General features: G+C 39.0%; 1 protein-coding gene across 2 annotated transcripts; it reads left to right on the forward strand.

The window, feature by feature from the left end:
* Positions 1 to 461: 461 nt before the first annotated feature.
* On the forward strand, positions 462 to 15,560 carry LOC107079557 (uncharacterized). 2 transcript variants are annotated; one of them, XM_015364680.2, is made up of 5 exons: positions 462 to 1,058; positions 8,107 to 8,252; positions 12,420 to 12,624; positions 13,143 to 13,327; positions 14,767 to 15,560. In XM_015364680.2, the coding sequence occupies exons 1-5, from the start codon at positions 1,043 to 1,045 to the stop codon at positions 14,824 to 14,826; spliced, it is 612 nt and encodes a 203-aa protein (XP_015220166.1). In that variant the 5' UTR covers positions 462 to 1,042; the 3' UTR covers positions 14,827 to 15,560. The 2 variants fall into 2 exon arrangements, with proteins under 2 accessions (XP_015220166.1, XP_015220161.1); XM_015364675.2 differs by lacking the exon at positions 462 to 1,058 and adding an exon at positions 2,053 to 2,495.
* Positions 15,561 to 55,674: the final 40,114 nt, after the last annotated feature.

Here is a 55,674-nt window from a genome sequence, read left to right on the forward strand (position 1 = left end):
GCGCCAAGAGGAAATGGGCATCACTTAAACCCCAGTGCTGTGCGCTTTATACTACAGAGAAAAACAGGGGAAGAGAGGAAATAGATTCTGTGAGAGCGACACGGAGAATGAGGGATTCTCGAAGCTTTTGCAGATGCAGCTGTTTGAACAAATCTGAAAAGTCAGAAACCCTTCTTATTCCGCCCACCGTTACTTATTTTTGGTTGATGACAAATTCACATCCCCCTATACCACCTACTTTGTATAATTAAAAAAAACAGGTAATAAAGACAAGAAACGTGTTACGCTGAGGTTATCGAGTTTTTGGCACGGAAGATAGCATTCACAGGTCCCGCTCTGCTTCCAGTGTGGGCCGTTTCCTATGGCATTTTTTAAAATTAAATTCGGTAAGTCTAGCTATTTCGACGTCAGGTCACAATTCAGTTACAAAGCCTAGACTAAAATCATGTGTGAGAGAGGAGAGAATTCTTAGACCAGCGTCAGACCAACTGTTACCCTTGGATTTAAATATCATTGCTTCGTAATTTAGTTTATTAAGTCTTGCTTATTGAAATATCATTTTTGAGGAGTGACATCTTTTCAGAGTGAAATGAGCGCTGTGAGCAATTAGAAACTACCCCTACAGCAATTCCGTACGATTTGAACCTATGAATGCTAGTGTATTAAGCAGCAGCCGGTAGTGACCGCACGACCACTCAAAACAAGTATTTAATTATGATTTAATACGCCTCATAAAAGGGACTAACTTGGAGTATATGACTGTTTGAATACTGTGTTTCTTCGTTATTATGATAGAGTTATATTGAACTATTTTGTGCTGGAATTAACGGTACAAATGGTAATGCATTGCTCTTTGTCTGTATGACAATGTTGCGTAATATATACCAAATTCGAAAGGAGGTACAAAAAACTTTACAGGAAAACTGCGGTCAGCAGGAGGATGGGCTCTCTTACTTATCGCAGTGCACCTAACCAGAAGGGACCCTTTAACACATCAAACACTTAGTGTGTATTTTTTTAAAAGAAAACGTTCTCGGCAGGTATGCTTGTCTACTGGGGTGAGTATTTTCGCCTTTTGGATGCCTTTTGCAGTCTCTGGGAAAGAAGTGCGCCTTGACCAGGTATCTGGGCTACAAAACCTGCATGTCTGGGCACTTTGAGAAAAGATTGGAAATTTAGGATACCTTGTACTAAAAAATCAATGTGAAAATTCCGATTTAATACCTTTGTTAATATTATATGTTATAGTTTGCGTAATAGCGTTAATAATAAAGTTAACAACTTGCGGGCAGATGTAAAACGGGTTTCACACATTTTGTACTGTGGGCTTTTGTATTTTCTGCACACGAGATCTGGGCAAGTTTTTTTTGTGTGTGTTGTTGGTCACACATTTGTTTCCTTCAGTTTAACTTCAATTTTAAAGTCTTGTCGTGTCATAAAGTATTCAGATTCTTGGCCGGGACTCTGGGGAAACAATTTATTTAATACCATACCCTAACATTTCTTTTTCTGGATGTTTGTGTTTTTGTGTCTTTACTGGTTTGACTGTCTTTTTTGGTATAATACTGTAACCGATTCTATATTTCTGAAATGATCGTTAACTGACAGTAATGATTAAGGTGAAGAGGCAGCCGATCTAACAAAAACGGATTCAAAGTGTACAGCCTAAAGGGTTTTCACTAGTATCCGATTTACCATGTAATCCTGCAACGTATTATTCTCACGTCAAGAAAGAAAAACAATTTTAAATGCAGTATTATGAATCCTTTAGTTTGTACTTGATATATTGTATTTTACGTTTTCCTGGCTGCTAGAGATCAGTTAGTTACCCCAATCTTTCTACCTGGGGAAAGTGGAAAGTGGAAATTTCTACGTGTCCAATTGGCTACAATAGAAAACATGAGCAAAGTAACAGAACAAAAACATTAGAAATTACATATACATTACATATTCTGAAAAAGGAAGAGGAATTGTCATGAAAGACAGACATTGATGTCAACCTGAATGCAAAAGATGATCATAAATATAAAATGGTATTTAAAAAGCCTAAAAAACTAAACAAATACTCCAGCTCAGAACTGCCCATCTCTGTATGGGCTGTGTAAACCGTGCCTTTCAGTTGTGAGCTGTGATAGGTGTCATTCTTTCTCAGTTAGTTGGTTTTATTTCTGTCTGTAGGGCTTTATTTCTGTCTTGTGTCAGAATTCTTACTTACTCGCGTTTTTTAAAACCAGTTTCATAGTCAATGCCCTAGAATAGGCTCGGCCCTCCTCATTTCTTTGACAACACTTTCAGGGCTGTTTTGCCCTGAGCTCTTTCCAAGATTTCCAACAGAAGAACAGATTCCTGAAGCATTAGTTATTTTCAGTCCAAGTCCAAGAGGACCCCTGTTTCCACTCATATTTTCTTGGGCCCACAAACCGTAAAATCATCGTACAAAGTGTCAACATCTTCCCGAATGGCCAGTGGACATACAGAGCGTTTTCATGCAGATGGTAAGCCTGCCTGCATTATTTCCCAAAATGTGCAGATGATTGCTTCCTACTATCATTAAAGTAATTACACAGATGGGTCAGAGATAGGAGACAGGTGTGGTGACTCTCTATCAGCCTGAATTGGCCTGTCCCCTGGTTTCTCTAGACTGGGCTGCTGGTTGTTGAAGCAGAACACTTCATTCTCTGGGCATCTTCCCTCGTAGTTGCAGAGTGTAGTTGTCTCTTTCGCTGTTCTGTTGTTAATTAAGATCTGTTTCATGGCTATTTATACTGATTCTTAATAATTACAATTTTAATTTCAACTCAAATACCAAACACTGAACACCTGGCAATTTTAAAACTGCTGAAAAACCACTACACTAAAGTGCACTTACTTTTTAGGCATGCAGGTGGTATGTATTTTCCTCTAAACCTGTCACAAGCTACCACAGTTTCTTCAACCTGTGTGCCCGACAGTGCCTATAGATAGGATCAGTAACTTCAATTGAAGATACAGGTCTCGTTACCATCCAGCCTATATCAAACCTAGGCCAGGCAGAGATCATCATGTTCATGCTTGGAGAATGCTGGTATGAGTTTCCTTTTGGTGTTTTTTAAAATGGGAAGACATATACGGTGTAATCAATAGCAGGTCCTCACAGAGTCTGCTTCAGATGGATCTGTGTTTTAGTGCTGATATTTAAAAACTAAAATCTTCTGTTACAGTTATTAGAAGTTGCTTTTGAGGTGTCTTGAGAATCTAGGGACATTAGTCAAACATCTAGCTGTTGTCAGCATCTGTAGTTATTGGACCCTTCAAAGCAAGAAAGGAACTGAAGTGTTTGGCACATTGATCAAAGGAATTGCCTGGTTTACTTTGGTTAATTAAGTTCTGGGTAAATGATTAAGAGTCATCAACAGCTGAGGAACAGAGGATAAAACAAGGCAGGTAAGTAGACAGAGAGGAGGAAGGACAGAAAGACACAAGGGAAGAGTGTCAGGGCTCCTTGTTCTGATCGGCCTTTAAGACCAGATTCAAGTGAAATATCTGAACCATGTTAAGAGAGCTAGCCATTCTGTTGTTTTTTAGGAAATTCTGATTTCCTGCATAGGGAATCCCTAGGTTAAAAATGTCCTCTCCTGGTTAGTGGATGTATTTTTTTTGGAATAGGGAGATCACTTTGTAGCATCCAAATATATGTAGAGAGAGATTTAACTCTAGGTTGTATGCTGTTTGGTACAGAAGGCAGGTTTATCTCTATTTCTTTGGGTTGTTAAGCCTTATATAGGATTCAAATACTTGGTAGCAGTCTGGGTAGCAGTAAATTTTTCTCGTTGGTCAGGACATAGGCATTCATTGTTTGCAAATGGTGTAACAAATGGTGTATGTTTAGGTTCTGTGCTGTATAGTTTGTGTCATTAATGTTTAATCAGTATGCCTGATTTGTTACTCTTTTCACCAAAGCTGTGCAGGAGAGCAATAAATTTGGGCGCCTCTAATTATACCAACCACATGGTTATATTCGGGAAAATCTTTACAATTCTGGGAGTATTATTATTGAATATCCCGATTGGTTTCCTTGTGGTAATTTTCAAGTTTTGTAACCCCTTTTTGTAACACGACTTGCTTTTATTTAAAGAAAAAAAATCATCTCACAAAAAAACAAAAGGAGAACAGTGGAATTTTAGGTAACTTCCCAGGTTTCACTTTTCTCAACTGTCTCTGTTTTCAGGCTGGTTTAACAGATGTGAAGCAATCTTCTAAAAGCCTGTTGCCAAGCTCAAACTAACTGCATCTTAATACCAAAAGAGTACTAATGAAAGAACATTTATTCTTCAGGGAGGCTGAATTTAGTTTCTACTAGACACTAGCAGGAGATTTTTAATACTATAAAAACATTAAACAGACACTATAATATTTTTCAGAAATTCTGAAGGCCTACAAAAAAAAACAAAAACAAATTACTTTGAGATTATGACGATATTCCATACAGACCATTTTCATGGCAAGCTTAAATACATTTTCAAATTAAGGCAACAATTGCAGAAACAAAAGTGCAAATTTAAATGAAAAGATATTAAAACTCCCCAGGAATGATAATCACCTTTATTTGAAGTTTTTATATTGGATGAGATCAGTGAAGAAAACCAATTTTGTTTTTATTTTGCCTGCCATTCGTTAAAACACCAACTTTAATTTCTCCCCAGTTCTACAGCTGCATATTTTACTTGATGAAGTTCAGCTGGAGTACTGTACCTTGCTCAGAGATAAACAAGAGTATCTCACATGGGATGTGAACCTACAACCTTCTAATCCAGAACTCTAACCTCAGTACCTCACCACTGCCCTTAGATCTGACACGTGTCACTGATGGAACTCTGCTTGACAGAAATGATGATGAATTGAACCTATTTCTTGGAAGAGTTGTGTCTCTAAGTCTGGTTTCCATTTTAAAAGGGGGTTTCATTTCATTGCTGAGGTTTGTAGAAGTGGCATTGAAAACAGGGAAACCCAAAAGCTGTTCAGTTTAATTTTGCTGAAGCAGTTTCTGTGTTTTTTTTGTTTAGGTAAAGTCTGAAGCTTCCTCTTTAATTTAAAAAGGCAGGAATAATTTTACATCTTTAAAATGCTTTTACTCCTGCAAAAATAGGAAATCATATAAATTGTATTGGGAGTTCTGGTAGGTTACAGAACTAAATGAATCTTTTCAGGACCAAAAAGTACATGAGTCTATATTGAATTCTCAAAGGAGATTTTTAATTTTAATGCCTTCTAAGAACATGTTTTCTGTAATTTCTGCTTATTTCATTAATTTTTCTTTCTGACGTGCTAAACTATTTATGATTTGAAATATTCAGTTATATTATTTCATTTAATACAGAATATATTACATAATTTCATTATATACAGTACTTTCACTATATAAAGAGATTCAAAAAATTATATTAAGAACCTGTGCTAAGGAAATGTGATTTGACAGACAGATGCCTACAGTTTTCCAAACCTGCAGGGTCTGACACAGACTGTTGTGCAGAAGGATGGCATTTATGCCAGGGGCATGGAGGAACGGGAGGTTATTTCAGTATTTTATTGAGTTCTGAGTTGAGAACTGCATGCATTAATATTTGTGTATTAATTCAAATCCAGATGTTTTGGATTCATGCAAGGTTCCAATAAAAGTTCTGCAAAAGCATGATGATCCGTTTTTTTGCACATTATTTTATTGCCAGCAGGATCCCCTACATGGAGTTGACTGATTTGTCCCCTTTAAGTACTTAATTGATCAAATTATTAGGCTACAAAGTCAAAAGGCAAAGTCAGTTACTTAATGAAAAAAGTAAACCTGCAGAACTGGAACTGCCAGTTCGTGTAGTGAATAATTTGGACTTATCATGTAGTGCTTCTCTTTAATCGTGCAGTGTCACTTTTACCATATCCTTGGACAATTGCTTAATGTCTCACAATTATAAGGCAAGGAGAAAAGCTTTTCAATTGACATAGACAAGCAGAGTTTAGAAGTGACACTGATCACTAATCTTAGAAACCAGTTAGTCCCCATCTCATTCCAGAAGTGTCCAAGGCTGTGTTTGGCAGTAGATTTTATGGCAGCCAATTAGTTTTGGTTGAATCCACAAACACACAGGTGCAAACAACCACATACATGGAAGAGACTTAAAAATCAAGAACTCAAATATGATTTCTTCAAAGATCCTAGGTGAGTTAGCTTTTACATTTCTTCCACAGACATACCACTGTTTAGGTAAGCGCCTTCAAAATCAGGACAAATTGTTTTCTAGAGGAAACATCAAAACAACATCACAACACAACAGTTTTGGGTCCTAACTTCATTACAAGCTGTGTAATCTATTACACAATGTATTGAAAGTGCGTTCCATTGCGGTTACTGTTAGCGCAGTTACTAGACACGTCTGTAAAGCAAAGTGAAACAACCTCCTGAATGCCACACACAAAGGGACGAGAGGAAATGGCAGGCTGAAGAAGGCCTAACCACAGTGCGTTCTTTTCGATTAACTACAAAAGCAGGGCAGAAATCTAGTTGCCTAACCTCACCTACACTGGATCGTCAAAACAAGAGAGATTTTCAGAACTGCGCCCAACCAGAAAGACGTTCTTGTCATTCCTGCTACCTGTCAATCAATGGGAGTACTGTATCACACATCTAATTAGAAAGAAACCTAATTGTGGTGAATTAAATGAGTAAAATAAGTAGCACATTTGAAAAGTGGGTGAATTATAATACTGTCATGTTCATTGATTGGGAATTGGCTATTGAGGTGTCAGAATCTAAGGGACAATGGTTGGCACCTGACTATTGTCAACATTTCCAGTTCACAGGAGCTCCAAAGTAAGAAGAAGTTGCTGAGATGTACTTTAGGGGTCTTGAGAAATTACTGATCGAAGCAATCCTAAGGCTTACCTTGGTTTACCTTAATTAAATTCTTGGTAAATTATTAAGAGAGAATTATTAAGAGGTAAATTCTAAAGACCAGACTCAAGTTGTTAAGAGACATTCTGTTGTTATTAGGAACCTCTGATTTCCTGTATAGCGAATCCCTCAGTTAAACGAGACTGTCCTGGTGAGTGAATGCATTTTAGAATAGGGAGATACGTTCCCAATTATTTTGTGGCGTTCAGGTTTACAGAGAGAGAGAGATTTAACTGTAGGTTGTATGCTGTTTAGTTTAGAAGGCAGATTGTAGGCCTGTGTAGGTGTTACGTAGTAGTCTCGGATTTTCCTGGGTGGTAGGCCTCTGGGATGCCGTGTTGGTAAGTTTGAAAATAGAGGAACTTGTATGTTGAATGTTTATGTTTATGCTAGAGAGCAAAGAACTCAGGTGCCTCTAATTAAACCAACCTCTTGAGCATATTCTTTGCTAAATAATTTTCCATTTAAGGGTTATGATTATTGAATTTACTAACGGATCAATCCAATCAGCCTATTTCTGATATTTAACTACTTTTGTTATCTCCTATTTGTAACAGTATTTTAAAGTACAATGCTTGAGTGTTTTAATTCAATAAACAATTGCACAGGTATAATGGTTGCTGCCTATACAGTAGCAATATCTATTGAGAAGATGTTTAATGTTCTTGTTATACAGTCTTTACCTTTAGCTGGTATTAAAAGCAATCACATTTTAAAGCATTCTAAGTATTCTTATAGAAAAACCTGCAGATTTATAGATGCGGGTGCAGGGTGGTGACTGAGAGTGAGTGCTTCTGCCTCATAGCTGTTGAGGTCTGTTGAGGTTTTGGATTTTCCTTGGGTGCTCCTGTTTCTTCCCACCACCAAAAGACATGCTGTCACAGTATCTCTAAATTGTGCCCCTTAGTTACCTATAAATCAGTTATTTGATGAGTCTGTATGGCCTGTGTGTGTCTAAGCAATCACTTAGTTCCTCTTTACACCCTGTGCTTCTGGTATAGATTCTAGGTCCCCGTGACCCCTATGAGAGGAGAATTTTCTGATATCAGATGGATAATTTTATTACATTGGATTTTCTGCATTGAGCCTGAAAGCAATGATTAGAGTCCACTGTGTTTATATTGCTCCCAAGATGACAAACATGACAATACCCTAAAGTCTTTTTCCACTGTTGTGTCCTTCAGCTGCGATTCTGTGTGTGGCTGTGGTGCTCCAGAGACCATTCAGCAAAGCCCAGGATCTGGTTGTGGCTGATTGCAATACAGAGGCCACTCTGCCTTGCACTGCTGTCCAGAGAGCCACCCAGTACCGATCTGTCCACTGGTATAAGGTATTTGAAACTTGAAATTTCATTCGATAGGGCCTGAGGCTTCACAGGTTGTAAAACAATCTGTTTCTAAATGGTAAACACATTTTATGTTGAACCAAATATGAGTAGCAATAACTTTTTAGATGGCTTTACTGTTTTTGTATGCAGTACCATGATTTTGTAGTGATTTTCCATTAAAGTTTTAGCCATTTTGTTAAATATATCAGTTAATCCATATTGAGTTTTCTTATAGTGCAGTATAAAAAGCAGCATTTTAGCTTAATGAATGTGTAAAAAGGATCAAATGATATTAATGAGGCATATGCGAGAATAAGATTTGATTGGTAAGTGGCCTATTAGTACTTAAACATTTCAAATTGACTGCTCATGTATAGTATGTGAAGGTATTTTTGAAGATTCCAATCAATAGGAATATAATTACTAGGAAAATAGCCTGGCTCCTTGTCATAATATAAAGTACCAGTGGAGCTCATAATGTGCATTTATCATAATTCCTGACTATGTCTTAAAAGTCTAAGATCTTTTCACAGCACAGTTGATCTTAGCTATAGTTATTTTTCAAGATATTTTTGTTAATTTGTTTCCTGGCATATGTAAAAATCATAAGTCCAATGGAAAATGAATGCAGATCCAAAAATGGTATGTAAGAATATCAATACATTTCAGTGTGGTCTAGCATGGAATTATGTTACCAGAGGTATACTGTATATCAGGTGCTTATAATGTTAGTGGGCCTCTTCAACTTTTACTTAATGTGAAAACTAGTACAAACAAGAGCAGCACATAACATTCATTGTTATTAATGAAAAGCTCAATGAAGCTGTGTACTGCGCTTGGCTTTTAATACATGCAAACCATTATGGACCAGCTAGTAGTATTATCTATCTAAAAAAACAAAACAAACAAACATCCATTTCCCTAGGGATTAATAAAGTATTATCTATCTATCTAGTAATATTAACCTAATGTACTGCAGAGCCTCCTGGTGTGAACAGCCATTATGCACTGGATTTCTACATAGTTCCAATGCTATTTGATCAGGGTAAAAACATCCTGTGTTTTAAAAGCACCTTTTACCCATCCATCCATTTTTTAACTGATTTTTCCGATTGAGGGTCTGGGGAACCAAAGCCTATCCCGACAAGTAACAGGTGCAAGACAGGGTGCACTTAGACGGGACACCATCCATCTCAAGGCACACACTAACACCTACAGTAGGACTCATTTTTCCAGAAGCCAAATAACTTCCCAGTGTGTTTTTTAGAACTGCGAGAGGAAACCAGACAACCTAGACGAAACCCACATAAACATAGGGAAAATTTGCAAACTCCACACAGACAGCACCCCAGGTCTGGAATCAAACCCAGGGCTCGAGTGCTATGAGGCAGTGATGCTAACCACTGTGCCACACTGCAGCCCAGAATCTGCTCTTCGATATAACAAAGTCAAAATTAATTATACCTTCTCAGAAATACCAGTGTATGTGATACACTACAGTTACTATTACAGTTCTGATTTCTGATAATGCAAAATGCCAAAAATGTCTCAAAGTGCCCTCCCTCGTTATTCTAAGAAAAGTGTTTCTACAGCTCAGTTTGTATCTCTGCTGACTGTCGTCACTCTTCTGCCTACAACCTGATTTAAAGGGGAGCAGCTTCCTGTGGTCTCAGAATGAGCACCGCAAAACACAGGGTCATAGGTTCAAAAAGCCATTTAATTACTCGAGGGGATTGTTTGAAAAGGGGGCACGTAAAAGTCAGCTCTCTTAAATCGAAAGACGAAATGGCTTTGAAATGAAATTCAAATTGTAGTTTCATTGCATCACACAGTACTACTGCAGATCTACTGTTTAGAAACAGCTGAAGAAAAATAAAAAAAAACTACTTGTGTTACATCTCTAGGCAGCAAGCTGAGCAATGAGCACACATACTATTACAATTCTGCCCTTAATCCCTGTCCCTTAGCATGAGTAAAACAAAAAGTGGAGTTTTTCCTTTGTCAGTTTGTGCTTTTTAATAGAACAGGAAATTATCACACTTATCAAGAAAATAATGCTTATAGACTGAAGAGATAAGAGAGCCACTTGGGAAGTGAGATAATAATATAATTTCTTGTTTTTGTATTTTTGCAAACTATGCAGTCCAGTGTCTTGAAATTGGCTTTGCGCTCAAATATATAAAGATGCTGCTTGTCCTTGGTCAGTAAGATAAAGGGATATGTATTTGGTAAGCTGGCTGAACGCCCAGAACATGAAAAGAACTAACTGTTGTCCAGTCTGCAACTTACAATAGATATAATTAATTGGCAGGTGTTGCTGTCTTATCATTTGTTTAGAATGTGTCATAGTAACTCTTTTTGTTTTAAGGTATAAAGGACCATCTTCACCTTCTTATTTTTTAAGTCTGGTGGTTGCAACCCGGACTTCCATATGCATATGAAATAAACAGACTTTTGCTTCACAGACACCTGAACTTTGTCATTTGTATGACACAACAATACTAAAGAAATTGACAATTGGATCTGTCTTTACTAGTAGTAATCATCAATCTAGTGTCGTGAATCACATCTCATTTCAGTGAGCCATTTCACCAGCTAAAGGGTGCAGATTTTCTGCCATTTAAAAGTAGGGACAAACAGGAAAGAAAGTCTGGGTTGAAAAATTAAGTATATTTTGAATATTTTAATTTTGTACTTTATTTTGAATACAAAAAAATGCAAATTGTAAGTCCAGAAATTCCTGTCCTTTCTAATGATAACAGAAAGTATTTTCTGGTCATCTCAAAATTCTAGGTCTGGGATTTTTGGTGATGAAAACATAACACATTTCTGCACCAGCGAGTATAAGCACAATGTGTAGCTTAACTTTTGTCAGTCTGGCCATTTTCATAGAATGGGAAGTTAACACCTTTGTCAAAAATAATTTAATTCTTAATAATGTGGTTTTACAGGAAGTGAATCAGATTAGAACACCGAATAGTTATAGATGATGTTTTGTGAATTGAGAAAAAAACAAAAAGGTATTTCAGACTCCTTGACCTTAATGTTTTACCATCTGACAATTGAGTTTGAGGTGAGAAGTACAGACTATTTTGTAAAGCTAAAAAGAGAGCTGGCGACATTATCAAAAGTTAATACACCACAACCCAGTGCAGTGCTCTTATTCACAGATAATATTGCACAGTTTTAAACCTACTGTATTGTCAGGTGAGGAACTCTGTTTTATGCGGTTTGGTTTGGATATCACCCCACATGTTTCAGACTATAATGTGGAATTTGAATGGTTACTTGCAGAACATGAATGAATATGGAGGAGGATATACTGATATACAGTACCGTAGAGTCTGAATTCATAGTGTTCACTTTCTGCGTAACCTACACACTAAAGGGGTGCCCTACTTACATTGTTAAAATACTATATAGATTTATCAAGTCCATCCCAACCCCCTGCATCAAGGGATCAGTCTCTTGTTGTGGGCTTGTCACTTCTTGGGCAGTATAATCTGGACACTTGATAGTGTCTGAGATAGTAGCTTACCGTACACTGGCCGATCATCTGCTTAATAAGAATGTCACTGATATTAAAGCCTATTGGTTTAATGCTCTTTCCTTATTCCCAGGCAAGTATAGAGGTTCTTTCTCCTCCAGAATAAATTGATGGTGTGCAAAATCTAAAGAGAAATGGAAAAACAGGGGATTTACAGAGCATAGAATTAATTCCACCACAGAAGCAAAATAACCCATTCCTAGACTTCAGACTTGTGTTATATGATTAAACTTTCAAAGTAGTTTGCTGAGAAGACCAGAACACAGAATTAAAAAAAGTGGAAGGTTGGTCTTATTTTTTTGGCTGTGGGTCAGATCAAGTAACAATCGTGCCAAGTCAGCATCACCGGTGTGATGGGAAGCTTGTTCCACATACCCACCACTCACTGTGTACAGACTAACTTCCTGTTCGTGCCTTAGGTGTCACCATGGCCCTTGGCAGCATAGAAAATGGAATAGTCTCTTGCACGTTAAAGATGGTATGAGCTGACCACTGGTAGTTCAGGCGAGGGCTGGGTCGACCAATCTGAAGGTAGTCTTCTCCCGCTTCTACAAGGTGGTGCTCGAGTCTCCACACACATAGACAATGGAATCACATATGTGCTATGGTTTGCTTTGGTGCAGGTTGATGGCAACCGGACAGGGATTCTCAGGAAGACGAATAACAAAGTGAGTCTCTACGCCTCGGCAAAGGAGGCCAAACTTGGTCCTGGAGAAGCTCTTGTCCTTCCCAGTGTCAAACCTGAGGAGTCAGGGATCTATCAGTGTTCCCTCTACGCAGTACTGGGGCACCGAAATCAGGACTCACTCATCACTTTGAAAGTGGAAGGTTTGTAAGTAATATCATATAATAAGACCACAGAGCAGCTCCTATATTGGGAAAAAACTTCTTTGGACCGAGTATCTATTTGAACTGCTTTGCAAATACACAATGGTGATTAGAGAACAGTATGAGGGTCTTTCGTACAGATATAACAAGAGGCACTACTTCATAGTTCAAGCTTCATAATCTTGAATGACGGACAATCCTACCGAAGGCTGGCTGTAATCAGTCTGAAAGATATTGGGGAGGTAAGATGTGAAGACTCCACTGTTTTGTTACAGAATCTTAGAAAGACCCAGACAGACAGCAATGACTTTGTACCTCATACTGTGAGCTAGGAATGAATCAGAACTGATTGCAGAGCTTTCAGGGAGGAAAGACAGTATAGTGTGAGACTGACCTGCCTTGCTGTTGCAGTTGTACAGTACATGGTGGTACAAATATTTGCCCTGTTCCTGGCATAAGAAACATTTATTTACAGTAACAGGCCAGTAATTACTGTTTGTGATGGGGTGTCTCCTCAGAGTGTGTGACGTCCATCATGTCCACCACTGTTCCTGTTCAACAGCGGATCACAACTGTCTTGACTGGGGAAGAGAACTCCACTGAGCTGTGTGACCAGGTGATACTGCTGCCATCCTTTGTGGTGGTCTCTGGTTTCACAGCTGTGGGCCTGCTGAAGACAGCACTTTCCTTTGCCTGTGTTGCGGTAAGTGCAGCCTAGGCGATGCTCAGGTTCTACTTAAGACATGTCCTTTGTCAGTTCCTTTGTCAGGTCTTAAAGGAAATAGATGTCTGCTGCTGCTGATTTACAATCAGGGGTCCAGAGAACTATGAGGGTCCCTAGAACTTCATTGCAGATATTAAGGCCAGCAGTCATCTGCATTTCTAACCCCAGACAGATCAGTAGTCGCAACACAATTCTTCAATTTGACATTCTTTTTTAAAGCTTTGATGGGATCTTTCAACCATTCATCAGGTCTTTTAACCAGATCGGAGCTTCCATAAGTTTTTTTTCTCTACTCACAAGCAACACATCATGAGTTATTAACGAAAAGCAATAGCTACAAGGCAAACCAAAGAACTGAAACCAATTTATGAGTTCAATCTCTTAATCCTTTTTTAAGATCAAATATGGGTTCAATAATGTAACTGAGAACTCAGCTGGGAAGAAAGCCAACAGCTCTGGGGGTCTCCAGGACCAGGATTAGGCACTACAGAATTAGTGCACTGTATCACTTTTTCACATATTCTCCTTTTGTTATTCCAAGAATTAATTGCATAGATCAGAGCTGCCTCATGGGATTTTAAAATTGTGTGTATATTTGTATTTTTCACATTCTGGGTCTGTCTTTTTTGGACTATTTAGAAATACTGAAAGACACGTCTAGATCAGAACACTTCTTACTGAAAAAAATTGAATACTGTAGAGGAGTTTAGAAAGCAAGAGCTCATTCACTGTGCAAGAAACAAGGTACAAATGCTCCGGGTCACATGACCCTCTTAGTTTTGCTACCCTACCATTGTCACATGTGCTGTTCCTTCCTTAACCCTGTTCATGGCGTCTGGTGTTCCTTCACTCTTAATCAAGCTTCTGTGTCTAAATCAGGGCAAAGGATTTAAGCAAAGGGCAAAGCAAAAATACTCAAATTCTGGAGGTGTTGATAAAGTGATGCTCCTAGAAGATGTAGAGATTACTCACTTATACTATTACCCACTTTTACATTTATAAATGTTGTGAAAACCAAGTTCAGAATGTTAAATGTACAGAAGAACGCAGGATCTTAAATTTAACTAGAAAGCATATGTCTGCAATGTTGATGTTTCTAAAAACATGTTTATTTCAGCTTAAGGTTTTACGTTCTACGTCAGAATTGTTCCATGGATGTTTGGGAAGGCAGAAATGGTTTGTAATTTGCACTGTGTGAGCTCCCAAGACATTTTACTTTCCTCTCACATGATGTTGATAATTGGCCGTGACTATTGGAGAGGTGTCTGATGGGAAGGACAAGTTCTCGAATTCTGGCTCTTGTTGTCACGACATGTCATTCAGGTTCAAAAGGCTACTTGCAGTGACAAACACTGAGCATTCTTTGTCCCCCCTTCACATTCTGACTCTATTTTTTATTTTGTTTTGGCTGCACTCAGGTATTTCTGAAGATCTGCGAGAAGCGAGAAAAGAGGATGGAAAGACAATATTGGAGATAGAGTGGGCATGGCCTCAGGACAATGTAGACACTAGTCTCATCTAGCACAGTCACAGCCAGCACCGACACTGGAGTCAACAGCAAACAGAATGGTCAAGCCCTCGGAAGACAATGAGCTGTGAAACAGGAGATGAACAGTTGACACACACATGAAAAGCCAGGACAGGCAGAGGGGAGACTGTGGTCTACTACACAGTGATGAAACTCATCCTCTTTTTTTTTCAATACCTTAAAACAGTCATATCCAGGTGACCCCCCTGGCAAATTTAAGACATTTCCATGAATATTATGCAAAACTTCCCACAGGCTGGTTACTTTAAAAATATTGTAGGCTGTGTGGCAAAACAATACAGAACCTCCTCAAAACTCTCAGTTAAAGACAGGACATCATTGATATACAGTTCTTTTGTTTTTTCACAGAGGATGAGTGTAACATTTGCATTCTTTTTGTCTGTGCTTAGCAGCTATATTAGTGTCATGGTAGTCTGAAATTATATTGTGTAGGTTGTGTGGGAATGTAAATATTACGATATTACTAATTACAGTAACATTATTACATTGCAGTCTGAATAAATATTACTAAGGTTTAACTTTGTTTTAGGATTCTATTTATTAGTTTCTTTTAATCTCATCTGTAACTTTTAATACTGTTTTCAGAATGTGTATACTAAATAAACTGTATATGTTGTATATACTGTACACTGTATTGTGTAACATGTAGTTGCTCATTAAACTGTGCAAACAGTAATTGTTTAAGTCGCTTTAGATAAAGACGTTTTCAAAAAAGCTCTTACGACACATATGGATACGTATTCGGATTACTGTTAGGAACTTATTTTCTTCTGCAGAATCTTCTTACAGAACACGAATGAATGGGAGAGTCTTATGAAACACGAATCCCCCTGTAGGAAAGATATCTTCACGCACCAATTCTCCACACTTTTACGCAGAAATTAAGGAGGATCTAGACCGTATTTATTCCGACACATAGCTATTAATATTATAAAGATATAATTGTTAGTCACCTGACGTAAACAGTTTCAGATTTATTTCATTTTCTGTACTACGGCTATTAAATCAAAACTGTGACCTACAGTATCCTGCTAATCGCTATTGTTCTTGTTCCTATTAATATTCTACTCGAACTGATTGATTTCGAATGGTAGTTTACGATTAATTGGTAAGTTATACTATAACTTATAGCTTTGATTTTTTTTTATAGACGAACACGAACTTGCCGGCTTATCAGTTCCGTACAGTTATACATGTACTGTATATAGGAACATTCAGTTTATCTCCAATTGCAGCGCCAACCTGTGGCCACTACGTACCAGTAGCTCTAAGATGGAAAGAAGAGAAATGCTTAATTAACATACTGTAAGCCACCCTAACTGCTCCAACCTGTACACGTTCTGTAAGAGATCTGCAAAGCTCAGTCTACTACATGTACTCAGAATACTCTTCTTGCACAATAATTCTACCAATACTTTTTCACAAGTCGTATTATGGACAGAATCATAGTTCCATGTCGATAGACTGGGGGAAAAAATAAGCAAATCCCAATTTTCCTTTGCGAAACTGTGAAGCAATAATTGCACATGCTTTGGCTGAACATCACGGGCCGTTAACGTGAATTTGCTAAAACAATTGGTAAAATTGTTATCATCAGATAACGTCCGGCGATCAAGAAACTCTTTGTGTTCCGTCAGTATCCGGAATTAAACTGGCTATCCCAAACTTGTATCAAACACCAGGTCTAGATGACAAATAAGGCCGCCTTCATAGAACCGTGTGAGCATCAACTCATGAAAGAAAGCATCGGTTTATTCCAGACTCCATATTGCTGTAATGGTGGAGTGAATCCAGCAATGACAAGAAGCAATATCAAGACAGTTTCTCATTAAACACATCTTGAAGTGTAAAAACTCAGTAAGTGGTCTTCAGAAAGGGTTACTATGGTAGAGCGTGTTTTAAAATGGCCTGGCCAGGTAAGATGAACCATGGGAGATGGTCATGGTCACCTTTCAGGTTTTTGGCTGGTCGTACTGTCAGTCGAAACGCAATCCTTACTGGCCAAGCACGGGGTCCCATCAATGCGAAGCTTCTCGTCGAGTTAGAGAAGCGGCTCTTTAGTTTGGACATAACCAGGTGTGACCAGAAGATGTCCTTCGTGTACAGACTAAGGAAAAAGTCTGTGACCAGTCTGTGAAATTAGTACGGCACCCCAACAACCCCTTCAGAAAGTAAAGCGCTTTATATTAGGGAAATATGATCTACAATCTACAGTCACTCTACAGTCTCTGAACTAACGTCGTAGAAAAACTGTTTTTTTTATTGGAATTGATTAGGTTTTTATTTTGCTTTTGGGGGGGATCTACAATGCCGCAAAACTACACAAATGACAGTAGTAATCTCTTTATGCCGCCATCTTCACATTCTCTATTTTGTACGACAAACCTTTTGTCAAAATAGAAATTGAAAATGTTTTCCAGCCTGTTTTGCAGCGTGACCTACAGATTTTTAGATCTGTAATTTGCAGAGGCCTCGGCTATAATGGGGGTGGGAGGAGATGAAAAAGAAATTGAGTTCACAGCGTACTTTCCGTCAATAATCAGGCAGTCGGAAGAAGTGGAACTGCGACCGAAAATGCCCCCGTCAGCCGACAGCCAGAGCCACCTGCCTCTCGTTCGCCCGTCATTTCTCCCTGCAATGATTTACACAAGCGCAACATTCACTGGAGAATAAACGGTACAAATATTTATTCCTTCACATATACATTCATTTGGGGAGGGGGGTAACCTCATCCAAAGCATCGTAAAGTGATCGAAATACACTGCACGGTACTTGCGAGGATTTTTTTTTGTTTCGTTTGAAGACATGGAAAGTTTGAGAGTACCTTGAAGTCGACAGGGGGGTCTCAGGAGAGCCTGTGCGAAACGTGTTCTGCAGCCCTTTTGGCTTGTCCTTGCTGTACGCCTCTGTGGTGCAAACATTTTATTAATATTGGTGGTTACACTGAGACGATTAGTATTAGTATTACATTTACATTTTTTAGAAAAGATCTCCGTCTAGTAATATTGTACTAATTCCTAGAGAATATGCACAAGCGATTTCTTCCATTTCTTGGTCGAAATCAATTCCTTCTTCCTGCTGAAGCATTGATTTTTTTATTTTTTAAACCCACAAACGGTTCTTTACATAAAGATGATACACTTATGTCCGCGGGACCAAATGGCACCCCGCAGTCCTGGTTCATAAATTGAATTACCTCAACTTCACTTCGCCCAGTGCCGGGGAAGGAAAATGCCATCTAATCATACCGACATGGAAGGGTTGGTGTGGTGTGTGGGTTTTTCTGCCTGATGGATGACTTTAAACATTGCGAAGAGGTTTGTCCTCCCAGGTTCCAATTTGTTCAAGCTTCTGTTGTGAAGGGAGGCGGTTTTATTCCTCCACAAATAACAGAGCTTGTGCAAAGCTCCGTTTGCCCTCAGATGGGACCGACATTTTGGTTGGGTTTTGTTACACTTTGTTCCATATTTTCCGCTGAGACCTGTCGTTTTTTATTAGTTTTTCAATCTGTCTGGTAGGCTACGTTTTACTCATATTTAACTAAAACAACGGCAAAACGTGGCTACACTAGTAGATCAAAAAGCATTCTAATCCTCTTCCACCTACAGAAAGATAACAGCAGATAGACCTGTAGCGCATCTTATACAGCATAATAATATAACTATACCAAAAGTGGCTTGTGCCTTATGTGTTGCACAACAATCTGTCTGAAGACTTGCAGTTATTTTTCAGGAACTGTAGGATAATGCTCTATTCAGGTAACAAGTGAGACAGGTTAAACAGCCCTCAGCAAGCAAAACATTGTGTACTAGCGTGTAATCAAGACTTTCTGAGGAATAATATCACCCAATGAGAACATTCAGGAATTTTGTTGAGGAGTTCAGGCTTAGAAATTTAACCCGCCTGGATGTAAGGTCAAGAGAGTCAGGACCCCCAGACAGAGAGAGAAGTGACCGAGAGCTGCCAGGTGGACATGGGCTAGGTGCAGAAAGATACATGTGAGCAAGAGAGAGGCTTATTGCGGTATGGGTGAAGAAGTGACTTTACAAATTAGAATAGTGTCACAATCGCTATGCCTCCTCTTAAGGGCGCTCCAGCCCATCCTCGTTCTACCTCATTCCCCACACCTGTCCCTTATTCCAGCCCCTCTTTAGTTCCAACTTAAAAGCCAGGCGTAGACGTCACCCGAGGTTCCTTCTCCTGCATGATTTTATTCCTACTGTGTCTTTACCAACCGGATCGTGTCATCTGCATAGGGCCTGGAAAGAACTTCTACGTGACAAATAGTGTTAGGTGAAGGAGATAGTTGCCGTCCTCTCTCCTGAACTCTCATTAAAAACTCTGTTTGAAAGGCTGGGGGAGTTGAGTGGGGATTGAGGCAGATTTGAAGAGCTGGAAGGATCGAAGTTTGGTTGCATTTTAGCCTCTGAATTACTAAAGGGTTGTGCTCAGATAGCTATTTTCCCATCTCTTCCCTGTTTTTAGGCTGATGTCTGGCAAATTACACTGTCCTCTTGCTAAAAAAAGCTTGCTGTGTGCTTTTGATGTTCTGTTTTTTTTGTCTTTTGCTACTGATTGATTTTTGTATGATCTATATGGAGGCAGCATAGATAATTGGGAGGTTCAAGACCCTGCTGCAGACACTGCTGCTGTACTGTAACTTGAGCAAGGTATAGTACTTTGGTTAAACCTGGCTACCCAGGTCTGTGAACGGGGACCAGTTTTTGCTCAGTTTAGGCTTGGCGGTGGACTGGAATCCCATCCAGGGTGGATTAGTTTGCTTACAATGATGGAAACCACCCTAAGCTCTGACTCCATAAGCAGAGATCTGAAAATTATCTGACTATATGGTCTGTAGCAGATATCTCCAGCCCTAGTCTGACAGCACTCCTCTGCCTCTTTCACTTTGCTATTACAAGTGACCACCCAGTTACTTAAATTTAAAAAAAATTATGTTTCAAGGAGTCCAGATTTAAAAATGATCTCCAGACACTGCCTGAAGAAATCAAGAACTGGGTATGCTGAGTGGCTGAAGCAGTGAAGGTGCTCACTTTGAGAGCCTGCTGTGCTCGGTGACTCAGGTGAAACTGGTGTGTGGTTCTGGCAGTGTCAGTGAGAAACAAACCACCTCACCATTCAGGGCCACGAGCTCCTGTCTGCTATAATGGGGCTTTCAGCTTGTCCCAAGACGAGTGGCTCTGAAAGGCTCAGAGTGGGTGAGAGTGGCATGACAGGCTCTCCCCATTCTCCACATGCACTCCTAGACTTGTTGCTGTGAACTGAGAGACAAAAAAGAGTGATTTCAAATTGGGTGGCTAAACAATGAAAATGACAAAAAAGGTTTAAGACCTCTGTAGTTTTGGAGTTATACGGGCTAGATGGATAATTGCTGGCACACAGCAAAAATAGTACAAGTTGGCACTCAAGAAAGAATAAAAAAGGCCTTAAATATTTTAACTTTTCACTTTGCATTTGTCTCTCATTTAACTGTTCTGTCTAGGGGCTATTTCTCCTGTGTTGTATAATGTGCTTGAAATTTGTGCCATCTCCTTCAATGTAATCTTTTATGATTTTAAGACATGCAGATAGAGCAAAACTGAAAAAAATATGAACATTAAGATGTTTTAGTGTTAAGAACATAAGAAATTAGACAAAGGTTTCAAATGACATTCATCCCACTTAGTCCATTCGACAGCTAATAACTAATTGACCTCATGTTTGTCAGGATCTCTGTCTCTTTGGTTATTTTCACATTAGAAACGTTATTTAGAATAGAGTAAAAAAAAGTAGTATGCAATTATCTCACAAGCCTTTTAACCCGGTATGCCCTTTCACTGTATTAAGAGCTTCGGGTGGTGAAGGCCACATGAAAATGCCATCTGCCACATCATAGGAATAAAAAAATAAAAAGGCTTGTTTACCTCAAACATTCACAAGAATATTAGGCGATCTGAAGGTTCAAGTGTCCTCTGCATTTAAAACTAAGAACATGAAACAGAAATCATACTGAAGAAGGCTTTTCACCTCCTACAGAGACATATTGGTTCTGTTCAACACAAGACAATCAAGTGCAATGTTTGTCCTTTGCGAGTGGTGTTTTTAAATGAAATCCGAGTGTTGTTCTTAAATAAAACAAAGAACTGAGAAAGCTGCTCATCGCGATGTTTTTCCAGCAAAGCTAAAAAACAAAGACGATCCTAGCACTGAGTCCGCAAACCTCTAATTAAACTGCTTATATTTTTCGTTACTCTTCAGTTTAATCAGATGGTTTGTCGTTGTTTTCACTTTGCCTTCGCCTTCTCAGATATGTCTGGTTTCTTTGGACTGTGTTTTTTCCTCCCACAGGGAATGTGTCACGCTAAGGTCTCTCCAAGTCGCACACAAGCAGAGAGAAGATTGCCCAGTTCTCAGCAAGAAGTGACACATTTTTTACCGCTAGTCTCCGTTATCTTAGCAAACCTCACATCACTGCACATATGAAACGATGTGCTGACTCACCAGGGAGCAGCAGTAAAGGTGCAGGTAGCACATAGAGAAAGAGTGAAGTTTTCTCCTGTCTGTACAGTGTTGATAGAGGAAATAGCTAAAACATGTAGTGAGGTACCAGGGTTCCACCATGGATCTAAGAAAATCCCTTAAGTATTGTGTCTGGACTTAAGAGTGCAAAGTGCTGTGTGAAGCATTCTGCAGGTCAGTCTAAAACACAGTGGTAGCTGCTGGATGTCAAGTAAGATTTTCTGTGCGCCTGTAAATGAGTCTCCACACTCCCCTTCTCTATGTCTGCTGTGAATTGTACTTAAATGTAAATCCACCAGCATGTTTAACTGCCTTCCAGAGACAGGCCAAAACAAAAGACATAGGGAGTCCAAATCAATATGTCTGCATGCAAAAGCTTATTTTCCATGAGTCTTCTGCTGCCCTCATTAATATCACCTGTCAGCCATTCCTAACATTTGGGCAGTGGACAATTTGGCAAGCATGCTGAGTGCTTATGGTAAATACTTGAAGAAGACAGCAGCAGGAGTTAGTTTCTAAAGTGACTGCTGTCTCACGAGGTTCTCCCTGTGTTTCTTATTCATCAAGGCGGTCAAGCTAAAAGCTGGATTTATTTTCCTTTCCTAAAAAAAGCAGTGTTTTGTCTCATGCTGTTAGTGTCTCATCTTCGTCCAGTGTGTAGAAGTGAAAATTTCTAATATCCAATAAAAATCCAATGGCAGTGATTATCATTAAAGGGTAATCTAACGATTGCATTTTAAAGCACGGAAGCAGGCAATTAGCCAAAACAATAATCGAGATTAATGAAATATTAGTAGATTCACACTGTTCTGGAGAGACAGGAGATACGGAAGAGGAGGTGGCGTAGCACCACGTACAAAAAGAGTATTCAGACTCAGGAAATAAAACTAAAGCAATTTAAGAGACTCTGAATCTCTGTGGGGCAGACATATTAAAAATCATTCCAAATGTAAAGTTATAAGTATGCTATAGACCACATAATGAAGATGCTGATTTTAGTTCAGCTCTGCATAATCATGTGCAAAAGATAAATTAAAAACTTCAACTTTCCTCACATAGACTGGGAAAGTGAAAATAATCAACAGAAAGTGAAATGACGATGATGGTATTATTATATAGTTTGTCAGAGCACCTAGAAAAGGAAATTCCTGTATAGGTCTTGTGTTGTTAAACAAATGAGACATACTGAGGTAAACAGATATGAAAGACCCATCAGAGAAATGTGATCATATTGTGTCATCACAATTTAAAAGAATTAAAATGGGACAGGATAAGTATGAAAATGGATGTGGTCTTTTGGCACACAACAAATATACTCCATGGAAATAAAATCAAAAGCTAAAAAGAAGTATTTCAAATGGTTCAACAAAACAGTTGGGAAAAACATAAGGTAAACATAAGGACATATAAATTATAAAGGATCTAGTTAAAAAAAGTACAATACATTACAAGCACAAGTAGAAATGTTAGTAGAAATACCAAGAGAGCAATTAAAAGGAATATTACAATGGAGGTTAACAGAAAAATTAAAAGTTCTTTCAGTACTACTACAGCAAAAGAACTGTCCAGGATGAAATAAAGTTTACAGGACCCTGGACAATAATGTGAAGCTAACAATGTGAGGGAAATAACAGCTGATGTGCTAAACAAGTCTTTCACTCAAGTGCTCACTAAGGAAGACTCAACAACATGCCTCAGGCAGAGGAAGTACAATATGCTGGATCAGATAGTATCAGCCAAGAATAAGCAGAAGGGTTTCAGGTACAGCAGCACTCAAGATTAATAAATCTCAGGGGCCTGATGTTATCCTACCAACTTTACTCAAGTAAACGAGTGGTGTTATTCAGAAGCCATTGATGCAACTCTTCCAGCAACCTTCAAGACAGGGCTCATAGCCAGGTACTGGAGAACTGCTGGTGTATTATTAATAATAATAATAATAATAATAATAATAATAATAATAATAATAATAATAATAGTAATAATAATAATAATAATAATTGCTTACACTTTTATAGTGCTTTTCTGGACACTCCACTCAAAGCGCTTTACAGGTAATGGGGATCCCCTCCACCACCACCAGTGTGCAGCTCCACCTGGATGATGCGACGGCAGCCATAGTGCGCCAGAACGCTTACCACACATCAGCTATCAGTGGGGAGGAAAGCAGAGTAATGAAGCCAATTCATAGAGGGGGATTATTAGGAGGCCATGATTGGTAAGGGCATAATTGGTATTATGCATCATAATGTGAGGAAACTGAACCAATACAGACGAATAAGTGTCGCTTCTATTGTAAAGTTATGGACACAATTATTAGAGCAAAACGGAAAGTTCACCTAAATGGAAATCAGATACTAGAGAATAATCACCATGGATTTAGAAAAGACAGGTGCTGGCTAAACAATATGTTAGAGTTCTTTGAACAAGCAACAACATTAATGGACTCTCACAGAAAATATGATATGGTGTATTTAGATTTTTAGAAGGATTTAAGTATTTAACTGACTTATTACAGTAAGTTCCTCATAAAAGATTAATTCTAAAATACAGTATCTTTGAATTAACTTGAATTGAACTGATTACTGGATAAAAAAAACCATAGCATTAAAAGGTGGATGCTGAAATTCAGAAGACACAGAGTACCATTTGCACCTGTATTAGGACCGCCACAATGCTGAATTTCTATCAGTGCTCTCTATTCTGGTGTTAGTGGTTAGACAATTAGTCACATTTACTAATGACACCAAGAGATCAGTGCTGAATGCAAAAAGGCCTGTGATGACTGGATGGAGAATTGGTTAACAAGTAGAAATCTGATAGCACAACTCAAACTGGGGTGATGTTATTAGTGTAGTACCACAGGGGTAAGTAATAGAACCAGGGCTGTTAGTATATACAGTATAAATATACTGTATATGGTCTATATAAATGAACTTGATTATAGTACAGTAAGTAGACTAGTCAAATTTGCAGCTTAGGCCAAAATAGAAGACTAAGTAAACACTACAGGAGCAGGAAACATATAGTTAAAAGTGTAGAATTAAAGCCAAAGGATGTTATTTTAAAATTGTATAACACACTACTGACCTAATTTAGCATATTGGGTGCAATTCCGTCTAGCACGTTGAAGAAAAGAGATTACTTTGGAGATCATTCTCTTCCAGATACATTATGAGACTAAAGCAAATATCCTACACTGACAGGCTGAAGGAACTGCTCCTTTTCAGTCTTGAAAAGAAAAGATTATGAGGGGACCTGATGCAAGTATTCAAAGTTATGGAAGACAAACCAAGTCAATCCAGCACATTCTTCAGAATGAACAGTGCAATACAAACTGGAGGGAACAAGTGGAAACTAAATGGAAGTGCATTTAAATGCAAGATCAGGAGGTACTTCTTTACACAGAGAGTGGCTGGAGTATGGTGCAAACTTCCCAGCCATGGTGTGGAAGCTGATACCCTGGCTTCTTTGAAGACGAATCAATTAGCTCCTCTTATTGGTATCGTTTCTTATGTAAAACTATTGTGGAAAAGATACATTCTTCTTTCAAGTGTGTCTGTCTGTAGTATTTACCCACATCTGTCATATTAATAATCACTTTTCCATTTCCCAAATATAAATCTAAAAACGCTTACTGTTGCCAGTCATTAGCTTATAGAAAATGTAAGGATTTTATGACAATGGGCAATGTGATAGCATCATACTAGGTACACAATACACGCCACGCCAGATACCAATTTAGATCAGATTTCATTTGACAGATTAAATTTGTGTCAAGTGTCGTGTAACATGAATATTTGTGGAAATGTGGTTGTTGCATAATCCAGGGTGTCTCTCTGTTGTCAGTATTGATTTGCACTTATCTCTTGATGTTTAAAAACCTTTCAGACAATTAACTTCAAATTTAATAGTATTGTTCTACTGAGTGTATCTTTCCTCCCTTTGTACATGAAGACAGCCACATGCCTGACATTTTGTTCTCACAATTCAAACCATCCTTGGAACTGCTACACAGATTTAACGGAAATTGAGAAGATCTTACTGGATGCAATGATTCTTTTGACACCCAGATAGGGTCTTCACCAGCACCCTGCACTGTTATCTACTCTTCCTCAGAGCTATTTTGAAGTGACCTCCAAATTGGGTCACTATCATTCAAGATGTCCCATAGATTTCTGGCAGTTCACTTTACAGAGTGAATACCTTTGGAAGAGATTTGGATGCCTTCCGATTTGCTTATACCTGAACTTTCATGTTTTAAATTTTTGCTTTGTGTTAGAACAGAGCTGTGACACTCTCCAGGACACGTGGATTGAAAATGGACAAACAACTACAGAACATGAGAACGTAAGAGAACATGAATAACTTTGTTCCAGACACCCACAATGCTCTGTGCAAAGACATGCCTGTGCTAATATGTCCTAAATACACTACTCCTTAGTTACCACTTGCGTCCTCCTTACACTTAGTGAAAGGTGTTCTTAGTACAGTAGCTCAAGGACTAGAGCACCAGGCATCACTTTCCAGAAAACATCCAAGCCATTTTACTTCGATATAAGGCATTTTCAAAACTACATTGTACATGTGGTCCAGACAGCCAAAACAGTTCAAATTCTCCTATGCACTGAACCTTTTCTGAGTGCACTTGCACTCAGGATGAATAAATATTGAGCAGCAAGTCAGATATCTGAAAGGTTAATTACTTTGGGACTCTCTGAATTAGCCTGGTTTGTTTGTTTGGACTAATTAAGGATTTAACAAGAATGCCAAAAAAAAAATGTTGCACTCTATCTCCAGTCTCTCTTGAGTGCAGTATTTCTCAGTGTTCTTGTTTCTTATACCCACTACATATTTAGTGGGTATAAGACTACAAGTGGGGAGCTGGATTCTTCTCCTGGGATTCTATAACAACCATTGTTTTCTTTCTGAAAGCAATGAAGCAAAATCCCTTTCATCAAGTCAAAACTACACTGTGTGTGTTGTGTGTCATCATCTTTTCATGTTTCTGCAACGTAGGTGATGGAAAAAGCTGAATGTGAGACTTAAAAGAGGCCCTTTAGCTAAGAAACCGACTGCTCAATCCTGTAGATGAACTCTGTAATGATGCATGAACTGTTCATTGTAGGGCAATTAAATAAAAACTGAAACATTAAGAGCTGAAGTTTCAGCAGCAGCATCCTCTCTGGTAGCAAATCGATAACACCTCAAGGCGAGACGCACTTCTTACATTTAAAATGGATTTTTTGAAGTGGGAAACTTTAGTCTTTTGGTTAACCCATAAGAAGTAAAGAGTTTTAATTGGACTAAAGAGGGAAATGGATGTTTCTTCTTGACTTGGCTGGAAAGCTAATAGATAACCTGTGATATAACAGGTCATAACCCAGAACAGAAAAAAAGACGCTCATTTAGGTCAGCTCACAGACCAAATCTTGGTTTCAGAAATTGTTTCAAGGACGTGTCCCAAAACTCAGCAAAACCGTCATCTTTTGTTTGGCCCTTGTTTAGCATTAAGCAGAGAAGTTCCTGATATGAAACAACAGCCATGTCAGTTGTGTTGCTCATTCAGGATTGCTGCACCTGTTGGCCATGTTATCTGTGCTTTTTACAGCCCACACAACATCAACACAGCGGCTGCGATAAGTCCCAAAAGAGGAACCATTATGAGGGGGAAATATTTTTGGTTGCACCGTTTTGAAAGTGTGGTGCGACATGAATTTGCTTCCTCCCCAAGATTTGTCTCACTCATGCTGATACGTTGCCAGAAACAAAAACCTTAAAAGTCTTAAAAAACAAGGTGTGTTGTTCAAAGCCAAAGAGTGCTGGTCTGCCACGTGGTGTCTCCCTGGGCAGTAATAACACTATGAAAAACCTTAAAATCTTAACAAGCCTGCTATAGACATAATATCAACCGCACTGCTGAGTTTAATAGTTCACTCTAAAGTGTATGTGATGGGAATGGAAATTAAATCATATTGAAATAATGGTCCATAATGATTGAAGCCGCTAGCCAAATGCAATGGGGAGGCAATTAAAGGAAAGTAGACATTGAGCAGCAGTGAAAATAAATTGATAATTGATAGAGAACAGGGTTCGCACATAGGAAAGACATATGAGCAACGATGTGACGTTTAATGGTAATCAATGCAGGATGTTTGCTATGTAGTAAACACTTTTTTCCCCCCCAAAGACCATATATTTCAAAACAACAAAGTACAAAAAGCACAAAAAATATGCATGACTGCACAAGCTGACACAAACATACATACACTGGTGTACAAACACATCTATGTACAGACAGTGGAAATCATATATTTAAAAATATATATTTTTGGGCACCATGGTAGCTCAATGGTTGGCTTAGCTGCCTCTCAGCGCTGGGTTCAGTTCCAGACCTTGGGTGCGATCTGCATGGAATTTGTACGTTTCTGCCAGGTTTACGTGGGTTTCTTCCGGGTGCTCTGGTTTTCTCCCACAGTCCAAAAATATACTGGTAGGGGGATTGGCTTCTAGGAAAATTGACCCTCCTGTGAGCCTGTCTGTCTCTGTGTGTGCCCTGTGATGGACTGGTATCCCGTGCAGTGGGTACCCTGCCTCCAGCTCCCTCCTTGACACTGAATTGGATGAAGCAGTTAGAAAATGGTGAATTTGTTACACCTGTAAAACAGAAATTAGACCGTAAGAAAAGTTAAAAGCGGAAAAAGCTGGCTATTGATTCCACTTAATTCGTTACTAGTCAAGCTATTCCTAATGGATCCCACTGGTTCTGACTCACCTACAGCCTGAGGCGTTTGTTCCGGAGCTCCTTGGCCTTTGTAAAGACACAACTCCAGATTAAGAGTCCTATACAGTATGCCCTCAGGTTACAGTTTCATGTCGTTCCTGAAGCAGCACCCTGGGTCTTGGACGTGATATATTTAGGATTTGAAATACGTCAGGTCACTCCATTATCTCCTCAGTTTGAGACTAAAGAGGTTCAGTTCCTTTAACCTGCTTTTGTAAGACATTCTTTTGGGAATGACCTTGTGTTCTTAACTGATTCCCGATTCTAGAGAGACCAAACTTTTCTTGCTCAAATTCCGAAGGATCTGAATTGCACTGAATAATTGAATTCTAGCAACTTAATTTGGATTAAATTCTTCACTTTTACCATATATTCTAACACTTTGATAAAAATTTGTATTTTTTGTCTGGATGACCAAAAAAATTGATAATGAGAAACTCGTATTAACACCTAAAAGAACAAGCACTTACATCTTTTTAAAACTAATATTGGTCAATGTTTAAGTGTTTCCCACAAAACAAATTTCAATCCATTCACTGTGACTGGCTGTAACTCCTGGTCCTGGTGCTGAAGGACCACGGTACCTGCTGGTTTTCATTCTTGCTGAGCTCTAAAACTGATTCTTTAGATGTTTAACTTGTTTTTAAATCAACCCTGAGTGTCAAAAATACTTGACTTCAAGTGGGGTGCCATTTCCAAAACTTTCAGCCTACAGTACTTCACACAGCCTCCCCTCAGTTTGCTGCCAGTTATTTCTGAATACACAGGAATAACAGCTGATCAGCTGGTGATGAACAAACTCAGGTGGGAAACGGCACTGTATCAGACGCTCCTTCTGTGAGCTGCTTTTGCTTCTGCACGGGTGCACATATGAACGTGAGAGGGAGAACGTCCAAACTCCACACAGACAGAGCCAGATTCACACCCAGAACCACAAAACGACAGTGCTAACCATTGCCCAATACAAATCAAATGGGTTAGTTTCTATCTATACATATTTCACCAACCGAGTCAAAAAACTCCTCTACAGCAAGTATTATGCAAGAGGCTAATGTTGGCAGAGGAAATGTTCTAAGTAAATGAATGTTTGCACTTTGCTCTTTAAAGCTGAAGAGCTGTTGAAATAAAATAATTTATTGAGTTTTTAATATGGCAGGTACAAGCCCGTTGAATTTCTAAATGAAACCAGCAAACAATTCATGTAAGTGCACTGCATTAACTCGGCAAATAGCCTACTCAAATATTTCTAATTAAACCTTGTGGTCTGCCATTATTAAATTATTGAATTAATAAATTTCAGTCTTTTGGCCTTTTCTCCATTAAGAGCTCATATATTTGCCCTGGGTCTCTCCACGTTCTTTAAAGGAGATTAGTTCTGTGGATGCTACAGCAGAGATTTCAGATAAAATGGGGTTTTTAATGTATTTTCAGGTTTGATCCTGAATTCAAAGACCTAATAATTCCACATTAATACAGAACAATATTTTTTTGTGTGCTGAAGTACTTTTGTGGTATTCAGAGCTGAGCTACATCAAAAGAAAAATTATCTAGTTTTTCCTGAAGACCTTCTACACTTGTTGTAAAGTTATTTGCCTTCTGCTCCACTATCTTTGAGACTCTGTTGTGTATCACAGTAGCATGCAATAACTCAGCTCTGCGGTTTAAGTTTTGTGAATTCAAAGTTGCCATGGTAGAGATTATGTCAAGGTTTCGTATGTTAAAATACACATTTTCTGTTTTAATCAAAATGGTATGGTTACAGACAACAATTATGAACACAACAAGATTTATTGGGAAGCAGAAATAATAATTGTGAGGGAAAACTACAGAATAGATACCATTAAAGAATATGACATTTTAGAAAAACAAATACAGAAGGGAAGATTTGATTAACACTTCAGCCTGAAAAATAAGGTAAATAAATATTATACCATCTGAATATTCTTACAGTAATTCTTACAGAATAATTGCTTCTCTCTCACATCACACAGTTTCAGAGGCTTCCAAAGAACAAAATGTTATTGTGGGTTTATTTAGTCAGATTTTATTAAAAGGAAGTTGGTGGTGTGGCCCACATAGTTTTCAGAATTGAATGAGATATAACACTTATGATTAGAATTTAAAAAAAACTTGTTCTAAAACTGTATATGTTTTTTGTTACTTTTTCACTGGGGATATGAATCAATTTGTAGCTGGCTGTAAACACTACCTACTGACAACAACCACATACAGTATATGTGACATTATCATGAGTCATTTTTCTGTTACGAACAATTAAGGCTAAAGAGCATCATCTACCATAAGTGAATTCAAGCACATGTAGTGTACTTGTGTACACAGATACACCCTTGTTATCCTGGTGTTGGCATGATCACAGGCTCCATTCCTAAAACTATTGAACCTGAATTATTTTATTCAATGAATTACAATGATCTCTAAGAGAAAGGAAAACTTCTGACCAGAAGTGGTCAGAATACGAAATGTTTTTAAAGGCACTGCAGGGAGTGAGAATTCCATCTAACTCTTTCCCTGGAAAATCCATTATTTTGCCATGAGCTCTTATATAAAATGTAGTTTTATGAATCCATAAGCACAGACACCTTTTATTGTTTTGACACCTTTTGAGTTTTTGTGTTCGATTCAGTGCGGCAACATCAAGCCGTCTGCGTGGTTTTGCCAATGATTTTCATATCACACTCATCTCTGTGTGACTTGCCTGCTTCATAGAAGCCATATCTTCGAGCTACCTAAGTGTGCAGGATCGTGAGTTACTTTCAACAACAGGACAAAATGTGAGACAAATTCTGCCCAAAGATAGTGTGATGAGGGGGTGCTTCTTATCTTCAGTACACATCCTACTAAAAGGTCTTTCACATTACACACACTGTTTACTCACTATCATCAACATCCAGGTTCATCACCATCCATCTTCCCATTTACCTTGCTATATTTCTTAACTGTGTATTGAGTGTGTCTTTTTTGCATGTTGTGTCCATTATTTCTTAGGGATGACCTTTTGTAGATCCATTATGACTCTCATGGCTGTGTGTTTGATGTCTCCTATCTGTTCCACCATTTTGTGTGTGTGTGTGGGGGGGAGTCGCAGACCCTGGCTAAAATGGACTCTCACTTGTCAATCAAGAGAAACTGGGGGCAGAGCTTTGGGGTTTTAACCTGACACTCATGGTGCAGCTCTCAGTCATTGCTTGCACCTGTAATTGAGTCTTATTTGTGTGCTATTCCAGAGTTTGGGCTTTTTAAAATTCTGATTCTGAAAGAACTGTCAGTGGCGTGTTTACTGCATAGTTTCAATTTTGGGCTAATTTCTGTTGTTTTGTTTTGTAAATGCACTTCGTAAATAGAACCTTGTTTTACATTTCATGTTTGTTTCCAGTACAAAGTGATCATCCTTTGCCTTAGAGCATGGCAACTAAATCACAGATAGCTACACCTGACCATTAGATGATGCTGAGTTGTGTCCATGATGGAAATTATTATTATTTTTTTAATAGAAACAAACTTACAAAGGTTGTCTTGGGCTCTGTTTTCACTCCACTGGGAGTTTGTTTGATTTTTAGCGTTGCAATTAAAAACATGGTTGTTCTCAGAAAAATGGGAACACAAAAGGTGTGAGCGTAATGAAATGGAAATGTATTCTGATGAGCAGAGCTCAATGGATTTTTATACGGCTACACAAGAGTCATTTCTTAAAAACAATTATCTGCTGTCTCTACTCATCAATATCTCTCTTGACTCCACTACGTCTATCAAACTGTCAGGCGGTATGATGGGTTTGCAGTTCAGTCCAGCTGTGCTTATTGCTGTTTTAGGTGCAGAGTGTTAAGTCATCCAGCTGAGCTGCTTTATTGTCGCCAAGGAGATTTTACTCTGCCAAGAAATAACACAATAAACTGGACCTTGTCTTAAACTAGAATGGATGTATTCAAGACCAGAATGGGCTTTCAATTATATCAATCTGTGAGAGAGAGGAGGGTTAATGACCAATTGAATGCCCATTGTTTTATTATACTAAGAAAGTATTGTGTTTTACTTTTTAAAATTCCTGTAATACTATATTTTCAAACTCTTTCCAAGGCTGAAACACATACAGTAATACTGTATAAGCAATACTGTCCTTGACAATAAAAATACAAATATAGTCCATAATCATGCAGGAACAGACCAAACCCATGTATACAAAAAATGTGCCCCCACCTTCTGAGAAGTTCAAAACCACTGAATGAACCGTAATATTTTATTTACTCACTCACTTATTTAGTGAGACCATAATGCTCATTTAAAAAAATACATATTTAAGCAATAATGGTAGTTCTTTTCAGTTATTGATATTACGAAATTCTATAGGGGTTATTGATATGTGCTCGGTACATTTTTAATTACCGGTATTGTGATTTTCAAATATGTTTCAAGGTTGTTTTTTTAAGTATGAAGAATTGTTCACAAAGGGAAAACACAGCAGTACACCCTTTCATTACAGCTTCATTGCGAGCTGTAGAGCTGAGCCACAATCACTATGTTCTTTGGGAGAAATGTCACAGTTTGTGCAGCACTCCAGGAAAGTGAATGGCTAATGCAAAGATAATCCCAGCTTTTATGCGAGCCACTAGGTTTTATTTAGAATGAAAAGGTTATAAATAAAAGAAATTGTATAAATCGGACTTTTTTATTTTTAAGATTACAACCCATGAGAGGTCCATAACCTCATACCTTAAGCCTTCCAGATGGATACTTCACTTTTTCGCAGACCCAACAAAGCACCTTGAGACCAATTTGTTGTATCTGTTAGGGAATTCATCCTATTTTCCACCTCTTATTTATTCCTTAAATAAAATTCTTGAATTTGGATCCTCTTCTTATCTGTTCTTTATTTAAATGCAAAACTTTTGTATCTGTATGCTGAACTTTCTTTTTCAAATATACTTTTACTTCAGGCTCTTTAAATGTCCCCCTCTATTTAAAAAGGTGCAGAGAGGGGGGAAAATGCAGGCTTACCAAGATGTCATTGAATTCTATAACTCCCTGCCCTAATCTACATCGTTTTTTTTTCTCCACAGATATCAGAAATATATATTATTTCTAAGGTACTGATCTGTTGCTAAAAAAACGAAGTCATTTTTGGCATGACATTTATAAATGAATCCCCCCAAAACCTCCTTTATTATATAAAAACCTTTAAACATATTTAGACATGCAGAACAGGTCAGTGCCTACTAAACCTAGCTGAAGACTGTGTTTTTCTGTATTGAACAGCATGCTCAGTACGTCACCTCTGGGCAGTGTCTATTCCTGAATCTCCCAGCATGCCTCAGGAGATTTTAACACAGAATCGGTTTCTATATCCCAACGTAACAGAGAATTATTCAATCTGTTGATGTCTTTCGGCAGCAAGTCAATCACTGAGTTCACAGATCATTTTTACCAATTTAGAAGGCCTCCTTTCTTTCTTTGGAGGTGATTGATGGGTAATTTTTGTATTTTCTTTTCCCAGATCTGCGATCTGAGAGGACTCGGAGTAACTCTGCAGCTGTCAAAACAGCACCTGAGGGCAAATCTCCGGATCTTTAAAACATTCTTGTTAATGAGCACAAGGCAACTCTCTGCTTTAGGAGGCTGTGATTTTGAATGTATAGGAGCCAGTAACCTGTGTGAGCCAGTTCTGTGGTTTAACAGTTTGAAGGCTTAAAACACTGCATGGAATTCATAGGCAAAAAGGATTTTAAGATAGTAGTGTCTTTTGTAGCCTTTTGTCAAAGCAAATAATAGCAATGGTGAGTTGGCTGAACTTGTGTGTTGTTGTTGGATTGTCCTGTGTGTGTCAGGGTTTTAATTTGCCCTCTGAATTAAAGGACTTGAGTGGACAAAGATTACAAGGGTTTGTACTGCTGGTTCTTTGTCTTAGTAGTCACGCATAAATATCAGGAAAAGAAAAAAACATGTGTCTTTCATCCAGTCTTTCAACTTGGGGCACAGAGAGCTCAACCTGAGCAGGAGGCAAGCACCTCGAGCTCGTGATCGCCCCCTGGTGTGTGAGCTTCGACGTTTCTAAAGCACTGCCTCTGGACTTTCCATTTTTTCAGTGCAAGTCAAGCTTGTTTCATGAAGTGAACCTTCATTCTCGGTTTAATTTCTCATGGAAATGAGAGACCTCTCTAAAATAGAGCTAAGCACTATTGGCATTTAAAAAAACAAAAGGCCATGGATGTGACGTGCCTGTCAAAGAGCCTTTTAAAATATGTGAAGTGGACCGATAATAAAACTCGAGAGTGACACACAAGAATCAAGGATACGAGAGCAGGCTTTAAACCAAACATCTGACCTTTATGTACTGAAAATGTGTTGCTTTAGAAATATTTTCCAAAGCAGGAGAACAAGAGGCCCTCTTTGCTGTGTTATGAGCATGACCTTTTGATAAGATGTAGTTGTGACTGAGATTTTAAAATTTCTTTACAGATAAGGAATCACAGAGCCATCTGTGGGGACTCAGTTTCACACAGATCTTACATTTTTACAGTGTCTGTCAATAATCATTTTCATTTCGTGCATTTGGAGAATCGAGTCCACTTGGCAGTTGGTAGCTAATTGGTCCAAGGATCGTAATCCATCTGATTCTATAAAGAAGGCTTTAACAACATGGCTGGATAGCTTGTTCCATATCCAAACAACTCTTACGGTTATGAAGAACCTCCTTTTTTAAATTCACTTCAATATACATTTTTAAAGCATATAGATTTTGCTTTTTTTTCCACAAGGATTTATTCCCACCTCCTGAAGACATGCAAGCTAGTTTAACTCTTTGGTCTGCCTGCCCTGGGATGTCTGTGTATCTATAGGTTGGAAGGAAATTTGTTTGACACATTATCCTCTGTGCCAGCAGCCATATCACCCTGCAGCTGTCAACTGGCTACCCCCTGAAGCTCAGCAGGGTTGAGCCTGGTCAGTACCTGGATGAGAGACCTCCTGGGAAGCTATGGTTTCTGCTGGAAGTGGTGTTAGTGGGACCAGTGGGTGGCACTCACCCTGCGGCCTGTGTGGGTCCTAATGCCCCGGTATAGTGGCAGGGACACTGTACTGTAGTGGGTACTGTCTTTCAGATGAGATGTTAAACAGAGGTTCTGACTTTCCATGGTCATTAAAGATCCCTGGGCATTTCTCGATAAGAGTGGGGAGTTATCCAGAATTTCCCCCCTCGGCCTTTGCCATGGCCTCCAAATTGTCCCCATGTATGATTGGCTTGCACTTGCCCTGCGATGGACTGGCGTCCTGTCCAGGGTGTACTCTGCCTTGCGCTCGTTGCTTGCCTGGTAGGCTCCGATGTCCCATGACACTGTAATGTATAAAGCGGTTTGGTAAATGACATAACATTATCCTCTTTCTTATCTTCATGTCTCTGTGCATTCCAGGCCATAAGTGGGGGGTATTTGATGGTTTCAAACCTGTTAAGAGAAATCAGAATGTTTTTCCAGGATCTTTTCTATATTAAAAAGGACCTAATTTTGCACAATATTTTAGAAATGCACAATATTGTGATTACATCTTTGTCAGCTTGAGTAAGGAATAAGTAAACTGTGGGCTGAGGCTAACACACTCTATGAAAATACTGAAAACATTACAATGAAGGGAAAAAATAAATTACTATTTGAAATATATTACTATTAGGATTTAAGAAGGCAACCAAGATCTTATCAAAAATTCCCATTAACTCTGGACAACTGGCCAGGTCAAGCAAGATGAGCTCTATGACCTTCTCTCATTTGCATTGCATTGGTTACCTCATTTGATTACTTGTCAGTTATCACCTAAACTCTAAAGCTGGAGGCGGGAGTAAAATACAAATGAACAGAAATTTTCTCAGAAAAATTGTTTTTTTAAAAAAGTATCAAAGATCACGCACTGAGAGATGTGGAGAGTGCACTAGCTAATTTTATCTCCCCACGTGTAATTATATGTTTAATAAAATCATTAGTAAAGAACACAAAGTGTCATTTGAGTTCTTAAAAATGTGCCCCAAACTGATAAATACAATATATATTAGTTTTCCAGTAATAGATGATGGATATAATATAACAGCATCAATGGGTTAAATAAGTAATTATGTGTGCAGTAGACCACAGCAGCCATTAGTGAAACAAGGTGCTCAACATGCAAAACAGTCACAGGTTTGGTTTTTTGCAACTGATTTACTCATTTGCTGTTCATCTCCTCGTGTTTTTGCATATCCCTGGTCTTGTGTCTTGAGGGGCCTAAAAACCTTTATTAACCTGTCTCGCTTTCCAATTATAGAGTAGCGCTAGATTGCTAAAGGTTGCTTGCGAGTGCTGTTTTTGGAACTTAAATTTTCCATAACAGTAAAATTTGATATAACCTATTTACAACTATATGAGCCTTTTTAAATACTGCTTTTGATTGGGTTATAATCTTATTTTATATTATAAGCAATTTGTTCTCTTTTCTATGCCACACTAGAGATTTAGTCACTTAATTGTCCTAAAGTGATTGTGAGAGTCATTAATGTTTATCATTACTCATTTGAAGCTGGGGTTTTTATTATACAATGGAAGAAGCTTTCAATTTAGATGCTACAATATACATTAACAGGAGGGAAAAAAATCAATAACATACCCTTAAAAAACTGACGACAAAGTATCATCACAACAGCAGAAACGCAAATACAGTATAAAGCCAAGAAAATGAAACGTCAATAAAATCTGGGCCAAAGCTGTATTTCCCAAATGAAGCCATACTGTACCCTAACAGTGGTAGGGATGCTTGATGTTGACAAACACGTGTGTTTGGAAATTAAAAAATCAAGTTACAAAGAAACTGAAACTGCATTTATCATGCTCCACATCATTATAGTTCTACAATTCTAGCAAGTTCTACAGATTTGTTAGAAGAGAACTACAATTAAATTGCTGCTACGTAGCAAACGCATGAGTTTGAATTATTGGGCTGAGACAGATAGCGAGATGTCTGTGCAATGCTGAAGAAGATGAAGTTTGTGTTGCATATAGTAAGACACTTGTGACAGACACTGCAGATAAAACAATATCTGAAAAACAACAAAGCAAAATCATTATGTGGAGTCAAACTGATTCTCATACATACTTTGTGCACTAGTACCAGGTTTTCATCTACAGCTGGTTGGCAGGAGATTAGATTGCTGATGTTCTGTGTCACTTGAGTGAAGTTTTCCTGGGGAATATTACCACCAAGTAAAGTGCGAAAAAGAAACAGCTGACACTTTAAATGACACATTGTAAAGATTTTTACACATGTGATTAAATTCCCGCTTAGAGCTGCATAGCGTTACACCAGGGATATCCAAGGCAAGCAGTGACTGATAAGAAAAATGACATAATGAAAGTGTTCAAATCCTACGTACAGGTTAACAACCTGTACCTTAGCACTGTATCACAGACGAAGCCATAATGAACTGCTTAGCGACAGAAGTGATTGGTGTTAACATATAAGTGTCCCTTTCTGAAATAAAAAACAAGTTATGAAGCAACACAGCAAATTTACAGTGAAGAGTGATAGTGAGCCCACTAAAATGTGAGAGTCCTTCTGTAACATAACAAGGAATATAACAGGTTCACTCTACCATTCTCACCCATCAGAGAGGGCTTATTCTCCAACTAATAGAGCTATATAGATAAACTGTAGCTAATCACAGATTAAGGCCACCTCAGGCCCATTAAATGTCGTCTGTCCAAATGGTGATATCTTTACGTTTCGGGGAAGCACTCCAAAACATCAAAAGAAAATACTTCACTCTACTTATGGGACAAACAGTTGCCACTAATTCTCGTAGAAGAAGCATTATTTTTCCTGTTGTTCCTTCTTTTTCCTGTTGTGCTGTGTCTTACTTGTTTCTTGGTCTAATGCTTTTACATTCTGTTCTTTGATGCTGAGCCTGCCAAGGCGATGAAATGAGATGCAAACAAAATAATTAAGCCTGGTAGTGTTTTACATGAGGGTTTTGCCAAGTTCCCTTGTTTTTCGAGCCAGCTGAGAAGTTTCATGCTTCTATAAGTGACTTTCTGTCCCATATTCTTTTGACAAAACAGAACTTAAAACAAATTAAATTACTGCTCTAGAAGAAATGCCCTGTTTTGACACACAATTTTTAGTTACTGGACAAAAGTATGAAATATCAAAATAAAGGAAGGTATGCCTTAACATGAAGGCATGGAAGTGTAACAGTTAAATAACAATATGAGATCAACAGATCGCTTTTGTATGCTAGATTGCAATCATAATGGAAAAAAAAAACACAGATGTTCCAGGCAATGCCTGTGGAGCTCAATTGTAAGCATTTTAGAAGATTTTAGCAGAAGGCTATTGGCCTGTTATTAGCATTTTTGGAAAGAGGAGCCACATTGTTTGAAAGATTGCTTAAAGAAACATTTCTTTGCGGATCATTTGCTTTTTCTTGTTATGTGATGGAAATAAAAACACCTGAAAGTGCTCTTTAGAACCGTTTACCAGGAAATGCAAAAGTGAAAGGTGTAAATCAGCATCACAGGAACCCAAAAAGAATGCATTATGATCTCCATCATGAAACCAGTACATGATTGAATTAGTTCCAGAGGTCTTTTTTATTTCTAAGCTGTTCTCCTGGAAAAAACTGTCTGAAAGGTACATTTCGACGCCCACAGTCTCCACAGGGCCGCATCAGGTTAGGGAAGTCTTCATGGCTCCCCTCCCTTATGCACGACCCTGAGAAGTGAGACTTGTTGGCGATGGAGTTAGGCATCCCTTTCAAGTCACGTGTAAAAAAACCGAGGAAGCAGCTTCTTATCTTGCAGATGGAACTGGCACCGTGCTGCGATGAGTCACTGGAACAGCTACCCTGGCTCTCTGATGCACAGCTCCTGACATCCAGGGGTGTTATCTTGGGCTTTCCAGGGACTCTGAAAACCTATTCCAAAGGGAATTACATCCACAGAGAAGGCTCAAATAAGACCTGTTACATTTATCTTCCATTTATGCAACATTTTGAATCCACAATATCTACGTTACGTAAGGCACATACTCTCAGACGTTTTGGAGTAGTCACTTTTTATAGGAAGAAGGTCATTTGACTGGACACCTTTTTGCCAAGTATATCCCCAAATGTGCGCCTACTGTACAGCATATGTGTAAAATGTGTGCATTTGTTTCTTTTTGAATTATTTACAAATGTGAAAAGGATGGCATAAATAGAATAAACCAATGTTTGAAATATTTTTTAAGTCTGTGTTCCAGGAGTGTTTAACTGGTCTTCCACCAGACACATTGTATTGAATTGTTGTTTAAGCAAGTACTTTTTTTTTTAACTTACTATAGACAACATTCTAGGGAACAGTATGGGTGGGGTCGAGAATAAAAAAATCTGTTTGTGGTTATGGATAACAGTCCGACAGCTGGTACCCTTGGTTCTGTACTGTAGTCCAACTTGTTTGCAGATCTAGTTGGTGGTATCCTGTGGGTTCGAACTCGCTAGAAGAAGTCAACAGGGCTGTCCTTTGTCACCAGCATTGTTTATTTAATCGGAATTGCTTGTTCAGGCTATTAGTCAGATTAAGGGTATTTCTTCCATTGACATGCTGAGGTACGGACTCTATGGATCTAGAATACAGGAACATGAGAAAGATTACATACTGGAGGAGGCCTTTTGGACTTGTTGTAACAGAAAGAATAAGTTCTGGATCCCAAGACGAAGTTAAACAGATGAGTTTATTGTATGCAAGTCCTGGTCCCGCAAGGAACAGCAAAACCGAAGTATTGTTCAAAGTCCCGGTACAAACTTTTAGTTTATATAGCCCTTCCTTGCCGCTTCTGACGTAGCTCATTATTATGGTAATGGGGCGAGAGATCACGGTATTTGGACAGTTCCCAGCCTTTTGGCCAAATGGTCAGGGGCTTAGGTTACCCTCCCTGGGGGGTTTCCTAGCTGGCATCTGGAATCCTTATCACTTATCCCCCTTTCCTGCCATACAGTAACTTCTAGCCTGTTACTTAGAAGCCCAGTCCTTGTGCAGAAAGGACTCAGTTAACCCCTTCTTCACATCTTGTATCTTTCTTCAGACTAGATAGCCTGTTTAGTAGGTAGTGGATAATTGGCCCAAGGAAGAATTCAGCTGCTTCTTCACAGAACCCAGGATACTGACTTCAACAACATGGTTGGTAGCTGGTTCCATACTCCCCCAACCCTAAAGAAATGCATCCTTCTTGTTCTTGGTTTTAAAGGCCCTTCTGTGTAGTTTCCACTGGTGCCCTCTGATTCATGCCTCACTGTTGTTTTTTAAGAAGTCCACTGGGCTGACTTTGTCAAGGTTTTTGAGGATGTTAAATATGTGGATCAGGTCCCCAAATAGTTCAGGACTAAAAAAAGTATTTGTCTAAAAGAAATGGGTCAAAATCGATTCTTTTTACTTTTGAACTCCATGGCAATGATTACTCCTCTTGCATCCCAAATCCTGTTTGGTCGTAGTCTTAATTATTCTGTATTTATACGTGAAGATCTCACTTGATGTTCCAGTATAAACATAAGAACATATGTTTGAGATCATGAATAAGATTAAAGCAGATTTGACTATATAGTCTTATTTTTAAGCTGTATTACAAGGATATAATCATCAACATTAAATTTTAACTAATATATTATTTGATATTATATTAAGCATGATAAATATATTATTTGCAATCATTTCATATTTTCGATGATCTCTCATTTTCATATCACAGTACCTATTCTTATATCATTAATACATTCTAAATTGCTGATATATATTTTACCAACAATTTTGCTGCTAGTTCCATGAAAGGTTGTGTAAAAAAAATCTAAAATAACACAATAAACAACCTGATGACAACCATGACCAAAGCCTCACAGACGTCATCCACGAACAGCTCTAACACACCATTAAACAATCTGATACTTCTTTGACGATAGTGTTTTATAACAGACTACCTAATATTTGTTTTCTGCAACAGATAAATAAGCATAAAGCAGGAAAGAAAATAAATGTTGATCTATTGCATTTTATTTACTCTCGGTGATGCTTAGTAGAGCACACAACATATGTACAATGTGGGATTTGACACTACAATTCAGAAATGAAAGGAAAAAAACACAAATGGTGGTGGTAAAAAATCTTTTTTTTCTGAGGACCAAGATGAACACTGAAGTGTTTACAGAAGTGTTTTCTGTAGTTTTTCTTAGTTTTGGTTTTTCAGAACATTTTCTTCTTGTATTCACTACCTATAATGCTATTGATTGGCCTTAGTTTTGCACATCAGCGCTGCTATAGAGTGGAGAAGACGCGTCTAATGAAAACCAGCTGGAGTCAACAGAAGTGGTGTGAATGCTGCATTAAGGAATACATTGTGTCTGAATACATCACATTCTTATATCGGGACCTCATTTTCTCTGAAACTGCAGCTTCTGTGCATGTGTGTCTGTGTGTGCGTGCACAGAAATTCACTCTAAAGGTCCTGGCTTCAGAAGGGGAGTGATTTAACCCTGCTGCTATCTGTGCTGGGTTTCATAAACTGTTCTTGACAATAAGCACTTTCCTTGCAATGTCAGTGCACATCTCTTCAGGAGGTAAACTGACCTTTAGAAAGTGCATGGAACACTTGTTTGTGTGCTTACAAATATATACGTTTTTGTTATTACAGTAAGTTTGCATCCTACTCATTCGACCTCAAAGTAAGGCTAACACATTGTTTGAGATGGCCGAGGCATTTGCTATTTGAAAGGCAAACAGTAAAACGATTTTTCGACTGTTGTTGTAATTGGAAATATTGTGAGATTAATTCCAGTGAAATGAGTCCAGCCTGCAGCTCTTTTTCTTCCTAATGGAATGCAGTCAATTTTTTAAAGCAGTCGATAGGAAAAAAAAAAACATCTCACTCTTGAAAAAGAATGCCTTTGATGTATTCTAAACACACTGTATAATTAATAAATCAAAAGGGGAAATTAAAGTAAGTCACCTACTCAACGGACAGTTTGTGCATATAAATAAAACAAAACAATTCCCAATTTTACTTATTCTTTTTTCTATTTCTGTATTTTTACCGTAAATCACATCCTTTATAAATTTTCAAACAACATTGCTGTGCAGTTTTAGATCTTTAAGACTGTATCCTAAATTACATTTGAACCATTGATCCATATACATGTAGAAATACAGCCCTTTCTTTCTTACATTATGAACTTGTATAGTTTGCACAACCTATAGAAACAAGAGGGACATTGGAGATGTTAGAAATGTCTGGTCTTACTTGAAATGTTAGTGAAACTGGAATTGGTTTATGAAATGAATTTTCCTCTTATGACAGTATACTATGGTTGTTTGCAACATAAGTCTTATCACGTTTTTCACACTCTGCATTTACTGTGGATTATAGTTGTTTTCTAATATCACGATCAGTTACCATATTATTACTACGATTCCTCAATGCTTCACTCCACTTTATCCGAACTATGCTGTGGTAAAAGCAAAGCAAAGTGAAGGGACCCTTAATTGTCCACTTGCGAATTTGCAAGAAAAACAGATATAGAAAGAATTGTATGGAAGGAAAATCTGTTATTTTATAACACATTTCTTTTTTTAATTCACACTTTTCCAGGTCAGTTGCTTTTACATTGGAGACCCAATGTGGGTGTTTTTAAATCTGCTGCCTTCATTCAGTAGCTATCAAACACATCCTTGGTCATGAGATTAATTGGCATAATTTCTCACACACTTGTACTTTCAAGTCATCACTAATGTCATCAGTACCCGATAACAAATGATAAGAACGTTCAGACTCTAAATATATATGACTGTAGAATATTTCTTGCTGAACTAATTTAGAGTAAGACTGATACCTATAAACCTGACAAATACATATCATATTTTAGGTACAAGATACATGCATTGTCATAGAAATGTGCATCATTTTCTGAAGAGCCTTTAAGAAACTGCATTAATGTTATTTTAATCCTTTGACTACAAAATTTTGCTCATTGCTTACTTACAGAATTTTGTGATTTTCTACAGTGTACTCAAGCACTTAACTGATTTGTCACAGGACTTGTGTTTAGTTCTCCAAACAACATAATTGTGACAGTGATAAATCCATTTCCAATTCAGCCTCCTGTTCAGTTAAGAAAGGTATGATGCCCAGTCCGTCCTATTTTTGATTCTGGACACATAAGAATAACAGAGATTGGTGGTCTGCAATGAAATTTTTTGTATGAGACAAAAGTAATTTTGTTTACAAAACATTAAAAAACAGCTAAGGTATTGAAAAAGACACCAAAATGAACATTATGCAAGTTTAATGGTAGGGAGAGAACATGTTAGAACATAAGAATTCTAGAGGTTACCAACTGGCTTTATGGGTTGCTAGAAGCTAATTAACATAAGGATCTCATCCACCATTTTCTTAAAAGAAACCATAAAATCAACTTCAGCATAGCTAGGGGTAGCTTATTCTAGAATCTCTCAAACCTTTCTGTACAAGATCTTGCTTTTCACAGTCTGGAAACCCTGTATTATATAATTTTAAAAACATCCCTTAACAAACACTACACAACTACAGTATATACACTAACATATTGCTTGCCTTTTATAGTGCTTCCAGACATTATCTGGATGCTGTAAACAATTTATCAAAAGAAACACCTCAGTTGTTTTCACAAATAGATTATTCAGCAAAGGGGAACTGATTTAAAGCAGCACAAGAAATACTTAACTCAAAGAAAAGGAAGTAGGAGACATGTCCTTATCAGGTGGCTGAAACCAGAACCTGCTTTTTCAGACTCACTTAGACTTTTAATGAATGAATACTCTTATCTGCAGACTGTTTTAAGGCTCAACTTGAGTTTTATTTATGTACATGGTTTGTTTCAACCATCTACACCTAATACTCTACATAAAATAACACTTGCCAGCTCTTGAATTTGGTTTGTTTTTCTAAATTTTGAGAACAGGCTCCAATGTTTACTCATTGCAACATTTCAGGAATAATAGAAATTAACAATTGCAAATGACACTGGAAGACCCAGCTGTAAGATTTTCAAAACTACAAAACACTTCACAGCATGAAAGAAAGAGCACACCCTTTATATACCAAACAATCCTAATTAAACCAGTGTGAGAATGTGTAGAAACACCCTTCACCACTTATCCAATCATATTACATAATCACCACCTGGTGTGTCTATTTACAGTACTCCGAGGTCTCATTGTTGCAGTCTCTACTGACCTGCCACACTGATCTTCTGGTGTCATCAGTAAATGTGACCATTTTATGAACTGCACCTGAATCGAGATTATAGGTAATTTTAACAGAGTAGTGATCCTAATATGAAACTGAATGGTACTCCTCTAACCAGGTTGTCCCAGTCTGATTATTCATTCATTAATTAGATTTCTGTTTTTCTATTAAGTAAACAGATCAATTAAAATGAATTGAAAAACATAAATTTCTTTGAATGTCTACTGACCTCTAATCTGAGAATTGAAACATAATGATCTGTTATGAAAAACTTATTAGAGGCCTTCTGAAAATCTAAATATACTATGTCATATATTCTGTTTGTATTAATGATTACTGTTGCATACTCAAAGAACTCAAACAGTAAAGCAATCTCATCTTTCACAAAATATGGTTATTTCCATCTAGACGCTCACTTCCGCACAGATGAACTTCTGGTTTCATGATAATTATTATTTTTGATACGTGTTTAAAAATATCCTGCTTGGTTTTGTTTTGTCAACATTTATATGGATTCAAGAATATAGTCAATCACTGTCAAATGTTTTTCTCTGTTTGCATTTTTTCTGTACTTTGTGTCATTAACTGAATTTAATTTAATTATGGATCAAATGAAATAAATCTGAAATGATTTCCTAAAATATTTTGGCCAGTTTTTTCTAATCCTTTGATTTACGTGCTCTTGAGATTAAATAGTTTTGTGCTTACAAGCGGAATATCTATGAAATATTGAATATTATTCTCTCCTGATTACATCTACTGTATCCAATTCTGCTTCTCGTGTTCCTTCATAGTCTGCTTACCTAAAATTAGAAATCAGTTTATATTTCTAGATTGATGAAAGATTTTTATGTGCTTCCTAGTGTGTACAAGCCAACCATCAGTTTATGTAGAGCCTTCTGTTTAATTGAAATATATCTTATATTCACTTGAGATATATTTAGCCACTTTTATATTCACATAGTGGATGACAGTCACATTTATAGGATTTGAAATCAGTCTGGCCTAAGAGTAGAAGTAGGTATCATGGTGGCAAAGTAGTCAGCATTGCTACCTCACAGTGCTGGGAGCCTGGGTTCAATTACTGGGACACTATAAGCATGGAGGTTGTATGTTGTGTTTATAATAATAATAACTTATATAGTTCTCAAGCGCTTTACAGATAATGAGGACTCCCCTCAACCACCACCAGTGTGCAGCCCCCACCTGGATGATGCGACAGCAGCCATAGTGTGCCAGAATGCTCACCACACATCAGCTATCAGTGGGGAGGAGAACAGAGTGATGAAACCAATTCATAGATGGGAATTATTAGGAGGCTGTGATTGGTAAGGGCCAATGGGAAATTTGGCCAGGACACCGGGGTTACACCCCTACACTTTTCAATAAACACCCTGGGACCTCGGTTTTACGTCTCATACGAAGGACGGCGCCTTTTTACAGTATAGTGTCCCAGTCACTTTACTGGGGCATTAGGACCTACATAAACCACAGGGTGAGCACCCCCTGCTGGCCCCACTAACACCTCTTCCAGCAGCAACCTTAGTTTTTCCCAGGAGGTCTCCCATCCAGGTACTGGCCAGGCTCACACCTCCTGAGCTTCAGTGGGTTGCCAGTTGTGAGTTGCAGGGTGATATAGCCGCTGGCACAGTTATTTATGTACACTTGGTTTCCTCCAGGTGCTTCAGTTTCTTCACAGTTTCTTCACAGAAGTCCAAGGACATACTGGTAGGTTAGCTTTCTTCTGAGAAAACTAGCCCTGGGGTGAGTGTGTGACTATCTGCGTTACAACCTGGATGTCCAGAACAAGACGAAGACAGGTGCTAATTACTTAACCTACTGCCTTGCTCAATTACCGACACACCCTCTCCCCATTAAAGTATTTAAGCACAAATTTGCTTAAATGACCGCTTTGACCGCAAAGTGACCGTTTTGATGGCAACCCAACTAGGTGCAGAGCTTTTCTAGCACGGTGCTCACAAATTTTTAAACAAGAGAAAGAGGCTTGCATGATCCCTCTGCTGACCTTTACTGGAATGAGAGGCACCCAAGGTACAGGATTCGAGCTCTTTTAAAGGAAATTGAATCTTTCCACGGGGGAGAAGATCTTGCCAGTCGTCTCTCCTCTCTCCAGCAAAGTAGACGACGTTATAGAAGATTACGCTATAGAAGTCCGGATAGCTACTGCAGAAAATAACTAGGATGACAAAGTACTCGCATCCCTTTTCCGGATGGTTGCACGAGGAATTAAAGGTTCATTTAATTAACGTCTCGTTGAAAAAAAAACCTTACAAGAGGTAATAACTTTGGTAACTGAATTAGAGGATCGGATCTGGCAATGCAGGAATGAAAAGGCAAGAGCTTTGCTATTTGAACCTGTCTGCCACACCGTCACAGTGCCTCCCGTCTAGGGGAACCAATGGAAATAGTTCCCACGCGCCTCATTCCTGAAGAAAAGGAAAGGCACCGAAGAGAGGGTTGTTGTTTATACTGTGAAGAACTGGGTCATTTTAGGTTTCATTGTCCGGCTTTACAACTACTGAGAAGGCGTCCCTACCCAGAAGAGAATCCCAGGCGAGTGATGATTCTTCTCCACCTCGACCCTCTAATGGACTATATATTCTGGCCATGCTACATTGGGAAAGCAAGCGCTCATCGCTCCTTGTGTTTATTGATTCAGAGGCAGCGGGGAACTTTTTAGATGCCTCCATTGCGCATGCATCGAAAATACCGCTTCTCCAGGTAAATCTATTTCTCTGGTTACAGACCTTAGATGACGGTCCCGTTTCCCCGGATCTAATAAAATGGCGAACAGTTCCTCTTGTCTTACAGATTAGAGCTATACATATGGAGACCATTCAACTTTACCTGTTGGACACCCCTACACACCCTATTATACTTGGTTTTCCCTGGTTACAGAAGCACAATCCCCATATTTGTTGGTCTTGGCAAGAAATCATTAAATGGGGACCCTACTGTCATGAAGCCTGCCTTTGTCCGCCCTTGAGAATAGCCCTCACAGATATGCCCAATTGGATACCCATAAATAACTCATCAGTACCTTGAACTTAAGGAGGTATTTGATAAGAATAAGGCCCTTCCTCTTCCACCTCACAATCCTTACGATTGTGCCATCAATTTTCTCCCTGGTTCTATTCCACCAAAGGGACGTGTTTAATTTCTATCTAACACAGAAGCTAACGCACTTAAGGACTACATCCAAGAATCCCGCGTGTGCAGGGTTTTTCTTTGTGGGAAAGAAAGATGGCAGTCTGCGACCCTGTATCGACTATCGTGGGCTTAACGCAATAACAATTAAGAATCGATATCCGTTGCCACTCATCCCTGCAGCCTTAGAATCTTTGCACGGGGCCAAGATCTTTACTAAATTAGACCTACGGGGGGCATACAATCTGATTCGTATTTGCGAGGGTGATGAGTGGAATATGGCTGTCATGACCACTCATGACCATTATGAATACTTGGTGATGCCCTTTGGATTAGCTAATGCACCAGCAGTCTTTCAACTTTTTTTAATGATATTTTTCGAAACTTCATTCAAAAATTTGTACTGGTGTACTTAGATGACATTTCAATTTTTTCTGAGAAATTTCAGGAACTTTCAGGATCACATTTTGCATGTAAGAGAAGTTCTCAACTGACATAAAGAATGTTAACTTTTCATGTAACAAATGTTCAATTTTTAGGATACATTGTCTCTGTTATGGGTTCGGTAATAGGGACCGAACCAGTGAGTGAACCCACTTGCAGGAGCGAACAAAACCAAGTCGTAATCCGAAAGCAAACCGTAATCGTAGGAACGAGCCAAGAGTCCAGGGGAAGCCAGAAATCCGAAAGGGAACGATTACCGAAGCCGAAGCGAGATCCGAAGTCGTAGTCCGTAGCGCAATCCGAGAATCCAGGGGTAGCCAGTAATCCAAAACAGAGCGAAAGTAACCAATCCAAGCCGAGATCCGAAAAGCCGAAGTCCAAAGGGGAAAACTGCAAACTGAAAGCCAAGACGAACACAGAGTAGAAGTAGCGCAACCAGGAAGCTCGAAAGGGAAAACCAATACTGAGCAACGAGGTAGGGAAGGACAGGTGTTTAAGTAGGATGAGACGGGGGTGTGGTGGTGAATGGGAAAACTGATAGGTGAACTGATGGATAGGGGCTACGCCTACTTCTGCCTCCTCCGTTGCCGGGAGGCAGGGATCGTAACAGTCTCTCCTGAGGGAATCCAAATGGATGAGAGTAGGGTAGCTGCCATCAGAGATTGGCCATCAGAGACTGGAATTTAAAACAAGTGCAAAGATTGCTAGGTTTCGCTAATTTTTATCTCAGATTCATTCGGAATTTTAGCTAAGTAATCGCTCCCATAACCTCCTTAACAAGAAAGGGACCGCTTCAAGGCCAATAGACCCCACAAGCAGAGGAAGCCTTCCAACGTTTAAAACGCCTGTTCTCCACTTCGCCAATTCTTAAACATCCAGATCCTTCCCTACCCTTTGTGGTGGAGGTGGATGCATCAGGTCATGGGGTAGGAGCAGTTCTGTCGCAGCATCAAGGAGAAAAACAAGTTTTACATTCCTGAGCCTTTTATTCAAAGAAGCTATCTCCTGCCAAGGTTAACTACAACGTTGGAAACCGAGAACTCCTGGCCATAAAATTGGCTCTGGAGGAATGGAGGCACTGGCTGGAGGGGGCCCAACATCTGTTTTTGATTTACACCGATCACAAGAATTTTACCTACCTGCAGTCTTCCAAACGTCTATGTCCTTGCCAGGCTAGATGGGCTCTGTTCTTCTCTTGCTTTCGCTTTCACATCACCTACATTCGATCTAAGAATATAAAAGCAGATGCCTTATCCCGTATCCATAACCCTCCAGAGACAGATCAGGACCCTTATCCCATCATTCTGACTAGCACGTTCCTTGCAGCTATACGATGAAGTATAGAACAATAAGTTAAGCGTGCTTTGGCAGACTACCCAGTTCCACCTCAATGCCCGACTGATAAGTTGTTAGTCTCAGATCCAATAAGATCTTCAGTTCTTCAGTGGGGGCACGACTCCCGGTTTGGGGGTCAACCTGGAATACGATGTATAATGGAATTTATCTCTAGAAATATTTGGTGGCCTACTATGCAGCAGGATGTTACAGACTGTGTTAAAGATTATACCATTTGTGCTAGGGTCAAGTCCCCCAGAATGAATAGCACAGGACCACTACAATTGCTTGCTGTCCCCAATCACCCCTGGTCCCATCTCTCTGTGGACTTCATCTTCCAGTAAGTAAGGGTTACACTACAATTATGGTGGTTGTGCACAGTTTCTCAAAATCGGCTCATTTGATCCCATAAACATTTCTGCCATCTGCCCAAGAATTAGCTCATCTGTTTGTGTTACACATCTTTCAACTTCATGGAATACATAGAGTCATAGTTTCAGATAGAGGTCCCCAGTTCATTAAAAAAATTTGGAAGGCCTTCTGTACGACACTCAGTGCTTCAGTATCATTAACTTTAGGATACCATCCACAATTCAATGGACAGGCTGAGTGTTTCAATCAAAGTCTATAGTCCTATTTACGAGCTTATACATCTTCTACTCATGATAATTGGGTATCTCTTCTTCCTTGGGCAGAATACGCACATAATTCTTTATCTACCGGGAATGTCACCCTTTCAATGTGCTCAAGGATATCTACCTACAGTCATTTCAGAAAACCCTCTGGATACCCAATTACCCGGCCCAAGAATATATCACAAACCTTCAGAACCTCAGGAAGAACGCAAAGGTTTCCCTACTCCGTGCAACAGCGCAGACCGCTATCGTAAGATTGCACCTCGATTAAGATGTGGTTAATTCATCTGGCTCTCCATGCACAATATTCCCCTAAAACAACCTTCACACAAGTTGGCCCCAAGGTACATTGGTCCTTTTTGTGTCTTTGCATGAATCACCCCAGTTACTTATCGGTTAGCACTCCTACCCATCCTAAGAATTCACACCACTTTTCATGTGTCCCTCCTTAAACCCTACCATAGATCCTCTTTGTGCAGACCCCAACGCAGACCTCTACCACCCCGCCTAATTGATGGTCTCCCTGTTTATATGGTAAACAAGATCTTGGACTCCCGATGAGCTCATTGATCACTCCAGTACCTCGTGGATTGGGAAGGTTACGGACCAGAGAAACATGGTTGGCTACCCGAAAAAGATATCCCGAACCCAACTCGTGAGCAACTTCCATTGCAATTTCCCAAAATGACCCTCGAGGTTGTCAGGAGCCGCCTCTAGAGGAGGGGGTAATGTTACAACCCAGACATCCAGAACAAGACAAAGACAGAGGCGGTAATTACTTAACCTACCACCTTGCTGAATCACCGACACACCCTCTCCCTATTAAAGAATTTAAGCACAGCTCAACTGTTCCACTCTGCTCAGTATTGTGCTTTCTTTTGAGTTTCCTACCTGCTTTGGCGTTCTCTTGGATCATGATCTGGCCTGACGTTTGGACTTTCTCTCAAGGTAAAGGACTTTTTGGCTTTCGTTTTTGACAACTCTTTGGATTGCTACTTTGTTTTGGCTGCCGACTCGCCTCCTGAACCAGCACAGGATCCTACTCCATCTGCTCTGTAACCCCATCCGTAACAGTCTGTGTCCGTTTGAGCCTTGCGATGGCCTGGCATCCTGTCCAGGGTGTATCCTGTCTTGCACCTGTTGCTTTCCAGGATAGACTCCGGCTCTCCCTCAAGCTTATGAGAATAAAATAAACATTATTATAATGATAGAATGCCATGGCGTGGTATAGAAAATGTGGGTTTTAACATTACTGTGACACAGTAATGAGTCAGGCCAAGCATGCTTCCATTCAACCTTGAACACTGTTCTGTCATACACAGCCTCTGTTTTCAAATAGGCTTTTCCACAAGATAAAACAGAGAAAGCTTCTATTCTAAAGAACCAATCAGCTTCATGGAAACACATTCTTCAATGTGTGTAAGCTGCAAGCCTCTGCCTTTTTTATAATCACATCAATAAGGAAGGTCAGTACCTTTATTTGAATATGAATACCGCTGAATAGAAGGAGAATTGCAAACAGCTCCGAGACAATGAACTCAGCTGTAGTTAAATCTGCGTATCAGCAGCTGATTAGATGGGACGTTTGGCATTTGCAGGTATCCTGCTCTGCAGTGATCTGTTCATGGAAGATGAGATGAGCTCTTTCCTGTTTTCTGTTAGTAAATAAAAATGGGTATTGTTGTGCCATTCTTCATCTCTGATATTGTCTTGTTTAAGTCTGTCTGGGGAGCTCATTGTTGGCTTCTGTGTGCGTTTCTGAACATCAAAAAGCTGCCCTCCTTCCCCTTTTTAGCTTTTGTGAAGCTAGGCGTACAATTCATCTACCGTCTGTGTCCACATTTCCCTTAGCTTATCATAGTTCAGAAACTCAGTCTGAGCTACTGTAGCCTGACCAGACCACAATCCTGAACAGGCCGCCGTGATGTGGCAGAAGCTTTCTGGTTGAAAGCTTTCAAGACTTTGAGTTTATAAATCAACGACAAGGGCAATAACCGAGTGTAGCTGTGCCAGCCCAGGACACCCCTGACCGAGAGCCAACTGAGGAACGAGCGGTAGATGAAGCAGGTGGTACAGGCAGGGCAGGCGGCAGCTAGAACGGGCAGAGCTCACTTTGCGCAGCTGGGGCAGAGTTTAAAAGTTTAAAAGTTAAACAGGCTTGTATTAAGAGTCCAGGCCATGTTCGGTAACAGATACTGTAGTCAGGCCAAAGGGGGGATCCAAAGACAAGGAGGCAGGCAAAAAGTCAGGAATACAGAATAGGCTGAACAGGCCGACTGAGGAGCTAATAGTTTGTTTTGATAAACAAACTAAATGTCTGAGCGCTGAACGAAACCCAGAAAAGGTTTGAATAACCCTGATTGAATGATTAACCAGGGCAACAGCTGGTTCAAGGTAGGCTGGTATTGGACTGATTAGTGTTCCACATGGGAACGCGATTCATTGCCATGGCAGTTGATGATTGAGAGTCCTGGCTCACCGCGATGTGACACCCTGAAATACCTACAATAATGAAGGGAACTCTCACTTTCTTCAAATGGAAGTGATTGAGGGGTCTCCTATTGCCCAGAATGCTAAATATATTTGTGCAAGAGAGCAATGGCCAATCACACAACAGGTATTAGTCCTCTCCAGAAACATCGCTTTTTACTGGACTTGGTGGTGTCACGATTGTAGTCCCTCCCTCTTAAGGGCGCTCTGGCTCTTTCACTTTGGACTTGTTTTTGTGCACCTGCCCCCTGTTCTAGCCTCCTTCCAGCCCACCTTAAAAGCCAGACGCCCACCCTGTTCTGGGCTCTGCATTGGTTTCCGTACCAAGCGAGTCTGGGATCTGAGCATCTGGTCCCGTTCCCCCCTTTCCACCCCGACCCTCCACCGGATCCCGCTCCGGTTTTTAGTCCTGTTTGTCCTCGTCTCGGATGGACCGCCCGGCTTTGGACTTTTTGCCTCTCTCTTGGATTTCCCATTGAACTCTGTTTTGGATTGTTTGCCCTGGACTCAGCCCCCAGAACACCTGCGCACTATGGAAACGCCCCCTGTTTTCATTCCCGACTCCTGCATGCTTTCCCCCCCCATGTTTTCCTCACTCATCAGTGGATTGTGTCGTCTGCACAGGGTCCGGAAAGAACGCTTTGTTGCAGGTGGCTCGTGCAGCAGACTTTTCACCATAGAAAGTTTCCAACGTGATCTGCACACAGAACTAACAAGTAAGTTCCATTTATCAGATAAATTGTCATGAAGTAAAGAGTAATATTTCTATTGGTTTAAAAGTGGTGTATTCACAAGCCTACATGCTTAAAATGTCATAGGAACAAGTAATAGGTTTATTCCATGCTGAAAAAAAGAAGAAAGAGAACACAACGTTTCAGCCTTGGAGCCTTCTTCAGGTGTGCTCCAACTCAGGTGTGCTCCAAGGCCGAAACATTGTGTTCTCTTTCTTCTTTTTTTCAGCATGGAATAAACCTATTACTTGTTCCTTTGCAGCCTACGCATGCTGACGCAGCTACCCACCTAAAATGTCTTAGGTCCACATCATGTCATCTGAAGTTTTATTGCCTCATTCTGAATTTCAGAATAAGGCAATCCGCATACTTGGATTTTTTTTTTCTATTTTTCTATTTTGTGGTGTAAATTGGAGATTTTACAAGTTACTGTGTACATTTTACTTTTGTAAAATGTTTTTAAGACATTAAAGGGTCTTGAAATGCCCCTTTAATGCCTAACTATACTTTAGCAAACTCTTTATTTTGAAATGTGTTTAAAAATCCCGTTCTGATTTCAAACTTCATCTGGAAGGTTGTCCTCTACGCAATACTTTCTTTTAAATGTTTCTTGTCATTCAGGAAGCTTGAGAAACTCATCTCTTATACATAAATGTGGAAGATACTGTAGCTGCTTGCTGTTTAGCACACAAGGATGAGTCAATTCTTCTTTGAGCTCTGTGCTCACAGGGAGCTTACTGATTAGCCTGTACATGTCGTGAACCAACAGCAGGAATCAAGTTGAAAGATCTGAATCCATTTGTCCACTCTCTATTGACCAAAGACCAAGGGGAGTGAGAGGGTGTCCTGCAGGGCTGAAAGATTATCCTCCTGAGCTCACTGGCCCAGCAACATTTATCGATTAACATTAAAGAGTGAGAACACACACCAAAGGTAGCAGAATATTTTCGGGCACTTTGTCATATGGAATCTGTGCTGCACACTGTACAGTCTGGAGTCACCCCAGCTAAAATGAGGTTGAATGCATTTCCATGAACAGAATGAGAAAGTCAACAAAAAAAAAACACTGCTGTGAGTGAGAACTGTTTTAACACAGGAAGTGCAGTGCTGAACTCGGTCAAAAGGATTCAATAAAAGTTATTGCTCAGAGGAGGCCATCCATCCTTCTAGTTCAGTGAAGTGACGAGCTCCCTGCTCCCTTGCTGTGAGAGTGAAAGATGTCTGAAGTTCAGACACACAGGGAAGAGATGGGAGTCAATGTTTTTGAGATTAAACCTGGAAATGCCCGAGCACACTGAACTGGAAAACTGTAACCTTGAAAATGTTTTTATATAACACTGCTTGTAAGGTACTTCAGTGTTTTCGGGAGACTTAAATAATGCCTTTGTGTAACTTGAATGAAAAGTTTACTTTCACGTTTCTTAGCTTTATGGAAGGGAACACATCAACATATCAGATAAATAGGCACCACATGGCTCCATCTTTTGTGAATATATCAATACTTTACAGTGTGCAGACTTATTCATACCCCTGATGAAATAGGAACACAAAACTTCATATACCAGAATGAGTTATAGACTGAATAGTACAGTATGTCTCACATAAAAATTCCAATAATGTCTTATCATTATGGCATTACATGGAACGTCATATTTATTATAAATAAGTAATTGAAGTCCAGAAAACGAGAGGGTCACATTTATTCACACCTTTAAGCATTTCTTTAAATAAAATTGAACAAAGACAAATCTATAATAATAGTCAGCGCTTTTGAAGAGCAATAGAAGCCTCTGGCACTATATAGAGGAATCCAAAGGTTTTGTGTTTCCCAGGGATATAGAAGGGGGTTATACAGTAAACTGATAACATTCAGAAGTAGGAGTATCATTATAGTTAAGGTCAGAGAGCTTCTCTATGACTGTGGGCAAATGGTCACTGAACTCCACTGGTTGTGGGGTGGCTGCAAAGGAATTCATAAAAAGCTGAATCCACTACTTTCTGCTATGATGTCTATTTGAAGAAATTTAGGGCTGCTGGTATAGTGACACCTCAACTAGAAATAGGACACAAGATGACCCTAAATTCAATGGCTACAGTTAGAGATGCCCGCTGGCATCTTCAGGATACAAAGTGCCATAAACTATCGTTCATAATCACCATTGCCTTCATGAATTTATCATTCATAACTAGGTTGCATATAAGAAGCCTCTTCTGAGGGTGAACTACGAAAATATGTCACTCAAACTTGCCAAACATATTTTTTTTGAATGACAACTGAAACAATATCTTGTGATTCAATGAAATGAAAAGTGAGCTTTTGGACATGGTAATTGGTGTTATGTTTGGTGTTATAAAAGATCAAATCAATGTTGAGAGAACGCTCATGCCCACAAAACACA

The sequence above is a fragment of the Lepisosteus oculatus genome, chromosome 16, assembly GCF_040954835.1.
Source record: "Lepisosteus oculatus isolate fLepOcu1 chromosome 16, fLepOcu1.hap2, whole genome shotgun sequence".
Taxonomy (NCBI): Eukaryota; Metazoa; Chordata; class Actinopteri; order Semionotiformes; family Lepisosteidae; genus Lepisosteus; species Lepisosteus oculatus.

Excerpts from the sequence above, each read along its gene's own strand:
- LOC107079557 (XM_015364675.2), top strand. The coding sequence starts at position 2,459 with ATGGCCAGTGGACATACAGAGCGTTTTCATGCAGATG. Across the intron at positions 8,253-12,419 it reads GATCTGTCCACTGGTATAAG|GTTGATGGCAACCGGACAGG; the intron begins GTATTTGAAACT and ends GCTTTGGTGCAG. Across the intron at positions 13,328-14,766 it reads TTTCCTTTGCCTGTGTTGCG|GTATTTCTGAAGATCTGCGA; the intron begins GTAAGTGCAGCC and ends GGCTGCACTCAG.